Raw genomic sequence first — 69609 nt, forward strand, 5'->3', positions numbered from 1 at the left:
TGATCATTTATTAAAATAATTCAATCATCTAGGGCCAGAGCTGGAAGGGACATGAAAGGATATTTTGCTTCTACTAGACCAGACTCTTATCTCATTAGAAAAGGAATGGGTTCGGGCCCAGGCCACTCAGGTTGGAAATGATTATATGGCTCAAGCAGTAGAGTGCCGCTTTACAAGCATAAAGTCCTGAGTTCAAGCCCAGCACAGCCAAAGTAAGAAATAATAATAATAATATTTGGGGCTGTGGAAGCACCTCTCAAGAAACAATTAGAAAATGGAGAAGGGAGTTGGAGGACTCTTGAAATTGTCTAGGGAACAACATTTCACAGTGGTTCTCCTGGCCAATGCCCATCCTGATGCCTATGTTTCTTGCTGTTCTACTCTTAAGCTTCCTCCCTCGTATCATACTACATGTCTGCTACTGCTAATCAAAAATTTAACCAGTTGGACCTCCAGGGATACCAACCTCTCCAAAATGCCAGGATAGTTGGCTGATACCCACCATGCGGAGGTCGGAGGATTGGCTCGAGACTCTTTACGACCTGTGGCTGCAAGGGACCTTCATCAACTTCAGGGAAGAGGAAATCTTCATTTTTGGAGCCTGGGTGTACACCATCACGAGGCTCAGCACTCCAACACTGTTTGCCAACTAACCCTCCCTTCCCCTACACCGCCCCTTGCCAGCTCGAAGAAGCCAGAGCGAACACAACGCCCCTCTTCCTTAACAAACAAAAAAGGGAGGAATGTTGGCAATAATGGCGCCGATGGGTTTCAGTTCTTACTGCACCCTTAAGCTCCTGTTTCCCAGGGTCACGGTCCTGCCTCAAGTCTAGCTTGAACCCTCCTTCTGCCCCAACCTCCAAGCAGCATGAACCATAAGATCCTAACCAATCAGATCATGCTGAGTCCCACTGAGGGTATTTAAGCCCCTGCCCCTCTCTCCCTCTCTCTCTTGGCAATAAAGAATCTCTTGGCCAGATCACTCCTCTCCACGTGGTCATTTTGGGGCCTATATTTCCTTACAGGACCTCAGATTATCCTGTCCTGCTCCTTCATTTGACAAGCAGGAAAATATGCCCAGGACCAGGGGGTGTGAGAGGCAGGGCTGGGTCTCCTGCCAGCAGTACCCACCATTTCAGGGTCTGGGGTTTCTAAGGAAGTCCTTGTGGCCTGAACTACACTTGGACAATCATAGCCCCTCTGGCAGTCACTCCATACCAGTTTATGGAGCACTCGCTGTGAGCTACCCTTCCATGGGGTGGGCAATCTCACCACCACTTTCCCATGTGAGAAAACCGAGATTCCAGAGGTCAATGCTCAAGGTCATGCCACAGGTAGGGTTGCAGAGCTAGGGGAAATCTTCAAATTCAAAGTTTGTCATCTTGAATTTTGACTCTTGTGAGCTGGGTTGGGGAGGGACTACATGTACTCCCTCCTGGCAGGGCGAGTATTGGGGTGGAGAGCTTGCAAAGGGGTTCCTGGGTAGCAAATCTGTGGTTCAGGTGAGGGCCCTGCGCTTAGAGTTCCACTTGGTTTTAGCTCTGCAACGAGAGCTGGCGCCTGCGCCTCTCCACACAGCCATTCACGCTAAGTGCCAAGGCACCCAATTAACGTGGGTTGCTGTGGCTGATACTGGGTTGTTTTCTCCTATTTTCCTGTCCCCCTGAGTTTACTATTTCGTTAAGACACGCGATCCGTCATGATGCGCGGCTCCTTTCCCACCCTCGCGGGAGGGGAAAAAGGAAAAGCAACAGCCGATGGCAAATTGGCTCCTTGAGCTCCCGGGAGCCGGGGCGCGTCTCCTGTTGCTTCTCGGATCATCCGTCTTTCGCAAACGTCTCAGGCTCGCACAGCGCGGACAGGGGAGGGGTCTGCGCAAGGACGCTACCCAGAAGCCACCGGACACTGCCACCGCGGAGCCCAGCCCCGGGCGCCCCCGCCCATCACGCACCGTCCCCCCCGCCCCCCACCGCGCCTCCTGCCAGCCCAGACTCCCAGCTGCCGGGAGGCGGGAAAGCCACGCAAGCCGCGCCCACCGCCCTGCCCCCAGCCCGCCACTCCCGGGCTCCTCCGGACTCCGCGCGTCCTCCTGGGATCGGCTTGCAGGGGACCCGCTGTGCAGGTGAGCAGCTGGGGAGGTGGGCAAACTTGGCTTCTTCTTCCGAGGGGGAGGAGGCTCGGGTGGGGCCCGATCCCCCGCGCGCCAGTAGCCACGGATCTTGTTTGTTCCAGTGGGTGTGTGCGGTCCTCCCGGCAGTGGCACCCCTGTCCTCTCCTAGTTAGCGGGGATCGGCTTTGGGGATGTAAACAAGGAGGTGGGAGTTGGAGGGCGTTAGAGGGCGGAGGGTCCCTGGAAGGGTGGCAGGCGATGGCGGTGGGGGTGATGCTGATGGCTTGGGAGGTGCGCTGGGGGCTGCCCTGAGCTCGGGAATGGGGTTCTCAGGGGAAGAGAGAGGGCTGCGCCCACCCTTTATTCAGGGGGGAGTTTCCCTTTGTTAGTTGAAAGCGTGGACATCTATCGTTGCGAGGATGTGAGGACCGGGGACTGTGACTGGATGTGAGTGTGAACACACAGCAATACAAAATGGACCTTACTGACTTGGTGCTGGTGGGTGTGGGTGTGGATTGAGTAGTGGGCTAAGAGCAGGGTGGTAAAGAAGGAGTGGGGCTTCCCTGGCATGAGGAATTCTTGAGAAAGTCTGCATCACCTTCTCCTGCTCTCCCTCTGCAATGCTGTTTTCTTTCCGGTGGCCCTGATTCTCCACCCTCACCTTTCCCCTGCAAGGCTGGCCCTGGCGGAACCTCCCACTGTGTATCTCCCCCAGCTATCCTGTAGAGTTGGATGAGCAGCCTGGGGCTCCCAGCACTAGCTCTGGCTCTTACAAGTGGTAGAGCAACCTGGCTGGAAATGTGGACCCAGGCCAACCCCCAGGCTCCCAGGGCTATGGCTGCTGGAGGCTTCTCTCTACCAAGGTGGCCTCTGTCTCCATCTCTTTGTTTCCTTGGCTCTGCACAATGGTTGGGCCTGGATTTCCAGGTTTGCAGATGGATTGGTGGGCACCTGAGGACCTCTGTGAAAGAACCCCCACTCCGGTGCCCAGAGGCCCTCACATTGTATATATGTGCATGTGTATATCTGTTTTGCAACTTGGCCTTTTGCACGTGATCTGCCTGGTAGTTGCCATGGAAACTCCTCCAGTTCTCAGCCTCCCTCCCATTCCTGCCCATTCCTCACCTCTGTATTGCCTCCCCTCCCCCCAATATGGTTGCCTAGATACTGGTTATCCTTGGTTTCTGAGAGAGGAGACCCTGGATATCTGGCTCCCACACCAAACTGCATGGCCCCTTTCCCACTCCTCCCTTCATGAACACTGCCCAGGCACCACAAATACATGCACACACATACCAGACTACACACACATACACACCCACTCACCACACCCTCACACACGCCATATCACACACACTCTACAAATCCTAATACACGCATCACACACACCTATGTATATGTATATCACATACACACCACCTACAATGCTTCACTTACACCCTGCCCTCACACACATCCCAACAGTAACACATACCATTCACACACACGCACACACACACACAGAGTACAGAGAGAAGAGAGGTTGGTTTCTGCCTCATCTGTCCCTGTGCCCAATGCTGGAAGCTTCTGGGTATGGAGTGGAAGATGGGGAAACTCAGGAAACCTTTACAACTTGCAGAAGGTGGAAGAAAAGTCATGTCCAGTCTCCCTTACCAGAGGGGCCCCTCTCCCACGTGCCAGAATCAAGAGGATGTGCACAGATCAGAGTGGCTCCTTGCCACCTTCTCCCTTCCCTGACCTCTCAGGCTCCAGGATGTCCTGACTAGAGGAGGTTCTGCAGAGGGAAATGGAGGCTGTGACTGTTCCCTAGAGCAGAGAAGAACGTCAGAGAGAGAGAGAGAGAGGGAAGGAGAGGAGCCCAGGAAGTGGAAGTCAGGGTGCCAGACTTCGACCTAGGGTTCACCTGGAGGAACAATTTCCTTCCTGGCTTTATTTTAAACATCTACTATGAGCTAATTGCTGGACAGGCAGTGAGGAGGAGACACAGTCCCTGGTCTCAGAATCTTAGATTTCTCAAAGTCAGGAGGCTTAAGGGAGCATCTAGCCATAGGTGGGGAAACTGAGGCTCAGGGCTCTCACCACCACTGACTTTTCAGGCAGGATTTTGGATGCCACACTCCCTATACCTCTTGCCTTCTTTGTGACTATCAGTCTTTTGGAGATTGGGTGCCTCTTCCAAAGTGAGAGTCCTGTCATGGCTGAGAGAGGAGACTGACAACAGTTTTTTTGGCAGGAGGGTGTGGCAAGGAGGGAGGAGCAGTTTCCTGGAGCCTGGAAACTTGCAAACTTCCCCCTCATCTTAGGGGAATCATCCCACTTAGATCCCTCCATAAATCAGCATACTCTCCCCGCATCCCCACCCCCTACCCACAGCCTTGTCGGACTCATTAGGCGCCCATCTGGATGTAGACAGTGCCAGGCAGCCCCTAGGACTCACCGTCTAACAAATCACTCATCAGCCTCTGCCTGAGTGCCCTGGAGGAAATAAACAGTCAGGAAAGGCATAGCCCCAGGACACAGAGCCAGGAGCCACCAAAAGTCCTGGTTTTAGCCCCAGCTCTGTCCCGGAGGACAAGGGTTGTGCTTCCCAAGGACAAATGCATTCATTCCACAAATATCCTTTTGGATGCAAACTGGTCTCTTAGTGAAATCTAAAAATGGCTTAGAATGTGCTCAAGTAACCTGAAGCCTCCGAAAACTAAGACTTCTGTTTGCACGTCTGTCAATAGGGGATTTAGTCATAATTTCTAAACTGTTCCTTCCTCTGTGTGGATTATACAATTTTAAAAGACATGCCTTTTATCCCCAGGTTCTCAACCTGTGCTCATTACTTCAGTATTCAGGGTTGTGCCTGAGGCCAGCAGGAAAGGGGCTGGGCTCTGGCCACTCTGGAAAAAGCTCCTTTTCACCATAGGACAGGCCGTATCTGTGAGATTGAGACTGACAGGTTTGCTTCTTTTGGGCTGAGGGAGCTGGCCCCTCTTGGACATGGGTCCATCTGGTCTTTGCTGTCGGGATGCTCAGAGGGCTGGGTGGAATCTTCAAATTGCTTCCTGCGAGAGGACCAGACCCAGGGCCAGCATTTGGTGGGTCTGTGAAGTCCTCTGGTGGGAGAGTCTTTGGCCAGCTGGAGAGTTTGCTGTCAGGGACACACTGTGCTGCTCCGTGTCCCTGATGAGAAACGGGACTTTGCTGGCTAAGACAAAAGCTTGGGACTCATGTAGCAGTATCTTCTGTGCTCTGAGTTGGAGGCGGGGAGGGGCTCTGACCCGGGAAATACAAAGCCAGCTTGGAGGCCACATAGGAAAACTTTTGTTACAAAAATGTGCAGGGGGGGGGGGGAGTAGGAGGTTCAGGAAGAGGGTGGGACCCTAGGGACCAGGCAGGGCCTGTGAGAATGCCTTTCCCTGACTCAGAATACCTGATTTGGGTGTGGGGGTGGGGGGAATGTCTAGTTGGAATGACTGTGACCCCCACACAGCTAGAGGGCAAAGCCAAGCATAGGTTGAGAAACCAGGGCATTTATCCTTTTAATAGATGTTCAGAGTCCCTTTGACAGGGAAGGTCTTGTGGGCCATGGGATGACAGTTGCTTATTCATCAGAGCCCTCCTGCTCAGGTAGGTCAATTTGGCCTGTCCTTTCCTCTCCCTGCCTGCCTACCTCACCCCTGCCTCCCGCCAGGAAGACCCCACACCTTTCTTTCTGCACAGAAGGGGCTCACACTCACACCTGTGCGTACTCACACCTGCATGCACGCTCCCTTCCTCACACATACATAATCTCACAAGTTCCCACTCACTTTGCCTCCTCACCCAGCAGTCTCGCCCAATCCTTGTGATGGCCTCTTCCATCCCTCCCAAGCCATGTCCCTGCTGATCCTGCTGCTCAGGCCCAGTCAAGGCTCTAGTGGTTCTTCATTACTGGTGAAGGACAGGTGCCTAGTCCTGCCCTCCAGGCTCCGTAGTCTGGCTGCAGCCACCTCTCTGGTTCTTCATTACTGGTGAAGGACAGGTGCCTAGTCCTGCCCTCCAGGCTCCGTAGTCTGGCTGCAGCCACCTCTCTAGCATCTGCTGCAGATGCTGATCAGAAACCTGGTTTTTCTACCCTCTTCTCAGGAATGTACTATCACTCCTGCCTGTGGAGTGGGTGGGGGTGGCCTTTCTGGACACATGAACGTGGCTTCTCATCTGGATTCTGAGGCTTTCTAGATCTTTTAACTTTTCTTAGCTTCCAGTGCCTTAACACGAGGAGCTCTGTACCGTGCACGCAATAAACACTCATCGACTGTTCTAACACTAACAGTGGTGACTCCATCTTACTATTTGAATGACGTCACCGTTATACCATCCTTCAGTGCTCCCCCTAGTGCCCATTCTGTCAAGGTACCTCTTTCTGATTCCCAAGAAACACACCTGTGTTCCTTCTCTGGGTGCCCCTAAAGACTCCGTTCCTTTACAGGCATGCCTCCTCCTTCCACTCCACTTGCCTCTTTAAAGGCAAGGTCTGCTTGCTCTCCCCACAGAGCTGTCACATGGCGAAAGCCCAGTGGGCCCCTGTGAATTGAATAAATTGAACCGGTGTGGGAAGAATCCTCATCACCCACTGGGAGGTGTCCTGAACTCCTGCCCTTTCTGTCAACACCCCCAGACCCCTCCACACACCCCATTCCTAAGATGTAGATTCCTTTCTTCCCATGTTTGGGCTCAGAATGCCCTGATCCTTTGGTAGAGTCTGGGAGAGGAGTCAGAGTCAACAGAGGAAAAGCTGATTCATTATCCTGTTTTGGGATTTAACTCAGATGGCAGAAATGAGGAAGTGAGGGGCTGGGGTTGGGGGAGGGGATGTGCTTAAATGCATTAAATACTTCAAATATACCTTACAGATCCTCATGTTCTGATCTTAGACTGGATTATGACTTAAAGAGACAACGACACCAAGCGTCTGGTCATTCATTCACACATCAGCATTCTTGGAGCAGGTGCTTTGCTCTATTGCTAGGGATCCTGAGATGTCTAGAAAGTGCCTTTGTCCCCAGGGGGTCTGTAGTTTGCCCAGGAGACACACAAACACACTAGCAATGGCAATACATGAAAGAATTGTGGGTCTTGGAATTGTGGGAATCAGGGAATAAGGGTGGAGAGTAGAGGAAGGAGGTGTGTTTCCTGAAACAAAACAGGGTCAGGTCAACAGGCCCCTCTCCAATGCAGACATAAGTCAAATTTCAGGTATTTGGGACCATGAGATCACCCTTTGGTGATCCCAGACCAGACCTGTGCCAGACCTGTGCTTCCAAAGAAGTGGGCCGAGAGAGCCAAACAGGGCTGCCTGAGCTCCTGGCACCGCGGTCTGCCTGTGGACAGTGTGGCATGGGCCTGGACTCTGGGCTCTTGGCGTCCCTGACTCTGCTGCTGGGGCTGCTCTTCTGGCTTCTGTTGAATGGGCCTTTGTCAGCAGGTATGTGGGGGGAGGATCTGTCCCTGTCTGGCTGGGTCACACCCATCCAGCCTGTTGGGGGCCAGCCCGTGGCTTCTGTACAATGCTGCCAGTCATCCAGTCTCTTCTGAAACTGGATTGAGATCCCCTGGGACAGACAAGGTCCCTGGACCCCATGCTGAAAGGCAAAAGGCCTGGGCCCTGCTCCCTAACTCACTCTGGGTAGCTCCTGTCATCGACCTGTGCAGCACTGTGCTCTGATGGTAGGCCAGCTTGGGGCCTTTCCAGGGAGACATCTAGAAATCAGGACTGGGTTTGGGATTTATTTCCCTTTCTAAGGAAGAAGATTATTTCTCTTCATGGTCAGTTCTTTTCTTCTTCCTTTGGCCAAGTTTTCCTTTCCCTGAAGTAGCTCCATGCTAAAGATAAAAGTACTTTGGGTTAAAATGACAAGTCCCCTGCTGTGTAATAAGTTTTGCCTCTCCCTCTCCGTCCTGTACAGCCAGCCCAGCCAGGTCTGGGCTCTAGAGAAACAGCTTGGAGTCTTTTTTTTTTCTTTTAGCAGTACTGGGGTTTGAACTCAGGGCCTCACACTTGCTAGACTAGACAGGTGCTCTACCAATTGAGTGACTCCACCAGCCCAGCTTGGAGTCTTGAGGACCGGAGGGCACAGCCTTCTGCCCCCTCAGCCCCCCGTGGTGCCTCTCTTCATGAATGAGGAATGGTGGAGGCAGAATCCCAGGGCTACTCAGGGGGCTCTGCCAGGCCTGAGGGCCCAATGACTGGAAACTGAAGGGGCCACCTGGGGAGATGGCAGCAGAGATGCTCTTGGGTAGGAGTGTCATTGCCCTGCTACTAGGCTGTCCAGCTGCCTTCCGGGCAGTATAGGGAATTCAGGACAAAGTATCTACAGCCACTGAGAATACCAGGCCTATTGGTATGGCACCACCTTCTGCTCTGTCCTTCCCCTTCCCAGTCTTTGAATCTCCTAATCAGCTCCTCTCAGAACTCTGTGTGTGTGTGCGTGTGTGTGTATGTGTGTGTGTGTGTGAACAATCATTTCAAACGAGGCTATTAAAGAGAATAATTGGTATTTAATTGTTTATTCCATTAACAGAACAGGTTACATTTTCCTCTGGAGGCCACAGATCCATCAGTGGCCTCTGGTTCAAACCCAAAGCACTTGTTTTAAAAAGCAGCTTTAAAAGCCTTGGCTGGCTCTTGGCTCTGTGGCCATGAACTAGAGATTAGCTGCATGGGACACGTGAATAGAGCACCATGCTCCTCACTGTGCCAGGAAGTGAGCTGATGCAGCAATGGTGGGATGGGAATGGAGGACTGGCTTTGTTTTTTTAGCCGAATTTTAAAATTTATGTCATTTTTCTATGAATAGATTTTTTTTTTTAGAACAGTTTCAGATTTATAGAAAACCTAGGCAGAAGGCACAGAGTTCCAATATTCTCCCTTGAGGTTTCTGTCATTCAGATCTCTTTTAGGGTGGTATGTTTCTTACAGCTCATCTGCTCCTGCGGATACATTATTGCTAGTGAAAAAATGACTGTATTCAAATTTCCCTAGTTACTCTCTAGTGTCCCCTTTCTGTCCCATGTTCCCATCCAGTACACGACAATTCATTTAGTCACCATGTCTCCTTAGGCTGGAATAGTTGATCAGGCCTGATGGGCATCAACCGAGACTCTGGTCAGACTACTATAGGATGCACCCATATGGGAAATTACCTGATGTTGTCCTCATGATTAGATTGTGGTTATGGGTTTGGGGAAGGAAGATCACAGAGGTAGAGAGCCAATGTCAGGCACCACCATGAAGTGTCATTTGTCACAACTGATGTGGACAGCACTGAGTTTTCCATTCTTTCGTGCTCCACAGTGCCTGGAGACTAGCTGGGCTCCCACTGCTCTTCTACCCGACAGCCAGCTCTCTGGCTGTTCTCACCGCCCAAGGTTTTGCAAGTCATGGGGTGGCCTGGAGGCTTTTCAGATAGAGCCTTATTAAAGAGAGCATGAACTAAATGTTTTGTGTGCCAAATTGGCCTGAAGGATGGTCAGTGGGTGCGCCCTGAGACTGGAGATGGGTCTACCAGTCCGTAGTTCCTGGCTGGAGTGGTGGACAAAGAGCGTTTCTCAACCCGGGCTGTGCGTTAGAACTGCTGCGGAAGATTCTAAAAATTACTGATGCCCTGGCCACGCCCTTGGAGTTTAGAACGTAACGGGCTTAGTGACTTTTGTTTTTTTTTAAGCTCTTCATGTGATCCTAAGGTGTGGCCAGAGTTGAGAAGTAGAGTAAACATGGAAGGACATTCTTTTTTTGTTTTTTTTTTTTTTGCAGGCTAGGGCCTCAGGCACGATGGGTAAGCACTCTAACACTGAGTTACATCCCCAGGGAAAAGCATTCTAAGAAGGAACACATAGAAGAGAAGATGGGAAATAGGTGATCTTAGCTGAAAGGAACAGGAAGATATTGAAAGGGTAGAAAAGATAAAGATACAGATATAGTTTTATGTGCCAAAAAGAAAGACTTGAATTAAAATAATAATAATAATTAAAAAAAAGACACTGAGGCACCATGGAGAGTTTTGCGTGTGGGAGGAGTGATCATAGGCACTTTGGGGAGGCTGGCCAGCCACACAGTAGTCACTGTCCAGGACAGAGCAGAGGGAGGAGGTTAAAGATGACTGCAGTTACAACTACTGCAGTCTGGGTCAGGCCAGGGAGCGGTGGGGTAGAGGGGTCAGATGAACAAGATGTTCGTGTCTGTGGCCAGGACTTTGCGACAGATCCAGTGTGAGGCCTGGGAGGGAGAGGGGAGTACCGGGAACATGGTTAGACTGTGAGCTTGGTCAGGCAGGGACTGCATCTGTCTTGTTCCTTGCAGAGCCCACGAGCAAGCTAGGAAATAGCAGATCACCGGGGTTACTAGAAGGATAAGGGTGCCATTCTTCCCCAACTCACAACTTGTTCCAAAATTACTCTCTCTTTACAGAGTTCTCCATCTAAATGCATATGGAAAGCAATCTGATTTAACTACTCAGACTAAGATACAAGTGATTATTATGATCGGGAGTACTTCTCTTTTACGAGAAGGCTGTAAGGACATTTCAAAGTCTCTCTTTGGGACAGTGTTGTGAGGCAGATATATTTTTGAGTAGGGATGATCTTTGCCCATACCTTAAAATTCTAGCCATACCAGAAACAAGGTAATTGCAGTTTGGCGGTGCTTGTGGAGAACCCCAGTCATAGGGCTGGTTGTTCTGTGGATGTCCTCTTGAGCTAAGCTTCCACAGGCAAGATTACCTACAACAGCGTAGGAACAGGAACACGGTCCAGCACCCAGCACAAGGACGCTACACCCAGCTGGGCTGAGAGCAACAGGTGCCCAGCAGCTGCAGGGAGATGGGCAGAGGCTGAGGAGGGAGCCACTGAGGCTGAAGGTCAGCTGGGAGTGATGGGGTCCAACTGTGCACAGCTGGAGTTCACAGGTGGGCTCCAACCAGGGTGGGCAGATCTGTAGGCCTCCTTTCTCTTCCTGGGAGGCTGCAGGCTCCCTGCCTTACCCTGTGTCAGTCACAGTGAGCAAAGCAGAGTTGGGCAAGAAAATGTGGAAGGAATTTTTTAAAAGGCATAATGCAGGCCAGAGTTTAATATTTTGGGTTATCCCATCCTGGCCGCTCTGCCCTGGCCTGGGTTAGAAACTTCCAAAAAACGAGCCCAGCTTGGTTGTGAGCCAGGGCCAGCATTTAATTTTGTTCCATCAATTATGCCCCTCCCCCAATTTTTTAATGGTGGTAAAATACATATAAGCGTGTGTCAACTTAACCGTCATTGAGTGCACAGTTCTGTGGTCTCTCTTCTAAGTGGAATCATACAATATTTGTTGTTTTTTTCTTTTTTTTTTTTTTTTTTTTTTCATTTTTCTTTTATTAGTCATATGTGCATACAAGGCTTGGTTCATTTCTCCCCCCTGCCCCCACCCCCTCCCTTACCACCCACTCCACCCCCTCCCGCTCCCCCCCTCAATACCCAGCAGAAACTATTTTGCCCTTATCTCTAATTTTGTTGTAGAGAGAGTATAAGCAATAATAGGAAGGAACAAGGGGTTTTGCTGGTTGAGATAAGGATAGCTATACAGGGCATTGACTCACATTGATTTCCTGTGCGTGGGTGTTACCTTCTAGGTTAATTCTTTTTGATCTAACCTTTTCTCTAGTTCCTGGTCCCCTTCTCCTATTGGCCTCAGTTGCTTTAAGGTACCTGCTTTAGTTTCTCTGCATTAAGGGCAACGAATGCTAGCTAGTTTTTTAGGTGTCTTACCTATCCTCACCCCTCCCTTGTGTGCTCTCGCTTTTATCATGTGCTCATAGTCCAATCCCCTTGTTGTGTTTGCCCTTGATCTAATGTCCACATATGAGGGAGAACATACGATTTTTGGTCTTTTGAGCCAGGCTAACCTCACTCAGAATGATGTTCTCCAATTCCATCCATTTACCAGCGAATGATAACATTTCGTTCTTCTTCATGGCTGCATAAAATTCCATTGTGTATAGATACCACATTTTCTTAATCCATTCGTCAGTGCTGGGGCATCTTGGCTGTTTCCATAACTTGGCTATTGTGAATAGTGCCGCAATAAACATGGATGTGCAGGTGCCTCTGGAGTAACAGTCTTTTGGGTATATCCCCAAGAGTGGTATTGCTGGATCAAATGGTAGATCGATGTCCAGCTTTTTAAGTAGCCTCCAAATTTTTTTCCAGAGTGGTTGTACTAGTCTACATTCCCACCAACAGTGTAAGAGGGTTCCTTTTTCCCCGCATCCTCGCCAACACCTGTTGTTGGTGGTGTTGCTGATGATGGCTATTCTAACAGGGGTGAGGTGGAATCTTAGTGTGGTTTTAATTTGCATTTCCTTTATTGCTAGAGATGGTGAACATTTTTTCATGTGTTTTCTGGCCATTTGAATTTCTTCTTTTGAGAAAGTTCTGTTTAGTTCACATGCCCATTTCTTTATTGGTTCATTAGTTTTGGGAGAATTTAGTTTTTTAAGTTCCCTGTATATTCTGGTTATCAGTCCTTTGTCTGATGTATAGTTGGCAAATATTTTCTCCCACTCTGTGGGTGTTCTCTTCAGTTTAGAGAGCATTTCTTTTGATGAACAGAAGCTTTTTAGTTTTATGAGGTCCCATTTATCTATGCTATCTCTTAGTTGCTGTGCTGCTGGGGTTTCATTGAGAAAGTGTTGTTTTTTTCTTAGCATGACATCCTCAAGGTTCATCCACATTGCTGCTTATGTCAGAATTTCCTCTGTGTGTGTGTATATGTGTATGTGTGTGTTTGTGTGAGAGAGAGAGAGAGAGAGAGAGAGAGAGAGAGAGAGAGAAAGAAACGAGGTCTTGTTAGGTAAGGCTCCCCGCTAATTCGTGATCCTTCTCCTTAGTCTCCTGAGTAGCTGTGATTATCATGGGCGCCTGGCTTCCCTTCCTTTTTAAGGCTGAATAATATTCCACTCTATACAAATTCCACATTTCATTGATCTATTCATCCATTGTGGGCACTTGAATTGCCTTGGTGTTGCAGCTATTGTGAATACTGCTGCTATGAATGTGGGTATAACAAATACCTCTTTGAGACCCTGTTTTAGTTGTTTTAGGTATATACCAAGAAGTGAAATTGCAGGATCATAGAGGAATTCCATTAAAAATCCATCCATCTTTATCTATCTTTCTGTTTGGCAGTACTCAGGGTCTCAGGCTTGCTAGGCAGGTACTCTGCCAGTTGATCCACACCCAGAGCCCTTTTTTGCTTTAGTTATTTTTTTGGATGGGATCTTGTGTTTTTGCCCAGGCTGGCCTCATACTGCAATCCTCCCAATCTCTGCCTCCTGAGTAGCTGGGATTACAGGCGTGAACCACCATGTTCAATAAAAAAAATCACGAGGAACCATCATACTGTTTTTTACAGTGCCTGTGCCATTTTACCATCACACTGACAATGTATGGTTGCAGTTTCTCTGCATTCTCACTAACACTTTTCCCGTTGCAGCTATTCTAACGGGTGTGAGGCATGAAGTTTTTATTTCATTTCCCTGACTGTTAGAGCTGCTGAGTGAGAATACAGGGAAAAAGAGGTCGCAGAGGCAGAGGAGGGAGACGGGTGCTCGTGCTGTGCTAAGCTGGGAGCCGGGTGTGCCTTGGCCATTTGTAAATCTTTGCAGAAATGTCTTTCCAGTCCTTTGCTTACTTTTGAATTGAATCGTTCGGGTTTTTCCTGTTGTTGACTTTGGATATTAATTCCTTCCCAGATACATGATTTGCAAATATTTCTACTGGTTCTGTAAATTGCTCCTTTACTCCGTTTGATAGGCTTTTGATACACACAAATTTAAACATTTTCACGAAGTCTAGTTTATCTTTTGTACCATATTGAAGAAATCCAATGTCATGAAACCTTTGCCCTATTCTAAGAGTTCTGTGGGCTATTTCTATCCCTTTCGCGTTAACCTCTGTGTGTGGTGTGAGGGAGATCTAGTTTTCCTAACACCGTTGTTGAAACACCTTTTCCCCATTAGATGATCTTGGTGCCTGTGTTAAAAATCAGTCATTTGACCATGGATGTGAGGGTCAAATGAAAGAATCTGGACTTTGTTCTGTTGGTCTTTATGCTACGATCACAATTTTGGTTATTGTAGGCTTCGTAGTAAGTTATAAAATCAGGAAGTGGGAGTGTTCCAGCTTTGTACTTCATTTTCACGATTGTGTTGGCTCTTTTGGGTCCTTTGAGATTCCATATGCATCTTAGAATTCAATAAATGTCATTGAGATTTTGATTAGGATTGTACTGAATCTACAGATCAGTTGAGGATAGACTGGCGTCTTCACAATTTTAAGTCTTCCAGTCCATGAATGTGGGATGTCTTTCCATTCAATTATGTCTTTCGTTTCTTTTAGAAATATTTATAGTATTAGTTCTACAAGTTTTCGTTTCCTTGGTTAATTTCTAGTATTTCATTCTTTTTGATGCTATTATAACTGGAATTGCTTTCTTAATTTCCATTTGAGACTGTTCATTTTTGTGAAGGATCAGAAATTCATATCTGCATGCTGACATTTATCCTGCTGCTTTGTTGAATTCATTTCAGTTCTGACACTGCACATGTAGTATTTATGGTTTGCCATGTATATGGTCATGTCATCTATGAACAGATTCTCTTCCTTTCCAGTTTAGTTGCCTTTTATTTATTTGTCTTGCCTAAATTGCCCTGATGGGACTTCCAACACTATGCTGAATAGAAACGGTAAAAGTAGACATCCCTTCCTTGATCCTGATCTTGGAGGAAAAACTGTCAGCCTCTCACCATTGAATATTGATGTTTCCTGTGGTTTTTCATCTATAACTTGTATTATGTTGAAGTAGTTTCCTTCTATTTCTCATTTTTTGTGTCTTTGTCATGGGAAGATGTTGAATTTTGTCATAGGCTTTTTCTGCATCTGTTGAGATGACCATGTATATTTTCCCCCTTTATTTTGTTAACGTGGTGTACTAGATTGATTTTTGCGTGTTAAACCATCCTTGCATTATCTTGCTGGGGAGACAGCCAGTAGAGAGTACATAGTGTTTGGAATCAACAGAATTGGGTGATAGCTGCTGCTGTGCCATCGTTAGCTGTGGAGCCTTGGGCAATAATGTAATTCTGAGCCTCTCATTTTCTAACCTGGAAAATGGCCGTGGCGACCAACAGCACACAGAGTTTTGATGTTTCTTTGAGCTAACGCTTGTGGAGTTGCTTAGAAGATAAGATACCTTGCCAATGTATGCTATTATTATCACCACCACCACCACCATCACCATCAACTTCAAACAACATAGGAAGAGGAGCTGTGTATGCCATGGAAAATACAAAACACAGTTGCTCCTCTTTCGCTTTTGACAGCCACAGGAACACTGGAGAGTCCAGGACTGAGAGATGAGTCCCTGTCCTGCATCTTGCCCTGACCCTTGAACCCTTAGAGGCAGAAGGACCAGTGCTACCTTAGGACCAGTCCCTTGGTTCTACAGACGTCTGCTTGGCCTTCCCTGGGCATCTCAGGGCCCAGCCCTCCTGGAGAGACATTGAAGAGGCCCCTTGTGGGAGGGAGTGGCTTCTTGAGGGGCTTTGGGAAAGGAAGAAGATTGGGCCAGAGAGGTGCCTGAGGACCTCAAAAATTGGACCATAGGCTGGGGTGCTGCAGGCTCCTGAGCTCTGTTTAGCAGAGACACTGTGCCTTCCAGTGGGCAGCTGCCTTGTAGCCAGGGAACAGGGTGAGATGTCTTTGTCCGCTATCCCCCCAACCCCCTCAACAGCAGCTGTCTGTTGACTTTCTGTGCAGACTCTACCTGGTGTAGTTTCCTTTCTCTGCTCTTTGGAGCATCACAGTGACTTGAGTGAGGAGCGTGGGTAGCCAGGCAGCCCAGGGTGTGTTGCAGGCCCAGGGAGGACCTTGGGTTGGGGGCAGTGTGGCATGTTTGATGTCTCCTTCCAGACAGCAGCTTTCCTTTTCTGCACTTTTCTTTGTTTTTCCCTCTGTCCTTCCTTTTCACTTTTCTTTCTCACTTTCTGCTGGGGGACACTGCCCTGGGCCAGCCTCTGTCCACCTTGCATCCTCTTTCTCATTCCTTTCCCTGCCTCTCTTCCCACTTCTCTCTGAGTATCTCCCCCTTTTCAGTTTCCTTCTTCCAGGATTTCTTGCCTCTTTGTGTCATGTCCTCTCTGTTTGTCATGCTCTGTATCTCTTGGTGGGAGCTTCCCTTGGTCCTGGTCAGACACACTGTCCTTATGCCGCCTATATGTGACCCTAGGTGACACTGCTGTTGTCCTTGAGGTCAGACAAGACAGTAGGGGTAGGGAGCCTATGTCAGCCATGCCCATGTGCAGTGCAGGACATTGGAACCTTCCAGTGGCTGGAGGACAACACAAGGAGGGAGGAGGGAAGGGGGAGGAGAGAGCTGGAGCCCTTGCCCTGCACCCTGCCTATTTTGCTTCCCATTTTCCAGGAAAAGGTGGAAAGTGAAGCAGGCAACTGAAGCTGGACAGTGATAGCAATGACGCCCACAGAACCATTGGTTTGCCAGGCCTTGAGCTTGGTTCTTGCCATACCATGTCTCCCTTCATTGCAAATGGCAGGGACGGAACTCAGCCTGGACCAGGTGAGGCAAGGATCATCAGAGCGGAGCCACAGAACCTACGGGGCTACTGCCCACCAGGACCCTCTCCCTGCCCCTTCTGCTTCCTCCTCCTAACCAGCCGTTACCTGCAACTGCTGGCCAACTCCCCCCACAGACCTCTCTACCCTTACGTTTCACCATTTGGCTTCCTTCTTATTTCCAAGGTGACAACCCCATTAGTCTTGGGAGGTCACCTACTCATTCCTTTTAGCCATTATGGAGGGGCTGCGAGTGGCAGCCAGCAGACTGTAGGAGTGGTGGTGGTGGAGTCTCTTTCCAATAGGAGATTCCAGTGTCAGGAACAGAGCTGGTAGGCAGGCAGATAGTAACTGCTCCACCCAAAGGCCATCTCATCCAGTCCTCACAAACCCTGATATCATCTTTATTACCCCTTGTTACAGTTGCAGAAGCAAAGTCTCCTAGACGGCAAGTAGTATTGAAAGCCACAAAGCCTATGAGTGGCAGAGAGACAAGAGAGCTGAGTGGTTCCGAATGGGGTCCCTGGGGCCAGGACACTTGGGATTGACTCTGGGCTCTGATATTTTGTAGCTCTGGGATTTGGGCAAGCAGTGGAACCTTCCCAGCCTCAGTGCGCCCCTCTGTGTAACAGGAACAGTCATAACGATGGGCACTTCCTGGAACTGTTGTTAAGACTGACTATGTAAACCACTTAGAACAGCTCACATCTGATAAATGTTGCCTGTTGTGGTGTTGCTTTACAGTTTACAAAGAACCTTCACCCTCTCACTTGATCTTTATAATAAAAGCCTTGGGATGTGGGCCGGAAATGGACTGGCAGATTTTGCACTGCCCACCCCCTACTCCCACCTTCGCCTCATCAGCTGCATGAGTCTGTAATCTGTCTTTTTTTTTTTTTTTTTTTTTCAGTCTCCATACTGAGTAAACAGCTCTCTGTCCATGGAGCGAATATATAAGTTCCCACTCAGGGTGAGCTGGCAGGCATTGTGCATTCTGCCATCTCTCTCTTGTGAATATGTATGAAGCTGGAGCTGGTGGGAGCTTGGTGGGGAGAGGCGGGGGCCTTTTCTGTATTTTTGCAGAGTTCCTCTGACTCCCCCAGGCAGCTGTGTCTCACAGCTTCAGCCTGCTGGCCTGGTTGGGTGCAAGAAGCAGGATGGCAGCTGTGGTGGAGGTTGGGTGGGGAGAGGAGAGGAAAGTGGTTTTCAGAAGAGTCACAGTGCAGGTGGCCCACTATGGCCCTTTGCCCTGAGGGGTTGGGAGCTCTCCCCTGTGATCTGGGGACTGGAGCCTGGGGCTGGCTTTCATCGAGAGCAAAAGCTCTCACAGCTGGAAGACGAAGCTCCCACCATCAACAAAGACAAAGAGGGCCAGAATCTGGAATCAGGCACTGACTCGCTGTCTGTGGTCCAGTTTCTTTCCCTGTAAAATGGATTTGATGTTGACACAGGGCCTTCAGAGGAAGCGTAGCTCAGTTCCCCACTCTCACACAGGACAGCAAATGGAACATGGCTTAGACTTTGGCCATAATCCCATCTGCACAGCATGGGTGAGCTCAGGACAGGTGGCTGTCATATATGGTAGATGTGACTAGTGCAAGGCCAGGCTGCTGAAGATATCAGAGAAGCCCAGGACTGAAACCCATGACAGACAGATGTCGTTGGCAGAGAGAAGTGGAGTCCTTCTATTCCTGAGACACTAGTAGGTTACCGTTTGGAGGAGTAGAGGGAGAGTTGTCTGGTGGATCTGTGGTGAGCAGGGCCTTTCAGGGCTTTTTAAAACCTCCTGCCTTGCTGCTCAGTGGGAGAGTGAGAATGAGGGGCTGGGCTCCATGCCTTCCAGAGGTCCTTTCTAGATCTGATTCCCTTTCTCCATGTCCTCAAAGCATCACTGCCCCTCTTTCCTCTCCAATCAAAGGTCATCTTCTAATCAAAGGAGTCTATCATTTGCCCTCACTTGTCCCTCATTGTCCCGGCCACTCTAAACCCCACAGGGCCTTGTCTTCTCCCCTGGCTTCCACCAGGCTGCCTCCAAGTCATCCCCCCGCCGCCCCCTCTTTCTGGCACTGCTCAGCCTTCCCCACTGCCCTGCCAGACAGTCTGCCTCGCCATGGTCCCATCAAAGCAGCAGACAGGAGTGGAGGCGGTGTTGTGAGCCAGGCCCTCCCTGCCCCTGACTGGCTGGATGAATCAGGTCTTTCTCTCTTTGGGCCTCAATCTTCTCAAATAAAAAGGAGGAGCCTTCAATGCAATTGTTCTAATGCACTCTGGCATCCTGAGACACTCAGTCCATCTGTAAGCCTCATGTCTTGGTCATGCTTTATTTATCCACAGCGAGTCTTTTAACAGCATCTTTGTTGCAAAGATGTGGGGCCATCATAGGCTAAATCATGTCCCCTGCCTATAATAGCCTAAACTGTGGGGCCCAGGCATCCTGTGGTCCCATGAAAAGGTCCCTTTGGGTGTCCCCTGTCTATCATCTGTCTTTGGAGCATCCTACCAGCCATGGAACTGTGGTGATCCCAGGCCCTGTTGTTCCTGGGCTGAAGGTGCAGGAAGGCCAGCAGGTGCACAGTACAAGGGAAGGCAGGGGGAGGGAGACGGGGGGTGGGATAATGAAGTTTCACTGTAATTAGGAGCCTCTGCCTTTCCAAGGGAGGTTGTTTCTGAGTTATTTTCACAATAGAACCAGGGATTCTGCTCTATCTCACGGCTGCATGGAATCAGAAAGAATATAGCATGTTGCTACATCATCAACGAGTGGTTCTCTTCTCGAGCAGCTTTTACCCAACAATTAAGAGAAATTATGTGACTCAGGATGGAAAGATAATCGCCGGAGGAACTCTTCTGATGGCGTTCTCTTGCACATGCAGCAGGCAACTTTGCCAATGGCAGGATGAGGGGAGAGGAAAATTAACATGAAAGTGCTGCTGCCAGCCAGCCAAAATTGTCAGCTGTTTACCTGTGCCTGGATAGATGGGACCATGGAGAGGAGGGTAACCGTGAGAGGAGACCCAGTTCTTCCTACCAACGTACTGGAGAGGGAACAAATGGGATTGGGTCCATTTTCCAAACAGAAAGAAGCAGGAGAATGAAAGAGCTCAGGAGTCTCCCCCACTCCAACAGTGTTGTCTTCTCAGATGCCTGTCTCAGCCTGCCAGGTCCTCAGAGCCCTAGGCAGGGGTCCAGAGCCTCAAAATGTGCTGTTCTAACATGCACATTGAAGTACTTGAAATGTTCCTGAGCCCCTCTCCCAGCCCCACCCAGTTCTATCTGGCTTGTCCCAAACACTCCCCTATCTCTTCCATCTATTCCTTAAATGAGATATATCACTTCCCCCTTCTTAACACCCCTCCCACCCCAGCCAGTCCCAGGCTGCCCAGCTTCCTCCTGGGAAGAAGGAAGAAAGGAATGTGGGAAGACTGGGATGGCCAGGGGCCTTTCAAAAGAGTGAGGGAGGGGGAGCCAGGATAGCTCCCTGGTTCAGCAGTGAGACAAAGACATCTGTGTCCCTGCAGAGGCTCTCTGTATGTCCTTGGCCACTGGCGTCCTTGCCAGTGCCAGCTGTACCACTGATGGCATTTTTCACAGTGGGTTTAGAGGCCAAGAGTCATGGGAGGAGACCTGTGCTGAGGAGGGTGGCTGGTGCCCAGGTCCCAGCAGCAATTTAAAGGATGGGGCCTCAGCCACTTTTCAGATCTATGACAGTGTCTCTTTCAGCACACTGTAATTTGATCAGAAATGTTTTTCTTTAGAGTACAAAGACCGGTCTTATCTCATTAGCTTGGCATTTGTGATTCTCCACAGTTTGATTCCAGCCATCTTATCAGGATTCTCACCACCCACCCGTCAGGCTTTGTTCTGACTGGATTATCTGCTGTTTTGGAAGAAGTCTTCCACTAGAAATGGCAAACACTTGGCTGGTTGTTGTCACAGTCCCCTCCTGGCCATGGAGGCATTACTAGTGGATGAAGGCCCTCTCTCCTGCTGAACCTCATTCAGATCCCTTCTAGGGAGGCTGTAGTTAGGCAGCCATTATTAAGTGAAGCGCCTTGAGATTCAACTCAAACTGAACTTGAACTTGAACTGAATACTATTTGTCATCCTTTCTTTCTATTTTCCCTTCTCAATGTCTTTACTCTGCCAATATGCTCTTCCTTTTCTCTTCCCCCATCCGTGTCTATGAAAATCCTGTCCTGCTCTCATGGTTGAGCTGAAATGTCAGCTCCTCCTTGGAAACTTCCCAGGTCCCCTTTGCACTCCCTGCTCCTTTCTGCCTGTTCCTCTGGACTCATGCCGTGTGTAGCATCTGCATCTTAGGTAGACATTTGCTGATGAATCAGACCCCTTGGCTGCCACCCCTACTCTGCTTGGTAGCTGAAGCTGAATCTTGTCACCTATTTATCTCTTGTACACCTAGAATTGTATGCCCTTTCTAGGAATTCAGTGTTTGTGGAGTTGGGGGTGATCATTGGGGGTTGAGGGGAAGGCACAGCCAGCTGCTCTGTCTAGTAGCCCAGAACCCTTGATGTGTGTTTTTCCTATTCCAGGAGGGACCTTATTTGTCAAATAACCCCTCTGCTGGCTAGAGTTGGGAAGCCCAGCCCATTTGTCCTGTCTGTTCATGTGTCAGGTCCAATATTCACACCAAGGTCCCTAGGATATGAAGGCTTTTAATGTCCTCTTCCACCTTCCAGTTCCTTCATTGGTCTCCCTGAGCAAGGTGCAGATATGATTTGAAAATGTAACTTAGACATGAAATTTGGTCTGGGAAGTGGCCATAAGCTTAACAAAAAAAGAAAAATAAGCATAAGATTTTACACAACTTATTTTATACTTTGAAAAATTTATTTAGGATAATGTGATTGACTGAATAATTGATCTTGTACAACAATTGGTCCCAGATTTGTTATTACAGAACTTGGCTTACAAGAAGGAAGAAAACTGCCCATCAGACACTCCTAGTCTCCACACATTCACCACTATGCAAAAACTAAAATCAAACAACAAAAAAAACACAAACAAAAAAACCATGGCATAAAACTAGCACCAAATTAGGCAGTGTAAACAGAATTGAAGTAGAGTTGCTGTTAGTGGGCTGGTTGACATCACTGAACTCTGGACACTAGCAAGTTTTGAGATTAGGGAGCTAAACCTAAGATGCCTACATTAAGCCTGGGACTCCTGACAGGGAGTGCCTGCCACCCTCAGTCTCCAAGGAAAAGCAAAACAAATTCTCTCTGAAGGAAAGCTTCTCATTTTAGGACTATAGATTTCCCACAGATTAAAATCTAGCAAATGTGAGCTTATAAGCAAAGATAACTAAACACAGGAAAAACCAACTCACTATGTTTAAAAGGCACAGAAACCACAAATTTGCTAATACTCCTAAGGAATGATATTTCGGAGTTCACAGATATAAAGATTTAAATAATCATCTAGAAAATGTTGAAAGAGAAGGTGGGATGATAAAAATGAGCAGGCAACAAAGACCACTCAAGTGACAAAGCAACTGATTTGGTTCTTGAAAAAGAACCAAATAGAACATTTAGAAATAATAATTGAAATAAAAAATTAAGTGGGTGGGTTAAACAGCAGATTAAACACAGTTACAAGGAGAAAAGAAAAGGAAAAATCTGAAACAATAACCAGTGTGTAGCACAGAGAAGCAAGGAAGTCAAAAATAATGATAGTTAAGTGATACAGAGAGTAGAATAAGAATGGCTAACGTATTTCTAAATCAGAGTCTCAAAAAGAGGAAGTAGAATGAGTGGAAGAGAAGATAGAAATAAGTTCACATTTGGACTTCAGCAAAACTCAGAACACGAAACACGAAGAGAAAGAAACAGGGATTAAAAATAGCATCTCTATTGAGAAATGACAGTGAGCAGCAGACTTCTTAACAGCATGAACGGAAACCAGAAAACAGTGGAATAGCATCTTCAAAGTGCAGAGCAAAAATGGTTGTCGCACCAGAACTGGTCAAACGACCTTTCAGGAACAAGGTGCCATCCGTTTTCTATTGCTGTGTAACAGATTACTACACACTTAGCCTAAAGCAGCGTGTGGTTATTATCTCATGGCTTCTGAAGGTCAGAAGTCCCCAGTACAGCTTAAGTAAACTCTAATTAAATCTCACAAAGTGATAATCTAGATACTGGCTGATGGGGCCTTGTCCCCACATGAGGATTGACTAAGGAAAGCTCTACTCCAGCCTCACTCAATCTGCTGGCAGAATTCTTCTCTTTGTGGCAGAATGATGGAGGTCTTCGTTTTCTTGCTGCGTATTGACCAAGACCCAATCTCACTCAGCTGCTAGGAGCTTCCCACAATTCCTTGCAATGTGCTCCTCTGCACAGACCCTCTCACAACATGACAGCTTACTTTTTTAGACCAGCAATGGGAGGAAATTCTCTGGCTCCAGCTTGCTAAGACTGAGCCTTACAGTATGTAATACCACCATTCAAATGATAACCTCATCACCTTTGCAGCTTAAAACAACACACATTTTCTATTTCTCACAGTTTCTGGGGGTCAGGGATCAGGGAGAAGCTTGGCTGCCTGGTTCTGCCTCAGGGTCTTTAGGTTGCAGTCAGAATCATAGCCAGGGCGGCAGTCACAGGCAGACTGGGGATCTGCTTCCCAGCGCACGTGGTGCTTCATGTCAGGTCAAATCTTAGCAGATTTTTGGACTGAGTTCTTTAATTCTTTATCATATGGGCCTCTCCAGGGGTATCCCTAAGTTATGTAGCTAGCTTTCCCAAGAATGAGCAATCTAAGAGAGAAAGGATGGTAGAAGAGAGCAGAGAAGGAGGAAGGAAGGCCGCAGTGCCTTTTATAACCTAATATGTATTGGAAGTGACATACCATTACTTCTGCCATAGTGGACTGGTCACATAGACTGACCGAGGTATAGGGCAGGAGTGCCTGACCCTGTGCAAAGATCTGAATACCAGGGGCCATCTTGAAAACTGGCTATCCATGAGCAAGCTAAACAAACACTTCACAAGGTACAAATACTGATATCTATTTTATGGAATTTTAAAAAAGGATAACTGAAATATTGTACAGTAATGGCAATATATCAGGAACAGGGTGATTTTTATTTTTGTGTTTTATTTATTTATTTTTTGGTAGGACTGGCTTTTTTCTTTCTTTTTTATTATAAATTTTTTATTAGGATATATTCATTATACAGGGGGAGATTGGTAGTGACAATTCCAATTAGACATATAGTACATTATTTACACTGCCCCCATCATCTCTCTTCTTCAGCCCCTTCCCACCCCACTTAAAGCAGTTGCACGAGGTTATTTCGTTCTGTTTCATATAAATACAGGAAGTCCATGGGGTATATAGGTATTTGAAGAGCTGGGATTTGAACTCAGGGCCTCATGCTTGCTAAGCAGCTACCCTGTTACTTCAGCTACTCCGTCAACCCTGGGACTGGCTTTTGAACTCAAGGCATCACACTTGCAGAGCAGGCATTCTACTGCTTGAGCCACACCTCTAGTCCATTTTGCTGTGATTATTTTGGAGATTGGGTCTCACTGTTTGCCCAGGTTGGCCTCAAACTGTGATCTTCCTAATCTGAACCTCCCAAGTAGCTAGGATTGTAGGTGGGAGTGTATCAGCACTCGAGGAGGGTGTCATACCTAACAATTACTGTAGCTAGTAACTTTGAACTTTTTAAAACTTTTGTTAAGCTGAATATACATGCCAAGATTCCAAAGACAATCACTAAAAACTGAGAAATCGCTTGTATGATTTCTAAACCAGTAAAGAGAAAGTTAATAAGGAAAAAAATCTGAAAAGAAGTAAACACAAGGAAAGTAAAGGAAAAAAAATCAAACTAAATATCAATAGTCACAATAAATCTGATAATTATTGATACTGTCAGATTAAAAAAATTTTTTAAATACATTAAATTAAAAAAATGCATTAAAAAATACAGCTTTCTTCTGTTTATAAGATCCACACACAATATATAAGGACATAGACAGAAAATAGAATTTAATACAGAAAGAATCACTATCATCGCCCCAAACCGACTCAGAATGATAAAACATTTTTAATTTTTCTGTGAGTATTTCTGTAAGAAATACTGTGATAAATTTTAACTCCTTCATTGTGGTGGGTTTTAAGGCACCTATTTCAATTTTTGATAAGTCAAATGGTCAAAATCATGAAGAAATCCAGAAATTTAAATAGCACGATTAACTTAGTGAGTTGAACATAGAGAGCTTCCCAACCAAGAAGCAATTCACAATCTAAGTATACATGGAATATAATTTTTAATAGCTGGCCATGTTCTAGGTCATACAGTGAGTCCCAATACATTTCACACACCTATATGATACCAAGTGTGTTCCCTGACCATAGTGCCCTTACCTAGGAGTCGGTAATAAAAGCAAATTAGGAGTCACTGATCTGCGGACATTTAAAAAACACTTCTTAATAATGCAGAAGTCAAATAAATGATAATGCATGTTTAAAGTGCTAAGAACTAAGCAATAATAACAATCATGAAGCAAGTCCGAGCTGAGTGAAAGTGGCACTTGGAAGGAAATTAATGGCCTTTAAGTGCTCATATTAGAAACAAGAAAAGCTGAGTATTAGTAACTAGATGTCCAGCCTAAGATTCTTTAAGAGAAATGCTAGAAGAACCCCAGAGATCATAGTAGGGCAGGTTAAGAAGAATCTTAAACATGCAATAAAGATGATTACCCAAGCCAAGAGTTGGTTCTTTGAAAAGTCTAGCAAAACAGTGAAACTTCTGGTGAGACTGAGCAAGAAAAATACTAGGAGTGAAAAGAGAGCTAGCTACAGATCCAGTGGAAATTAATATGAAAATACCATGAACAACTTCATAGAAATAGGTTTGAAAACAAATGGCAAATTTCTTTACAACGTATAATTCACTGAATGTCAGGGGAAGAAAAAGTCATAACCATTAGTAATAATTATTATAATAACCATTAATTGAATAGCAATTCCCACAAAGGAAATAATAAGCCCACATGATTTTATAGGTTAGTTCTATTTTTTTTTAAGTTTTAGCAAGGACTTGTTTTAGTTTAATAGGATAAAGTGTGGGGTGGGGGAGAAAAGGAGGGAGAAGCACTCCTGTTACCCATGCAGGAAATGGGAGCACAGACTTCTTTTTGTGTACTGGGCAGGCGCTCTACTGATTGAGCTGCATCTCCAGCTCCTACCAAACATTTATATTGCATGCCAACATTTGGTGGATTATTCCAATCTTCTAGGAATTAATAAGAGAGCTAATACTTGTTCATGGGATCAGTGCCTCACACTGTCTTAGTTTCTTTTCTGTTGCAATGACAAAACACTTGAGCCTAGGGGATTTATAAATGATAGAGGTTTATTTTTAGCTCAGGGTTCTGGAAGCCAAGAGCATGGCCTGAGTGTCTGGTAAAAGCCTTGCTGTGTCACAACCTGGTGGAGGGAAGCATATCTCTTTTTCTTAGAGAGCCACTAATGCCATCGTGGGGACCCTACCCCATGGCTTCAGGTAATCCTAATTATCTCCAAAGGCCTCGCCTCCAATATCACTAATATTTGACTTTGGGGATTAAGTTTCCAACAATGAACTCTGAGAGGACATGTTCAAACCATAGCACGTACAAAACCAGGCAAAGCCAATACAATAAAATAAAATTGCAGCTCGAGCTCACCCATACATAGATGCAAAAACACTAAGCAAAATATCAGTGCAAAATCCATCCACTTCTTGAAAAGATGTGCATTGGTTTTATTCCGGAAACCCAAGGATGATTTCACATTTGAGAATCCATACATGTAAAGTACTTCCTTGATAGATTAAAGGAGAAAAACCATAGATAATTAATATAAAACAGAAATACCCTGGAAAATCAGGGCTAGAAGAAATTTTTCGAAGCATTAAAAGAACTCCAGTTGAAAGTCAGCCATAGGACCGTTATGTGTGTGTGTGCACTCGGCACATTTGTGTGTGCTCAGTAGCACAGTTTGTATCCTGCATGTCACTTGGAGCCCTGGCCAGTGCCTATGACAAAAAGTAGAAATAAGAAGTGTGAGAATTAGAAATAATAAACAGTACAGTATGACGTATGGATGATATGTCTACAGAGAAATAGAGCTTAATAAGATTCTTGGATTTCGGATAAATATACAAAAATCAATTGTTTTTCTCTATACTAGTAACAAGTGGAGGAGTACACCCAAGTTAACACTCAAAATACTAATGAAAACTATATGGTACCTATGAACAAATGTACCAAGATTTGTGCAAGATATATGACAGTATTTATGAAACTTTAATAGATAGCAATGGGAAGATTCTAGAAACTGAAGAGATTTATGTGTAGCCAGGAGATGCAAGATGGGACATATATTAGTTCCTCCCAGGTTCTCTAGGTAGAGCCAACGCAATTCTCATGAAAATCCCAATATTTAGATGATTTTGACAAGCTGATTCCAAAATTTGTACATCAGAGCAAAAAGCCAAAAATAGCAAAGGCATTCCTAAGGAAGAGGAGAAAAAAGATGGGTGCTTTTCCTACCACATGGCAAGAATGCTATAAAGCTACAATAATTGAGATCAAGACAGATTTTAATGTCAGCATCACTACTCTTGCACTTTGGGTCTATTAATTAAAAACAAGAAAAGGTTACTTGATATGGTACTGTGACATGGTGACAGTCAGCCTATAAACAGAAACTGCTACTAAGTAACTACTGGGTGGTAGTATATACACGGTGGAAACACTGGACAAAGGGACAATTCACATTCTGGGAAGGATGGAGTAGAAGAGTGAGAGATTTCACTATGCTTCTTAGAATGGCATGCAATATAAAACTGGCAAATCATTTATTTCTGGAATTTTCCATTTAATGTTTTCAGACTGCAGGTGACTTCAAGTAATTGAATCCATGGGAAGTGACCAGGGATATAAATTGACCAGTGCATTCAAAAAGAAATCCCAAAAGCAGATACACAGTTCAATGGAAATCAGATATGTGATTAAAAAGTGGCATGGTCCACCACTGTGGGTGGGGGGTGGACCACTTAAAGAGTGCCAGAACAGCTGGTCATCAGTGTGGGATACCTCACACTCACAGGAACGTCAGTTGTGAATGGAGTAGAGATTTAAACGTAGCTGGGTGTCATGGCGCATACATGTAGTCCCAGATACTCCTGATGCTGAAGTGGGAGGATTAAGACCAGCCTGAGCGACAGAGCCAGACCCCATCTCAACAACAAGCTTTAAATATTAAAGGTGGTAAGGTACCTATGAATGACTCTCCAGAAGATGTGGTAGAGTTTAGAAGCAACCTCATTGCCCCGAAAGTGAGAAATAATGCCTTAAGTCACTGCCTTCGGTTACATTAGAATAAGAATTTCTGTTCATTTCAAGACAGTTTGAAGTGGAAAGACCAGCTGCTGCTTGAGAGGAGATATTGGCAATACTTAGGGTAGGAGTTTAGAATCCAGAATAAGAAAGTAATAGTAAGGGTGAGAGTCAGCCTATTTGAAAAATGGACAAAAGATACATTGTTGAAGGGAAGGAAATGGTACACCTCCATCACTAAGTGATTAGATGAAGACCATATTTTACACCTGTAGCTTGGCAAAATCAAGATGTCTGACAGGTATTGACAAGGACACAGAGTAAAGGGGACAGTCCTGTGCAGCTGATGGGATATTAAAATGGGGATGACCTCTTTGGAAAACCAGTTTGAATTATTGTGTAAAGTTCACGACTTGGGTGCTGTTCCTCCACCCAGTCTATGACTTCACTCCGAGGCTCTCTACAGCATCATTTCAAACTGCAGGGGCCTAGCTCTAGTTGTTTGTTTGTTTGTTTTTTTAAAGGAAGCAGAACTGTGAATGGAGCACTTCCTTCATAGTCAGTATTGTTTAGATAGTGTTTCTAATATATATAAGCATGAGTTTGTACTGAGTTGCAGTGTAAAATGCTTTTCTTATGAGAATAAGCAAGAATTGAAAAGTATGTGTGCCCCAGCCAGCACACACGGAAATGTTTACAACTGTGTTATTTATAATAGCAATAGACAGAAAACAAACAAACACCAGATGTCTACAATACTTTACCTACACAATGGAATATTACACGACCTTAAAAATGACCTCTGGCTATATAATTATATGGATGAAACTTAGAAACCATGTTGAACAAAGGAAATACCAGAAGACTGTAAACATGATGTCATAATTAGAAAACTCAAAAAGCTATACACTAACCAATATCTTATTAGATGTCTGTATCAAATACATTTTTAAAGAAGAGCAATGTATATATTCACACAATGGAATATTATTCAGCCACAAAAAGGAATAAGTAACAGGTGAACCTTGAAAACATGCTGAGTGAAAGCAAGACATAAAAGGGCCTCGTATTTTATGATTTTTATGTGAAATTTTCAGCATTGGTAGACCCATAGAGATTGAATGTAGATTATTGGTTGTCAGGCTGGGGGAAAGGCTAATGGAACTAGATAGTGCTGATTGTTGCATGACCTTGTGAATACACTAAAATCATTGAATTGTACAATTCAAAGTTGGTGAATTTCATGGTATGTGAAATATACATACATATTATTGGAGGGAAGGTGGTACTGGGGTTTGAACTTGGGGCCTCATGCTTGCTAGGTAGATGCTCCACCACTTGACCTATACCCCCAGCCCTTTTTGCTTTAGTTCTTTTTCAGATAGGATCCTGCACTTACGCCCAGGCTGACCTGAACCAAAATCCTCCTGTTTACTCCTGCACAGCTAGGATGACAGGCATGCACCTCCACACCGAGTTTTACTGGCTGGGTTGGGGTGTTGTGAAAGTTTTGCCTGAGCTGGTCCTGAGCAGCAATCCTCCTGACCTCTGCCTCCCGAGGAGCTAGGAAATATAGCTATATTTATGGAATCGTGGTAAGAGCAGTTAACGTGCGCTCTGTTCTTAGCACATTTCTAGCATATTAACTATGGACAGTGTTACCCAACTAACCTCTAGATCTTATTTTATCTTCCATAACTCAAATCTTACGTCTGGTGAATAGTAGCTTAAAGAAAACAGCAAAAGAATGATTCAGTCTGTACGTTCAGGAGACAGATTGCCTCTGGGGAGAGGCGGGGGAGGGATTGGAGGAAAACACAGGTACATACAGCAGGCTTTTATCTTATTACTGTGCTTCATTATATGTGTGTGCTACATATATTTTATACATATAACATAGAAAGTAAACTTTGAAAGAGATACAAGTAAAATGGACAGTGTTACAAGCAGTGACCTTTTCATAAAGGTTTTCTGAATCCCCTTGTCTGGGTCTGATGTCCCGACTTCAGCAAGGCTCTAGATGTAGTTGTGCTGCCCCCTGGTGGCTAAGCGGTGAAGGGCAGTGGGGCTGCTTGCTCTGGGCTTGGAGAGTCATAGGTGACCATGGTCAGCGCAAGCATGGGCCTGGACACTAGACATATGCCCAGGGGTCAGACCTTGGCCAGCTTCACCCTGCGTGGAAAAGAGAAAACAGCCTTGAGCACTCTTGATTCCGTTCCTTTCCCTTCTCCTCTCTGGCTCTGTACCATCGCCCTTTAAGCCTGGGAGCGAGGAGTATAACTCCACTGAAATCTGTCCCCGAGTGGGACCTCTGGCCTTGCCTTCTGCCTCTGCCCAGATGGCCCATCTGCGGCCACCCACCTGGAGATCCAAATTCAGGTCCAGAGCAGAATGCTCAGCATCTTGGGAGAGAGAAGCCAGGTACCTACTCTCAGAAAAAGTCTCCAGGTTTTCCTTTGTTTAACCCAGTCACCTATTGGGAAAACAATGAATTAAAGTGTTTAGGGAGAGTTGACCGTGGCATTTCAAAGGTGAGGCACAGTGTGTCCGTTTACCAGTAAGCAGCAAGTCTCCCTCTCCACCCTCAGACTGGATTACAATGAGGGATGGTTTACCAGCCTCCTCTAATCTGATGTGAAGAAAAACTTCTGATCATGGGTGTGTTCAAGCCAGGATGCCCTTGTCTTAATGACCTAGAGATGGTGCAGTAGTGTGGCCTGGAGAGGATGCCTGGGAAATGATCTTTAGGATTTTTTTGGCTTCAGCTCTGGGGCTCCATCCGTGCCCTGTGTCAGAGTTTTGCCCTGCAACATGGGTCCGTTGTAGTGCCTGCTAATGGTTTTTAGCCAGTTGTGTTAATTGAATCAACATGTGGAAAGCACTCTGCGTGTCCAATCAACGTCATTGGCTTCAGTGCAGGTGCTTTGACCTCTCCCCAGGTTGTGAGTGCTCAGCTGGGGATTTGACTTGCTTCAGGTTAGGCTGATGAAGACACGGCATGGAGATATGTGGAATTGGGAGTGCCCTGTCCAGGGAGTAACATCTTCCTCCCTCTCTCCCCAGACACCATGGAAACGGTGCTGATCTTTCTCTGCAGCCTGCTGGCCCCTGCCGTTCTGGCCAGTGGTAAGAGCTTCTAGGGTTTGGCTATTCCAAGATGGCAGCTGTAGCTCTTTCTGGTGGAAAGGTCTGCCCTTTGGGATGTTAGGAGCTCTCAGATTCTCCATATTTGGGCCTGTGCCCTTCCCTTTGATCAGCTGAGAAAATCCTGAAAAGTGACAACTATCCACAGACTCTACCTAATCCAGCCTGCCCAGCTGGGTCTGCTTTTAAGCCCTCCAAACCACCCAGACCCCTGTAGACTTTCCACTTGAATCTTGAGGGACCTTCACCTGTGTCTACTCCACAACGAGCCAGTTCTGTCCTTATGCCAATCATAAGTCTCTCCTTGATCTTGGTTTGCTTATCTGTCACAAGGGGTGATAGACCCTATCTTTTGGGGGTGATGCAACACTGAAAAGGAGCAGTGCCTGTGGGGTGTGCTGAGTACAGGACCTCACTGGGGCTCTGAGTTGTTTCTGTTCTCAGCTCTCAGGTTGACCCTGAGCCCACCAGGCCCATCTGCCCTTCTGTGCCTCTCCAGTACCTGTGAATGGGGTCCTGCTTCACAGGATCCCTTTGTGGGGACCGAGACTTGTGAGGCAGGCAAGATATCCCAGGATGCAGTTGGCTTCCTCTTGATCACGTTTGTTTTCTTTTGTAGCAGCTGAGCAGGAGAAAGAAAAGGACCCTTTTCATTATGGTGAGTGGCCACTGCACCAGGGTGCAAGGGATGGGAGAGTGGGATGCAGCCCCATCTGGAAAGGGACAGGCAAGCCCTCTTGGCCCTGACCCACTCCCATCTCTCACCTGATTCCTTTGGCAGACTACCAGACCCTGAGGATTGGGGGATTGGTGTTTGCGGTCGTCCTCTTCTCGGTTGGGATCCTCCTTATCCTAAGTGAGTTTCTGTGTTTCTTGTTCTCTGTGGCTGCTAAGTGGGTGGGGGCCTATGAAAGCCTTGCCTTGCATCTCTGGGGAGAGAAGAAGACTGTCTGACCTCCCTGTTATTTAGGAAGTGCTCTGTAACAGTGAGACACGGTCAAAGAATACAAATGGAAATGCAGAGATACAAAGGGCAGGCAGTGTGACCCTCCTGGTGCTCTGTCCCTGGGCAGTTACAGGAGAGAGGACACAGGCACTGTCCCCAGTGTGCTTCCCCTACATGAGCCTGGTCTGTATGGAGTCCTTGTAGGTACGTGATCAAGTGTGGTGTGGTGGCATGGCCACCCCAGCTGTCAAATGTGTTGCCTTGGCCTCGACCCCCAATCTAGGGTTGCTGCACGTGGTTGTGCAAGGGAACACTGCCCAGATCTAGGGGTGCCATCTACATAGTCCCTTAATCTGCATGGATTCAGGCAGCCCTGCTGTGGCCAGGCAAAGAGCGTGACCTTGGAGTCCTGCTGGAGTGTGACCTTGGATGGTTTCTTTGCCTTTCAGGTCGCAGGTGCAAGTGCAGTTTCAATCAGAAGCCCCGGTAAGGATGCCAGGGCCTCGGATCGGGGTGACACTAGGAGGGACACCCTCGTGTGAACCCAGGAGGCTTCTCCTGGATTCTTGTCTCAAAAGAGAATGAGAGTGATTTGGGGACGGGGAGTCAGAGAGGCATGGATTTGAGGATTGCAGACAAATTTGGGGCAAAGAAGAGGTCAGAGCTTTGAGGGCCAGTTCCAGAATCAAATGGGAACCAAGCTGAAGGGAGCAGAGGACCTTGTAGACTCTCCCAAGTCCAGGTCTCTTCTCCAGAATCCTAGCCAGTTTGAACCTCTTACCTGTTCACACGGCGGAGTAGAAACTTGGCCTCTCTTTCCAGCCAACCAAGTCACTCCAGTCATCCATCACAGCAGCCAAGGTGGCTCTGGACCTCAGAAGCCAAATTCTGTGGCAGGGCAACACCAAAGCCCCATGTGGCCCTCGGTCAGGCATGCAGTACTTAGTTCTCCCGGGCCAACACGGAAGGGTGACTGACAGTTCCCTCTGACTCTGTCCCCTCTGGTCCTGTCTTCTCCTTCCATGCCATGTGCCCCACAGTAGAGGACATGGAGCGGTGGGTCCCAGGTGGTCATGCCCCAGCATGGAGAGAGGTGCTGCTCTGTAGAACTCTGACTGGGCTGTGTGTCTCCCTCTTGCAGGGCTCCAGGGGACGAGGAAGCCCAGGTGGAGACCCTTATCACCGCCAATGGTAATTGGCCCTGACCACCTGCCCGGATGGAATGGGGGAGCAGGAGAGGGTCCTCACATGGCCCAGAGAGGGGATGTCACCAGGTGCCAGGCCTCCTTCAGACCCACCAGATCTGCCTCTGTAGTGCCAGGAGAGGGTGCTCCCAAGCTTCTGTGATGTTGCCCCTCGTCTGCATGAAATAGGCCACTATTAGCAACAGTCACCAACTACAGAGTGCCTGCTTTGTGTCAGGCACACACTCCATCCATTTCAAGTGTACTCTGCCCCACGAGGTCAGTATCACCACCTCTCTTTGACAACCAAGGAATCAAGAGCCCAAGTTCCTTTACCCAGCAAGCAGTGGGGTGAGGATTTGCACCACATCTTTGTGACTGAAAAATCCCACATGTTGGGCATAGGTGTGATTGCTGGGTGGGGTGGTCCCCTGGGCAAGGACTCCACACACAACATCTGTCTTGGCTTTCTTTCCAGCAGTGGAGCCCCAGAAGGCAGAGAACTGAAGTGCAGCCTCCAGTGAGAAGGTGAGATGCCCTGTGCCTGATCACTGTCCTGGTCGAGCCTGGGCAGGGGTGTCAGGCAGGAAGTATGGGTTGACTTTTCCTGTGGGCATGGCTTTTATTACGAGCACGCGCACGCGCACACACACGCATCTGTCTGTCCTCAGCATTTGGAGGTACTATGCCAGTGTACGTTCCGTCACTCACCATAGGGGGCGCCAGACAGCACACAGTGACCGCTGTCCAGTCTCTGAAGGGTGTTACCCACGAACCCACCGGAGCCTGCCAGAAGAAAATAGGATGGGTGGGACTGAGCCCCATTTTGTACTGTGACCAGATAGTAGGTGACAGGCTGTGCCTTGAAGGCAGGTCTCTGTAGCTGTAGGTCAGTGTCCTCCCCCAGCTCCCTCTGTCCTTGCCTGTGTCCCTTTTGGCAGAACCTGAAATACACTAGGGTGAAAAAGCCAGTCTTCTGTCAGCTCACTTCTGCCCGCCCCCATCCAAATAAAGCATAGCAGACAAGTATGTAACTTTATCTTAAATTGTGAATGAAAAGAGATTTCTCTTTTTCCCTGGCTTTCACTGTGACCGTGGTGACACAGTGTATCTGTGTGGCATTTTAATTCCCTGCTAAGTGCTTGCATAGTCCCATGAGAGCCCCACAGGTGGGCAAAGCAGGGCCCATTACATCCACCTTGAGATGGGGCACTCAAATGCAGGTGACCCTGGAAGGTGGGAACAGGCATAGATTCCAGCCCTGGAGGCTGGCGTTCATACAGTTAGCTTGGCGTTCTGTCTGCATCATGCTGGCTGCAGGGCACACTGAGTATGGGATAGTGTGGGAGGCTTAAAGGCCGTAGCCTCCAGATGGAATGTCTTGTTTTCCAAATTAGGTCTTTGTCAAACACCTTTTTCTCCTAAGCCTCACGTCTATGAACCAGTAACGGGGGAACATGGGAAGAGATGTCACTCCGGGCATTTTATGAGCAAGGGTGCCAGGCTGAAGGCTGGGAGAGGAGAAGGTAAGGACACAGGAAAGGAACTGAGTTTTGTTTTAATTTCAGTTCTCTCCCTCCTCAGCTTCCGGAACCTGAGGCCAGCTGCTTGAACCCTTAGCTGCTGATGTTGAGGCTTAAGAAAGCCAGCCACTTCAGCAACAGATCTTTCCCCAGGAGAAGCCAACAACTTGTGTGTCCCCTGTGCCTCTCCCTGTCCCCACTTACCCCAGTCCTGTTCTTAATGACGCAGCTAACACCTGCCCCCTCCCACTGCAGCCTGCGGTCTGGTCCACCTCCTGTGTCGTATTTGTGTGTATGTGTCTGCTGACTGTGGTCTTCGTGGATAGTATTGTATTTGTGAACTGTGGACTCACTTTCTAGGGCAGGGGCCGAGCCATGTTGTCACCAGCTCCTCCTGCATCCCATGCCCTCCTGCTCCCCAGAGTCTGTTTTTCCCCTGAGAGACCAGTCCCTTGTCTGGATTTAGGGATGAGGGTAGAAGAAGTGCCTGGACAGGAGTCCCCAGCTGTCTTGGGACTAAGAAGGTTTGCATCTTCTTCATTGTTGCTCTTCATGGACTTTCTTCCATCTTTTCAGAAGAGCCTCGCTCTCCAAGTCTGTTCAGAGATCCCGTAGTAATTGGAGATGCGACGGAGGAGCTGGGAGCCCAGTATTGCCTTTAGGCAGGTCTAGCCCTTCCCTGGTCATTTTCCTCCTGGGGCTTCCACTGTGGACTCTGCCTCTGCCCTGGCCATTTGCGGAGCGCCCAGTAAGTCTAGTCTAGGACTCTGTGCTCCTGGGGAATGTGCCCCTCATATATCTTCTGAGCAATAACCCCATGGGCTCTGGAACCCTCCCACCTTCCCTGCTTCCAAAACTTCAGTTTGCAGCCCAGCTCGTCTGGACTCAGGCTCCCATCCCTGAACTTGGGTCTCTGGCAGGCAATGGCTGAGGGGGTTCCCCTTCCATTGGGGCCAGTATATGCACCTAAGCATCAGGGAGAGCAGAAGGGTCTTTGGTCAGGCAGCAGTGCCAGCACCTGCATCCTGTCTGTCAGTCAGTGGCCAGTGATGGAGTGATAGATAGGCGAGTAGTGGAAGAGCTGCAGGTCAGGGACCCAGCAGGGTTTGTGCAGTCCCCTGTGGAGCAACAGCCAGAAGTCGAAGGTCATAGAGTGGAAACTCAAACTAGATCCTGCCCTACCTGTCCTTTGTGTCCCGTGGAAACTAACCAAACCGAGCTGCCGTGACCAGGACTGCTGTTCTGTCTTGTGATCTATCCTCTTGACAACAAAAGACAAATAAAATGTCGTTGTTTCCTAGTGGCTCTGAGCTGCTTTCTTTTTTGTAACAGAGCTTGAGTAACTATCTGTAGGGCCAGGGGAACTTAAGAGCCAAAAGGAGCTGGTTCTTGGTCAGAGGGGGGAGGTGAAGGCTGGAGAGCCACCAAGGAGGTACACGGTTATTTCAGCTGCGTTCACAGGTGGCTCGTCCCAGACTCTGTATCTGCGCCTTTCTTCTCCCCTCCTCCAGTGTTAGTCCACCTGCTTCCCCTTCCTCCTCCCTCCTCCTTCCTCCCTCCTGCTGTTCTTCCTCCCCACCCCCTCCCCAGATCACCGGGCTCAGGCTTCATCCCACAGCAGGAACTATACATTATACACCATCTTGGAAGTGGAAAGGGGCATCACAGTGGCTTGACCAAGTGCTCACTGAACTGGAATAAAAGATCCTAACCTTTTGGTGGGGCATGGTGGCTCACATCTGTAATCTCAGCTACTTGGGAAGCAGAGCTCAGAAGGATTGAGATTTGAGGCCAGATCTGATCAAAAGTTAGGGAGATCCAAATAAACAAATTAAAAAGCTAGGTGTGGAGCTTGCTTGTCATCCCAGCTGTGTGGGAGGCATAGGTAAGAAGATTTCAGGCTGGGGGTGGGCTCAAGTGGTAGCAAACAGGAGATCCTAAGCTTAAACCCCACTATCACACACACACACACACACACAAAAGTCCTAATCATTCTGGTCGGGTATGAACCACTACTAAGCACTTAAAAAAGAGGGGCATGGGTGGCTACTTAGGTTATGCTCCAAGCCCTTACCCTGACATATTTCTCTCCACTTAGACACCCCCTCTTCTGGGAAGCCTTCCTGGATTCAGGTGGAAAAAGTCCCTTCTTTTCTGTGGTCCGGTCATGCTAGTAGAGCTTACTATTTTCCAGAAAGATCTCAGACTGATCTCAGAGGCCCTCCCAGTTCTCCCTCATCCCCCACTCCCATGAATTCAACTCCCAAGAGTCTTTTGCATGGAGCTGTTTGTGGTACTTAACACCACTGTAAAAATAGGCCAGTTTGCCTGCTGGGCCCCAGGTGCTGTGTCCTCACACTTCTCTGGTTTGTGTGTATATGTGTGTGTGAGGGGGGGGTTGTATGTGCTTTTTTGCAGGTTATGCATTAGAACTTGACAACTTGTTATTGAAAGAAAGGCAGAGGGCGAGGAGAACAGACAGCAGGCATGGGAGGGGATGCCAGACTGAAGCACACCCAAGGTCGCTGGGTGCTTTAGGGCTCTGCATGTCCCTGGATCAGGGGCTGGTGGGGGGTGGGGAAGGGCTCTCCAGCTCTATCTGGTTCACCCCACCTTGGCCCTGGCTGCTCTGCCTTGTCCAGGCCCAGAGAGAAGAAAGAGAGGTCACGTGTTGCCAGAGCCAGGGGAGGAGTTTTGGAAATACCTGTCTCCAGGCCATAAAGAGGAGGAATGGCCACCTCCTGCCATTAGTGTGATTCATGGCTGTCACAGCTGAGCTCCAGGGGGCAGAATCAGCCAGCTCAAGCCAACCACCTGCTGATTTCTGGAGCGGGGGGCCAGCCGCAGCCCCGTGGCTGGTTGCACAACAGTGAGCTCCTGCCAAGGAATGATGGCAGGCAGGTGATCTGTGCTCGGATGTCCTGAAGGACTCTGGGTGGTGGGTTCTCCGGAGATGTCCCTGCCTCTGAGCCTGTGCCCCTCTTCTCTCCAGATGCCCACCCTCAGTCAGTTTCCTTCTTGGACCCTGAAGTCCTTCTTCTGTAAAGTACGCTGGGCCCCTGTTATCTGTGTGACCCTGGGAAATCTGCTGATGGCCACAGTGTCCCTGACTATATAATGGAATTGTCAATATCTTCCTGTTACCTCCCTGGGTCAAGGTGATACAATGGACATTAAAAACACTTTGAAAATTCTACATGTAGGCATCACTACCCATGTCCTCATTGCCTCTTGATGTAGGTGTCCCTTTCTATCTGTTAGACCTGGGTTCAAGTCCTGACTTGTCCACATATCACATGCAGTTTTCACCCCCAGTAACATAGGGGTCACAGTTCTGGCTGAGATGTTGGGAGGAGTGAAGTGGACCTTCAGAACTCTCCAGAACTATGAAATGGACGGGATTGTTGTCAAGTGAGGAGACCCGGGCTCCAGGCTCAGTGAAGACAGAGACAGTGAACAGATACCATGATCTGAGTCCTCCAGAAGGCTGGGATAGACTTTGCAATATGTGCAGTAAATGAAAAGAATGGTCACAAAGCTACACGAGAGCCATTTTCATCACATGAGTGGAATCCAGAAGGCAGTGGAGGCAAGGGAAGAAGAGCAGGGGTGGGCTTGCTCTTGGAGGTCTTCTTGATCAGAGACAAGCAGGGGTGTGGTACTGGAGGGACAGGCCACAGCTGCAAAGGAAAGACTTCCGTTCCAAGTCAAGGCCAGGTGTGAGTAAGAAAAGTCAAGAATGCGGTTCTTTCCAGGGTGTTCGCTGTGGGGGAGGTGGATGGAATGGGTTTGCCCTTGTCACCAGCTGGTGACTTTGACTCTTATAGTACATTGCCCTTTGGCAGCTCTCAGGACCTCTGTGCCCCACAGCTTGGGCCATCTTGAAGGCAACACTTAAGAAATGGACCCTCCAGGGCCCACCTCCTTCTAGCCGGCCTTATAAGACCCCAGTGACCCAGCATCTGCAGCCACAGCAGGAGACAGGAGCCAGCACTCCTCAGGGTTCAGGACCTCTGGGCAGCACAGACAGGGCCTAGAAGGAACTGCCACCTTCCCTGCCAGTGGCCACATGTGCGTGCCATGCCTCTGAGCACGAGTCTGAGCCAGGAGTCAGGACCTTCTAGGGGCTTCTGGCTTCTGCCTCTTTGAAGCCCCTTTCTATCAGTGAGCTAACACCAGAAAGAAGTAATTTGGGAGCTTGGAGTTCAAGGCCACTGACTGTCCAAGAGGAGAGCCCCGCCTTGGGAGGGCTGTTGGCTGGTGCTTCCTTTGGGCCCCGGGAGACAAAGGCCAGCTGGATGTCCCAGCCTGTTTTCTCCTTGCCCCACCAACAGCAATGGCAACTCCGGGTTGTTGCCCTGACTTAAAAGTTGGGAGACAGAGGAAAGCCTGTTTGGAGGAGATGGGCGACAGGACTAGCTGCCCAGTTGGCACAGCAGTAATAGAAGGGACCCAAGTCTTTTGAGGTCTCTGGGTCTTAGACAGCACAGCTGAGTGCCCTGGGATTCACCCTGGAGCAATGAGGCCCAGGAGAGCTGAGGACTCTACCTGTCCTGTGACCTTTCTGGGACAGCAAAACGGTGTTTCTACCCCAGACGATTCCCCAAGCTCAGGCAAGCCTGGAAGAAGAGAGCTGAGGCCAGGTGTCAGCCAGGAGAGGTCACGTTGCTTAGGTTCGTCTGGGGAGACAGGAAAGTTGGGGATGGTGGTGGAGTTGGTGGAGGTCAGGGAGGGTCAGGGAGGTGGCTGGCAGGGACACAGGGCCTGAACCAAGTGAAGGACCACACTGAGCATCCTTGTCTCCAGCTCAGGGTGGGAAAATGATACTCCTGTTCACTAGGCCCCTGATTGGCCACACACTTCTTCCTACAGCACCTCTTCCTACAGCGATCCTGCAAGGTAGGTAAGGACACTAGAGAGGTGTCCTTCCCCAGGTGCACGCAGCTTGAAGGGAAGGGTTGGAGTAGCCCTATCCTTGGGGACCCTGCCGACACATGGAAGGGGTCACTTACCCCAGCTGCTCACATGGAAGCATGGATTAGAGATTAAAGGGGTCAGTGCCTCTCTAGAAGGAGCAGGATGTTCTAGAGAGGGGCTACCTGGCCCCAGTGCCAGCTAAGACCAGATGATGGCCTGGACGGGCTGAGGAAGGGCATGGAGGAAGTCTGAGGAAGACTTGGACTTGGATGTCAGTGAGGTGAGCCTGGCAGGACCTCTGTGACTCAACCAACATCCATCCTGGCTTCCAGAGCTAGGGAGCAGTGTGTGAGGGTGGGAGTGAGGGGGATAGGGCACAAGAGGAAGGAGCAAGAAGCCCCGAGAAGGACCCTGGAGTAGCTGTTGGCAAGGCAGGGGTGCTGAACCACCTGCCATCTCTCTGAGAGGTACACTAGGCCCAGTTACTTATTGTAGGCAGGTGATGACACCTGACAGCAGTGTGAGTTTCTACAGGAGCGCTCTGGAGGCTGGGTACTCAGGAAGAGAACTGCCTGTACAAAGGTGCTGAGGCGGGAGTGAGCTCTGGAGGTTAGAGGACCGTCCAGGGGATTAGTGTGGCTGGAGCAGAGAAATGATCAGGAAAACAAGTTCAGAGAGGTCACAGGGGTGAGATTAAGAAGGGTCTTTAGGAGCCCGTACTTCAGAAAGGACTTTGGCTTGTATTCTGAATGCTCAGAGTCGGTTTTGAGCAGAAGGGTGAGCCATTCTGTAAGGGAATGGATGGGGTGGCCTTGGAGGCCTTTTCAGCTAGCCTCCCACACAAGGTCTCTGCTTGGGACAGACACTCCTTCCTGTGCAGTTTGGGGTTGGGGAGGGAGCACAGAAGGGGTACATGGGGGCGGGGCGGGGTGGAGGTGGACACTCAGCTGAGCTCTCTGCTTTTCTAGAACACTGATAGAGTGCTTCCTTTTAAGCCCCTGTTAAACTCTGCGACGAGAGCTTCTCCAAGGGCTGGGTTTGGGGAATTTCTACTCAGTGGCTTTGGCTATCTGAATGTGCAGTTTTCCACTTGGGAACATGTGACAGGGCTACTGGGAAGGATTGCCCCAACCTCACAGGTGGCCAGGAAGGGCACAAGTAGCTTGAAATTGTGGCAGCCAGCTCAGGACCCCAGCACAGACTTCAGCCCACCTACAGAACCAGGTTAGGGGGCAGGTCTTCATTTCAGGGCATTTCAGAGCCCGGCAGCTCCCTAGGGACATCATAACCCCTCCCCTCAGGACAGGAGGTGTTGCTAGGGAAGGACAGAGCAGCCATCTGGTCAGAGTAACCAGACCTAGCATGCCCAGGCTCTGCGGCAGGGTGTCTGTGCTGGGGGAACCTGGGGGGATCCTGAGGTCCTGAGTGGGCCACACAGTCTCCTTGTGGTGGCCTTGCTCTGGGCCTGTCACAGTGGCCAGGGCACAGGGACTGTGTAAGCCAGGAGGTGGGCTGCCCTGCCCTGTCCCTGTGGGCTCTGGGTTCCACCCCTGCCCGGAGTGCAAAAGTACAGCCTTGGCTGCTCTCCTCCACCAGGCGGCCCTTGGAGGCCCCATCAGGTGCCCGTCTCACACTGAAGCTCTGAGGTGTGTTGGTGGATCTGACATCACAGCTGTGGTAGGTCCCTCGGGCTGTGAGGAGCCCTGTGAGGAAGGGCAGGGCACCATGGGAGAGGAGCCCCCACACCAGCTCCAGCAGAACAACACGGGAGCTGAGAACCACTCCCACCCAGGGCAGCTTCCGTGGGACTGCTGCCCATGAATCCAGGCTCAGGGGAGCTCCTAGTCACACGGTGGGGCCTTGAGGCAGACACGTCAGGGCCAAGGCCCAACTGGGCAGGAGGATGGAGATGCACTTCCCTCTGAGTACAGGCTCAGGGGACCCACAAATGTCCTTGAGTCTTAAAGTCACCAGCCCAAGGGGTAGGAGAGGGGAGCTAAAGTCCTGCAGGGCTTCCTGCCCTCCTGGCCACCTTGCCAGCGTGGGACATGGCTTCCTTTGCTGCAGCCCACAGCTTCCCGTCTTAGGTGCCAGGTGGACGCCAGTCTCCCTCCCTCTCTCACGTGGGTCCCTTGCCCCAACCAGCCCAGGCAGGTGAGCAGCCCCTCCTCCCTGCCTTGTTTCTTTCTGTCTGCGGCTCAGCTCTGCTCAGTGTGGAGGGAGCACCCACTGTCCCCACCAGCACCTTGGCGCTCCTGCACCTCGAACACAGCCTGCAGCTCCTGCCATGGACAGGTGGTATCCGGGTGAGTTTCCCAAGTCCTGTCCGTCCCTGCTGCTCAGGCTGACACAGGTAGTCACTCCATTACATTCAAGTGCACCCAGAAGGGCCAGAAAAGCAGGCAGGGGAGGTAGAATGTCCGAACCAGGGCCTCTCAGGAGTCCTGGGTGGGCTGTGATGCATGCAGAGCACTTCCCAGCCTCTTCATCAGTCTGTCTGTCTATCCATCCAGTTTCGGGAACTCAGAAGCAGACTGCTAGCTCTATAAAACAAGGAGGGTGATGATAACTTTCTTTCCCCAGAGTCATGTGAAAACTTGGGAGTTCGTTTCTGCAAAGTGCTTGAACAGCACCTTGCTTCCTCCATGGCCCTATCCACCCATCTGTCTGTCTATCTATCTATCCATCCATCATCCATTTATTACATATCTATTTGTCTATCTCTCTAATACCTACTTATCTATCTTTCATCCTATCTACTCTGTCTATATCATCTATCTGTGCATCCATCATCTACCTATTATGTATCTATCTGTCTATCTCTATTTCTAGCTAGCTAAGTTTCATTCCTTATTATTCTAGAAGACTCCCTGGTGGCTTGCGAGATAGAACCCTAGATGATACTGTATGGATACAGTTGTCTCGTGTGAAGAGCGACGACCACTTTAGCTCTGGGCCCCGACTACCCTGCTCGCTGCTGCCACTCACTGTGAGTTCCAGGCCAGTCTTTTCTCCCCCCCTGGCCTCAGATTTTCTGCGCAGCCCAGTGGGCATCATGGCACGACCACCCCGGGAGTAGTTGTGAGACGCCCGCAATCAGCCTCGGTTTCATCAAGTGTAAGGTGGAATTTTGTGGATTAAATGGAACAGAGCATGTGGTCCCCCTGACTGCATTAGCTCTGTTGTCACATTTTTGTGAACACATGTCACTTGGCTCTGGAAGCAGAGCTAAATGGGTGTCACAGCCCTGGTCAGCAGGACCAGGATATTCTCTCTCCCCATCTACCCACTTATGCTCATTTTCGCGAGAGGAGAGTTGGCCTTCCTGTGTCCAGCAGCTAACGTTAAATAAAAGGTTAAAGCTTATTATTTCTTAATTGACACAAAAATAACAGCAACAGCAACGACACTGTGTGCCAGGCCCCACGTGCTGTGCTCTTAACATGCACGTGGTGGGTGCTGTGCCCATGGTACAGATCTGAAGACGGAGGCATGAGAGGCAAGTAGGTTGACAGAGACCACATGATCAGCAAGTGGAGGAGCCAGGTGTGAACTCAAGTGCAGACCCCCTGCCTCTGCTGGGGAGGGGCAGTTGATTGATGGACTAGCTCTCCTTAGAAGGACTATACTGCCCCCAGTGGACCCTGACCACTGGCGTGGGCCGTTTGGCTACTGTTGGACATCAGTCTTTTCTGTAGACCAATTCAACTGACTAGACCTCCAAAAGGACCATGCAGAACTTGCGCAATCCTTGCCACAGGGGCCCCAAGGGGAAGGTCACAGTGGTGTGGAGCAGCCTGGGAAGTTTGGGGAAAGCACCTGACCTTGAAGCCAAAGACCCCACTGTCAGCCTCCTTGCTCCTCACTGGCTGTGTGACCTTGGGCCAGGCCCCCAGCCTCTCTGACTGAGATACCTCATCTGTAAGATAGAGAACAGAAGAACACAAAGCTTGGGTAGATACCAGCCAGAAGAGGCTCTGTAAGACGAAAGCCAAGTGCTATCTCCAGGAGGAGCCTGGGCCCTTCCTGAACCTGCCTACAGTGCACAGTGGACAGTTGTATGGGACAGTTGGAAAGTCGCTTCTCATGACTGATTGGGGTGGGGATAGGAAGAGAGATTAAGGGGGATGATGGAGGCTTTCTGACCGAGCACTGAGCAGCTAGACGCAGCCTGGATGAGGACCCAGAACAGGACCCTCCAGGCAGCAGAGCCACAGGGGGCTGAGCCTGATGTAGGCTCAGGTGTCCTCAGGAGCAGCAGTGGGAAGGGAGGTGGTCCAGGCTCCCCCAGCCAGGACCCCCTCAGGGACCCTTGGATGCCACTTGAGAACATCAGCTGCACAGTGATATCACAGAGGTTGGTGAGGTGGGTACCACTGGGGCAGGGGGCCCATAGGACCCCAACACTGACCCTTTGCCTCCATCCCACTGTCACAGACTCAGTTTCTGCAGCTGGTGGAAGAATGGCACTGCTGACCCATCCCTGGCCCTTCTGTCTGGAAATTTCCTTTGGGAGGGACTGGAAACCCTGCCAGCTCCTCCCTGCCCTGGCCTCCCTGAACCCCTCCTCTTGCCTCAGCGGGAGCCCCTCCATCCACACCATGGCTTTTCTTGTGACCAGGGTAAATATTACCCAGCACTGTTAATGTTTAATGCCGTCTCCTCATCCCTGGACACCCCATGCCAGACACTGTCCCTGAGCAGAGACAGCAGGAAGAGTGTGCTAGGGACAATCAATCCTAGAAGCCTGGGACAATGGCCGGGTTGTCGGCCGATGATGGTGAGTGTGTGTGTGTGGGGGAAGCTGGGGCTGGCTGTGCCCCAGCTGCCTTTGGGGGTGCGAACTAGACCCTGCTATTTCTTCTCCTACCTCCCTACCTTCCAGAGTGCCTAGCCCTCTTCCACCCACCTCTTTTAAGAAAATTTGCATTTCCAAAGAGGACTCTGCCTGAACCCCAAAGAAAAGTAGCTTGAATGGTAGAATCTGGGGCAGCAAAAGTATCTGCCCCGGACTCTCACACACCTGCCCTGGTTTACCTAGACTCTGAGCAAGAGGCAGATGGGTGCTGCCTGGGGAGGAGCAGTGCCCTGGTCAGTCTCCCTAGCTGGCTTTGGAGTAAGAGTGATCCAAGGTCAGGACACATTCCCAAAGAGTGTCCTGTGAGCTGGAAGGACACAGGCCTATAGCCCAACAGGGGCCTCTGCTGGCCGAGGTGGGGACTGAGCAGATCTAGAGGCGCTGGAGATGGGGCTTAAGGGAGGGGCAGCTTCCAGAGTTGCGAGGGGAGCCCTGGCTCGGGTCTAGCTGCTCTCACACTGACTCCCCTCGTGACCCTGAAAAGGACCTGAACCGTGTTGGGAAGACAGTGTTAAAGGTCTTCTGCTTGGGACAGGGGTCTGGGTCCCCTTGGCTTCTGGCCTTTCTGAGCAACTGGTACCTCAGACCCTGCAGGCACTGACCCCTGCTGTCCTGCTTTCTCCTGGCCACTGGGGACAAAGGTGCTAGCAAGGCCCTGAGGCCACGCACTGCCTGAGGCATAACTCAGGGCAGCCTGGGAATTTCTGACTTGCACATCCCCTTCAGGCCGGACACTGCACCCTGGTGCTGAGAGGGGCTCAAAGAAGGCAGCAAAGAGAGGCAGCTCGGGGTGGGGAGGGGCCCTGGAGCTGGCCAGGCCGCCTTCAACCATCCAAGGGCAAGTGCACTCTGCTCATGGGGATGGAGGGCAGAACAGTGACACCTGCTAGTGACAGGATGAGGGAAACCACAGGAAGCAGAGGCAAGCCAGAAGGATTTGACTGGAATGGTCTCCTTGCCTGTCATCTGAGAGGTGACATAGCACCCAGATTCTTAACGACCTCTTTCCTGGGTTCAAATCCCAGTTCTGCCCCTTACTTGCTGTGTGACTATGGGTGGCTTACTTACCTTCTCTGTGCCTCCATCCTCTTGTGGATTATACTGGAATGGTATTGGTGCCTCACGAGGTAAATGAGCTAATGTTCTCTTAACTTGGGCCTGGCATGAGCAAACGCTACTCATTAAGGTTTCTTAAATAAGTTTGCTTCCCCCAAGCGTGGTGCCATAGGAGGGCAGAGTCTAGGAACAAGTCAAGCCTGGTTCTGCTTCCAGTTACCACTGGGACTTTGGACAAGTCTCCAAGTGGGCCTCAGCTTCCTCCTTCTGTTCCATGAGCTTGAGGGCTTGTTTTTCTTTCACTCAGTTCACGGACACTCGCTAGATCTAGTGGTAGACGAGTCATGTAGAGAGAGGCCTCTGACTCTTGGCCCAAGGCCTCCCCTCACTGTGTCGTGAAGCAGGAAGGACGCTGCGAGGGCCTCCCCCAGCATGGACCCCAGTTTGGACTGTTGGTATTTGGCCCCAAGGTGACCGTATGAGGCAACCCAGGGCAGATGCCCCCACAGGCCTCCCCTTCCAGAGCCTCCCTTATCCAGCCTGTCCTTGCTCACCTTAGGGACTGGCTGAGAAGGGGAAGACTGGAGTTGCCACTGCTCTGTGCTGATCCCCATCTGTGGCACCCCCCTCATCCCACCCCGGCTCTCTCCTCAGGTGGCAGCCCCAAGGGGACCATGGACCCCTTCTACTACGGTAAGCCAGATGGCCCCTGCTCCCAACTCCTCCCCCCGAGCCCTGCAGCTCTCTCAGCCCTGGGTCCATGCCACGTGCCCCTTCCTTGCTCCTCTGTCACCATGGCTGTGGAAGGGCCACCCACACCACCTTTCCTGCCCTCTCTTTTCCAAGACTATGAGACCATCCGCAAAGGAGGCCTGATCTTCGCTGCCCTGGCCTTCGTCGTGGGTCTTCTCATCCTCCTCAGTGAGTGGGGAAGGGGGAGCTGGCTGGGGCAATCTCTTCTCGAAGGCACTGAGTTTGGTGACTTTCATGTCCCCAGGGGAGGAGAGTCTTTGGTCTCACCCACACCCCCTGGCTGCCCCATAGGCACCCCTGCCTCTTGTACACCCTCTAATGGCCCCAGTAGGAGCAGCTGAGAGCAGAGAGCCACTCTTCTGGGAGCTGGGACCCTGTAGGGGAAACCCCAGGCCAGGGGAGCAGGCACTGCAATACCGCAACCCAGATCTGGGCACTTTCTGAGCCACACCTCAGCCCACGTTAGCCCAGATAACCCTCTCAGGTCCACTGCAGGGTGCCACCACTGTCAGCATTTGAGAAGTGGGAAATCAGACTCAGCTTGAGAGGTGCCACAGCCCACAAGAAGCTGAGCTCAGGTGTGTCTAACCCCTGCTGTTAGAAGGCAAACATGGGCTCCACCACTAACTTACCATGGACCCTGGACTCCCAGGGCCTCAGTTCGCTCATCTGTTAAATGGGTGATCCTAGCCACCTTTAAGCTTAGGGCTAGCATCCAGAGATGACAGTAATGGCAAAGAAAAGATCCGGTGTGGACGCAAAGGGTTCTGGGGAAGAAAAGGGTCCTTATATATCTTCCAGCCCTGGCATGCACGCAGCAGGGACTTAATAAATGTTTTTGTTCAACCCAAAGAAAAGTACTAGAAACACGATCAGTGAAAGATGCTCTGTGTAGCAAGCACCTGTGTTCTTGAATTCTGACACTTGTGGCCACTGTCTCTCCCTCTGGGGACTTTGGTCTCCAGTGGGACTCGTCTCCCCTGCCTGCCTGGAGGGCCAAGCTGTCAAAGTTGAGCACTCGGGTGTGGGAGGCAGACGAGCTAAGCAGGAGTCCCAGCTTCAGAGTTACTACCTTCCTCCCCCAAGTGCATACTGGACAGCTACTACATGCCCAGCTCTGGGCTGGGGACCTCATGTGTCCTGGTCACAGCTGCCATTCTCAATACACTCACAGTCCACTGTAGAGCTACTACAGTGAGTGTTTGTTGATTGACTTACTGACTGACAGAAGCTCCTGAATGTTCTAGCCCTCTGGTGTGGGGTGGGGCAAGGAGAGAGAGGGAGAGAGAAACATCAAATGTGGCCTCCAAGCTAGACACTCTGGTGGTACTGCAGAAGGGGGATAGGAGAGACTGGAAGGACTGAGCCTTCCAGAGTCTCCTTGGGAAATGAAAGGTCAATAAAAATGAAACTTCCTTTCTCTTTTCAAGGCAAAAGATTCCGCTGCGGGGGCAGTAAGAAACACCGGTGAGTGCTGGTGGGGAAACTGAGGCCACGGGTGGGCTGGAAGGGAAGGGCAGAATTTCCCTTCCCACTGACCTCGTCTGTTCCTCCCCCTCCTAGGCAGGTCAGCGAAGATGAGCTGTGACAACAGGTACATTCTGGGGGGAGGGACAGGAGGGGTGGGCAGGGCAACAGATCGACAAGCTGAGAGGAGCTGCGGGTCATCCAGGGTCAGCCAGGTGGGCTGTCTGCATCATGTGTTTAAAGATGGCGGTGGTGCCTGGCATGGACAGCGTGCCATAGCGAGGCCATGGGGGGCACAGAGAAAAACCCAACAGAGAGGAAGCAGAACGCCCAACCTTGGCCACCACCTTCCCAGCCCAGATCCCACCATTGCCTTTCCAGAGCCAGCTGTGCCCACCAGTGCCTGGACGCCTCGTCTTCCCTGGCCTGTAGACATTGCCCCCAGCACAACCTGCACACTAAAGGAAGCTGAAGGAAGCGCCATGTGACCCCCTGTGTGGGCATCACCTCTTCCTGCCTCTTGCTCCTCTCACAGTTCTTCCCTCTCCTGTCTCCTGTAATCACCCCACCTTCTCCAATTGAAGTACAAACACAGCCTGGTCTCCTTTGTTTTCAATTAACTGCTTAGGCACCTGATCTGCGAATTCAGGGTTGTATCTGAATTGACAGAGCCTCGGGGACGGAGGCCTCAGCCTGGCTTCTGAATGCCTGGCAGAAGTCTGAAAGTCCACAGGTTCAAGATTGGTGAGGCAGTTCGGTGCTGCTAAGGCGTCCGTCCTGGGCACTGGTGCCAGGAGGCTTCCACGTGACAGCTGCTGGGAGCTGTTCACGTAGCTGTTTGTGGCCACATTCGTCCCAAGTGCACCACTGGCCAGGGCGGCTTTGTCTGTGGGGCTTGGTGTTGGGCCTCGGCATATACTCTCACTTCCCCTCTCCACCGATCCTGGTGCTAATCTTAGGCCACCCCTCTTGAGGGGCCAGGAGACCATGGATGGACCCACTCCCACCCACTGGGTAGGTGCTGGCTTGGTCCCTTCCAGGCCCAGGGTCCCAGAGTGAGCAGTGAGAGTGGCACCATTAGTATCCCACTCAGGGCAGCCTCAGCCAGACATGGTGATGCCAAATCCTCAAACCTCTGGCTCCGGGACTTGCAGAACGCCCCACTCCGGGATCTTTCATACTCAGAACGAAGTCTGGCTTCCCACCAAGTTTTCCAAGAAGATTGAAGGTGCCTCAGGGGTCTGGTCTGTAAGCGTACCAGCAGGAAGGTGAGAGTGGACATTTAAAGAATCAGGACCAGCATCAGGGTGGACCATGTTCCCTTGGGATTCAGCTCTTTGTCCTTAACCTACTGCCTCCAGTCCCTAATGGCCGCCAACCTGCCTGCAACACACAGGGCTTAAGCAGGGACATTGCTTCAGCAAAATAGACCATCTTCATTTATAGACGGGTAAACTGAGGTCTCAAGAGGGGCAGTGACTTGTCCAGGGTGAGAGGAGTAGCCTGTCAGGGCTCTTCCTGCCACATGAACATCTGGATTGAGAGTGGGCTCCTCACTGCCTGCCTGTGTGCTTGGACAGCTAAAGGAAGAGAGAATCTTGGGGAGGGGGGTGGCTGCAGGGCAGGAAAAGCTCTGGAGGAGACCAGCAGCATGCAGGGGAAAGCCTGGCTACTCAGCTCAACACCACACTGATGACGAAATATGAAAGTCACACCTTAAGGAGAATTCAGTATTACCATACAGGAGATCAGCGTGCAATTGAGAGCCCAGGTGAGCGTGGGAGAACTGAGCAGGAATGGAACAGGGCTGGCCAGGGTCTTTGGGGAGGAGGTAAGCTCTGGAAACTTCCTGGATGCAGCCACAAGGCAAATGGAAGAGATATTCCAGGCCTGTAACTTACCTGGGGATTAGTAAGAGCAGGGAGGAGGAGTCCTGCTTCTAGGATATTCTATTCACTGGCCCATGGAGCCTGAAGCACTGAGAGGGAATTCTGGGTGCTCTGGAGGGGAAACAGTCCTGGGTGAGTTACTTCCTCCCCTCTCTCTCTGCTGTAAGGGCTCGTCCTTTAAACCCCAGATACCCAGGATACCCTCCAGACCTACTGGATGTGAAGTTTGAGTCTATGTCTTGCTGTCTGGTCAGCGCTCTCTCTCTCTCTCTCTCTCTCTCTGTCTCTCTCTCTTTCTCTTGCCCCCTGGTAGTGGTACTGGGGTTTGAACTCAGGGCCTCACACTTGCTAGGCAGGTGCTCTACAATTTGAGCCACTCCTCCAGGCCCTTTTTGTGTTGGATATTTTCAAGTTTGGATCTCAAGAACTATTTGCCAGGGCTGGTTTCGAACCATAATCCTCCTGATCTCTGCTTCTTGAGAGGCTAGGATTACAAGCGAGAACCACCAGTGCCCAGCTGGTCAGGTCTCTTGTGAACATTTCCCTGCCCTCTCCAGGCAGGTCACATGCTCCGGAAGTTGCTGAACTTTCACTTCACTTTGGGATTTCCAGTTACAAAGAACAACTGAGTCTGGGAAGTGTTTGGGCGGAACTACTGTTAGTCAGACACAACCCCTACCTAAGGGTGTCATTCCTCTTACCACCACGAGAGGGAGCTCATGACCTATTTGGAATCCTTTCCATCTTTGCAGCGCCTTTCCAGGCTAGGGCTCCTGAGTGATCTGCCCCGTCCCAATCTCCTAGGACAGCCCTGAGATCTTCTCATCCTTTCACCCTCCCAATATTCTCCCCCCACACACACACCAGGAATAACTCTTGTCCTGCTCTGGAATAATTCTCACTCTTTCCAGAGGCATAGACTATATGTGATCTGCATTTTCATGGAAGCCTGGGGGGAACCATGTAACCTGGAACCCCCAAATCATGAGCAGGACCCTGAGGGGGCAGAATCGTGGAGAGAGGACATTGGTGTGGGAAGGAAGAGGTGGATCGTCTGAGTGGCTCTTCTCAACATCAGCTGTGGATTCTTACAGAATCAACCCAGGCATTGTGGTTTTCAAGCCTCCTCAGGTGACTTTAATAGGGAGTCAGAGCCCCAAGTCACTGCCTGGTGGGTGGGTGTGGCCAGGTGGGGCAAGGAGAGTGGTAGGCAGGGAGGACTGAAGAGGGCCCAAGGGAAACTATTTGTTCCAAGACCTGGGGAGGAGCAGAGAGGTCACCCTGTCCCAGCAGGGTGCAAAGGCTAAAAGATCCTGGTTGGTGGGGCCAGGGTGTCTGCCTGACCTGCTAGGCGTGAACAACTTCCATTCCTTAATAGCATCATCAGACAGGAAGAGTGGGGCGTGAGACCCAGTGTGGCAGTCTGGGCAGGGGTTACTGGGAAGCCCATTGCACTGTCCCCATGTTAAGGTGCCCACTGCCCAGCCTCACCCAGTCTCTGCAAACCCCCAGGGGAGGCCAGGAGCCAGATAGGATGAGTCTAACTGGAGTCTCTGGCTGGGTGGCTTGGGCAGGGTCTTTTCCTGCCTGGCCTTGGCTTCACCATCAGAGCCTGAATGGGACTGGAGGCAATTTCCTGCCCAGAGTGTGATACCCCTGGCATGGACCTTCACACCCCTACTCCAGCAGTCCTGAACTCTCCCCTATTCAGCAAGGAAGGGCTGTCCCAGAGACTTGCCTGGATTAGCTCCACTAGTCCTGCCTCTACCAAGGTAGGGGCTGTCTGGGCAGATGGTGGGTTCCAGGGCAGAGGGGCATTGAGCCTCCCCCAGGCTTCCTTCTCTTCCCCACTGGCTCCCAGGCAGTTGCTGGGGAGGTAAATCACCTCCTCATAAATTGATCGACAGCACCAGGTGACTGAGCTCTGGACTGCAGTCCAGCTGTGGCCTCTGGGGCTCTGGTAACCTGCTTCCCAACACATGCCCATTCTTCATCAGCCACCTGACAGCTGCCTATCCAGGGGACAGCAGAGGGAAGCTGGACCAGCCTGGGCCTCACAGCCAGCACTATAGCAGCCACAGTCTGGGTGCTAGGAGGGCAGCACTGAGCTGGGATGGGGGTCGGGGGCAGTGCAAGTGTCCCAGTCTTGGAAGAAGCTCCTGGTGGGACTCTGCGCCCCTCCCTGGATGCTGCAGATGGAGCATCCCAGACTGGGATACTTGACATTATTTGCAGTGGAGCCATTGAGGGCTTGGGAAGAAATCCCATTCAGAACTTTGAACCTTAGAGCCCAGGGTTTCTGCTGGACACTGAAGGGACAAAGCAGGTGACACCCAGATGGAGTGCAGGGCCCCCAGGGCGTGGGTGGGCCTCATGCTGGAAGGCTGTGCTGTGGCTGCAGCTCCTGACCTCGCTGGAGCAGATATTTCTCAGGACCTCCCGGGGGCTGTCTGCTGACTCCCCTAGTCCCTCACTCCAGAGGCCTCAGTCGCCTCTGGCTGCTGCCGATCTCTAGGTCATTCAATTTGGTTCCCTTTTGAGAAATTCTCACTTTCACTTCCCCAAGGGGCTTCTTTGGTAGCCACAAGAGGAATTCCCCAGGTGAGTGCGGCAAGAGGGAGGTAGGAGAAGGGGAGTTCCCCACTAGAAGGGCAGTTCATGGCCTCAGAACTGTGGGGAATGAAAGCTGGTATACTGGCAGCTTTGTCTCGGGCTTTCTGTGTGACCTTGGGAAGGTCCTTGTCTGTCTCTGGACTTGGGTTTGGAAAAAACAAAATTCTAAGCTTCAGCTTAAAACTCAAGAGACTGGGACTTTTAAGGGGAAGAGGGAAGTAGGGGAGCCATGGATAAGCCCCTCGTTTCCTTCTGTCCCCAGGACAGCTGTCCTTAGAGTAAAGCTGAGTACACACACTCACAAATTTCCAGCTGCTAGGAAAACAGAGGCCTAGGCAAGTGAGGCGGGCAGACACAGAGACACCTGGCAAAGCAGAGGGGGCTGGCAGAGCTGAACCAGGAGCACGGTGAATTGTCTTGATACTCCCTGAAAGGCCTGACAACCAGTAACTGAGTGCTTGCCCAACACAGCAGCCTGGAACGCAATGTCCTCTGCACTGAAGAGAAGGTATTTCAGGTCTCGTGTGTGCAGACAAATGCTCTCTATGAAGGGAGTGAAGTCATTCAGGAGAGGCCTGAGCCCTTAGACACTGCCTGGGGCAGGAGTGGGAGGGCCAGGCTGGGCCTTGGATGATCCAGGACCCTTCCCGACCATTCTCCCAGCACCTTGGGGGCCTGGCAAGGGACCTTGTGTCTTCCTGGGTTCCTGCTTACAAGCCTCTCCAAGTGCATCTGACAGGTCACTCATCCACCCCCAGTGTCTAACCCCAGCCCAGGCACAGAGTTTGTGCTCTGTCATGTTTGAATGACTGCACATCAGGCTGCCTAGAGGAATGATGAATGAATGGTGAGTGGCTGCCAACTGCTGTGCTGGGACGAAGGAGACCTGCTGCATGTGTGATAGTTGCCAGTGTGTGCATTTACCTGAGGTGGGATCTTTAAGTCTTTCTTGGTGACAGCCCTCATGTCTTCCTTTGCATCACAGTTAAGGTCACAGACTTGGGAACCAGTAGACCTGGGTTTGAACCCTGGCTTGGACAATTACGAACTATGTGATGATGGGCAAGACCCCTGACCCTCAGTTTCTCCAAGTGGAACTTCTCCACTGGATGCCAGCGCTCAGGGGACATCACTTTAACGCTAACATTGGATGCTGCTCGCGCTCTTGGGCCCTGCCAAGCATTGAGGCTCCTTCCCCTCAATACTTTAGTGTTTGGGAAATTTCTGTTCACAGCATTCTTTTCAGGACATGGTGTTCAGACAGGACAAAGAGGCAGAGGTGCCTGAATCCACCCTCAGACAGCCAGCTCCCAGGGACAGCAATCACGGGCCCCATTCACACATCCTCAGTGCCCTTTGAGCCAAGGTATAGATTTGGCCTGACCACGATGAATGTTGGGGGCATTCCCAACCCCTAGGCCCTCTCCCTGGACATGGGGAGGGGTAGTCAATGGCTGCTGTGCGGGGACTAGGAAGGGGCGTGAAAAATTTCTCAATTACACATCCCTCTTTGTGTGTGTCGAGCGTGTGTTTGTGAGTGTGTAAGTAAACGTGTGTTTCTAGTTGTGTTGGAAGTGGGGAGGAGCAGAGCAACCTGGGAAGGAGAGAGGGCCTGAGTTGGAGGAAGCTGTTTGTCCTTCTGGTAAGTCTTAGAGTCTGACATGGACGTGGGAGTGGGGGGCAGCCGAGAGCTCAGGTGTCAGCCTCACATGTGAGACATGATTCGGGGTGCCAGGCAGGGCCTCTATGGCTGAGAACCAAGATGGCTGCCTCTGTGGTGCTGCACAGGAGACTTTGACTCCTTTATTCCACCCTGTGGCACTAGAGGGAGGCACACAACCAGCTTCCCTGAGTGGAGGCTAGGCAAGACTGGCCAAGGATCGCACACCCAGAAGGGACCAAGGGGGCTGGATGTCCTTCCCAGAGAGCAGAGCCACCCCAGGGGGCCAGGCAGAGCAGGGGAGGCACTGCCCCTCCCAGACTGCCCTTTCTGGGAAGAGCAGATGTGACAGTGGACCTTCTGGGCCACTCTGAGCTGTATAGGACTCTCTGACCCTGGTCACTGGACAGACTCCTCAGGTCCGCACTTCCAGATCTGAGGCACTGGCCAGCAGGTCTGGAAGACCCATTCTCTTCTAGCATCTCTGTTCCAACTCTCACACCTCATAGTGACAAGAATGTGAAGCAGGAATAGTGCAGACATGGGGGTGGGGGACATGACACAGACAACCGAGCAGCACCAAGCAAGTCCTTCTGCATCTCTGAACCTCAGTCTCATTGTAAAATGGGGATTAAAGTCCCCATAATTAAGGAGGTTGAATGGAGTCATGTGTATAAACAAGACACTTAAAGTGCTATGAAAACACAGAGTGGAATTGATGTTAATCCGGGCTTCCCCTGGGTTCAGCAATTGCTTGTTTTTCAGACATTCATTCTGCAAGTTTTTACTGAGTATTTGAGAACAGGGCATGTGCCAGGTACTGATAGGAGTTTTGACAGCTGGAGTGGAGACTGTCTATGAAACGACAGAGCAGAAACCCACAGAGGGTCCTCTAGTGTCAAAGCCACTCCAAGCTCCAGGGGAGGCTACTTGCACCCACATACCTGCAGCCTGAGTGCTCTCCTCGTCTCCCCCACTGTGTGTGTGTAGTTGTATAGTTGAGTTCGCAAACCATTGGTCTAGGTGGATCCCTTCATTGAAGAGCAGAATCTGAGACCCAGAGAGACGTTCTCAGAGGACAGCAATCTCCTGCCAGGGCCTACAGAACACCTGTGCTTTTCTGTTTTCCCAGAGGGGCAAGGACAGCCACAGTCTTGTGTCTCTTCCCTGATGTTTCTCAGCCTAGTGCCTGGAACGTGCAGTCAAGAGATTCAAGATGGAGTCCCAGGTTTTTTCTTTAGTGGCCAATGGTCTTTGTCAGGTCACTTGCTTTCTGAAGTCTTGATTTTCCCATCTATAAAATGCAGCTGTTGATGCTCGCCTGGCGGTAGGATCTCATGTGAGCATCCTCAGAACTCCACTTTGAAACTCTGAGTACAGCCAGACTCAGATTGACTTTTCTAAGGAGGAAACTTACAGGCCGAATTTTCCTCCACTTCCTCCAAGTTCAACTGCATTTGATATTGAGAGGTATCTCACTGGAGTGTCCCACCTGGCCCAAAGGTCTCTGGAGCTCAGTCTTTGGGCGACACCTGCTGGCTATGATTGGTACTGCTTCCTCTTCTAGCCAAACTGCTGAGGGAACTTGGCCATTCTCAATGCCATTGAAAGATAGGTGTTATAGCCCCATTCTACAGATGCAGAAAGTGAGTCACAATCCTCCAGCTCCTGAGAGATGCAGCATATCTAACTCCAGAGGCTTCATCCTGAAGCAGGAAGTGGGCTTAGGGGCATGGCCAGGTGTGGGTCCAGGACCAGCTTTTCCAGAAAGACTTGACCTTATGGTAATAACCTCACTAGGTAGAGGACCATCACATACTGTTGTTCCCTGTCTCCAGAGGAGCTATAGAGAGACTCAGGAGGTCATTTGGCCAGGCTGGGAGGTGACAACTTGGGGATGGGATCAGCTTGTCTCACAGGCTCAGCTGTGCAGGGCAGTGGCTAGCCTGAGCTCTGGGGTGTGTGTGGTGGGGAGGGGAGGAGTAAGACAGGAGTGTCCCTGGCCCAGGGTACTTCTCAGTCAGGAGGGCACAAGGTATTCATTAAGAATAAAGATTTCAGCTGGTGGCTCACACCTGTAACCCTAGCTACTTGGGAGGCTGAGATGGAAAGGATTGTGGTTCAAGGCCAGCCCAGGCAAATAGTTTGTGAGACCCCCCCATCTCCAAAATAACCAGAACAAAATGGACTGGAGGTGTGACTCAAGCAGTAGAACACCTGCTTTGCAAACATGAAGCCCTGAGTTCAAGCCACAGTCCTACCAAAAGAAAAAAAGGATTTGACCTTATCTTTTTAGACACTATGGATCTTACATAATGCATGCTTCAAAAATATCCACGATGGTTGGAATGGTGAGGGGTTTCATTGGTCAAACCAGACTGACCATGAGTCAATAGCTGCTCCAGCTGTGAAATGGGTGTGGACAACCCATTGTGCTATTCCCCCACATTTGTGTATGTAAAGCTAACAGCGAACACTGCCTCTACCACCACCAGCCAGGCAAAGAACGACTCTGAAGTCCGACTTCCCTGCTCAAAGCTCGGTGTCCGATGCTCACTGGCTAGGTGAGTTGGACAAGTTAACTCATGCCTCAGTCTCATCACCTGTAAAGTGGGAATGGTAATAAAGGGAAGCTTTGAGGGTTAACACAGATTGTGATCTAACGTGTTTAGCGTGCAGTCAGTAATAATTATCACTGTGTCAGGTGTCTGGGGCTCTGGTTAAAATCTGCCACAAGAATTGGCAAATAATGAAGACAAATAATTGGCTGCTCCAGTTCAGCTCCAAGATTCTAACTGCAGTGTCTTTGAAGACACTGTCCTAAAGTGCCACGTGCTCTGTGTGACGTTGTCTCCAATGGGTAGATACACACCACAGAACCAGGCTGTCCTGAAACCCCACAGAAAGGCCCCTTCTTGGTGCCACTGTGTCTTTCTTCCCACCACTCTGACAACCCTGGGCCTTCCCATTGCTCCAGCCCAGCTTATATCCTATCTTAGTTTTCCCTGACCACCCCTTTCTCTGAGTTTAAGCAGCTATTTCACAGTTTGGACAAACTTCAGGTCTAAATGAGATTTTTAAAAAGTCATCTAACACAACCACACCATCATAGCTTCATTTAACAAACACTACTGAAGGTCCACTTGGGAGCTGGCCCTTTCCTGGAGGCTGAGGTTGGAGGAGAGAGAGGGGCAGGCACAGCAAGTGGACAAGAAACTGAGGGCAGCACAGCACCACCTCAGGACATAAGCACCACTGTAGACTGAGCACAGGCCTGGCGGTCAAGGTCCCTGCCTCTGTCACTCACAGGTCATGTTTTCTGCAATGGTCTGCAGTAGCCAGGCACTGTTCCCCCTGTGCTGACCTTTTGACTGTGACTTCTGGGCCTCTCTCTCCTCCCCACTGCAGGGTGGCCCCGGACAGCAGGGATTCTGTTGGGTTTTCCTGGGATGGACCAGAGCTTTGCCTGGGGGCTGGGAACAGACTTATTAAAAGAATGAATAACCCCAGAGGTGTCCTTCCCTTGGGTGGCTTGTGCAAAAGGACAGAAGTTTTAAACCAGGAGAAATGGATCACCCCCCACCCACCCCCCGCCAAGCCTCGTATTGTGCCCACCACTTAGAGAGGCCGGCACGACCACCTGCCCATTCCAGGCTCTGGGGAGGCAGGCCCGTGGTCAAAGAAAGCTATGTACATTCAGTCACTCTGGGGTTTTCCAAACTCTTTTGACCATAATTCCATTTTGCCTGTCACCTGTCACCTTCTCCTGCAGCACTTGGGAAATGCCATGTCAGATCTTTCCACTTTTCAGCTGGGTTTGTTAAAAATGGGGCAAGTTTGCTAAAGATACAGTGTCCACTGCCACTGTGGCCTGAGATCGGGCAGTTCCTCACTGCTGCGTCCTCTCCCTGGAACTCTGCCTCCCCATGGGGGCTGAGCTAGGCTGTCAGGCACCATTCCCAGTCTCCCCCAGTATGTGCAAGTGGTGCCACTTGACCCAGGCGGCACCTCACCTCCTACCATTCAGAAATTGGTGCATGGGATCATGTCCCTTCCCAAATAAGCTACATCAGGGTTAAAGGGCTGTGGAGATAGGTTCAAAGGCAGTTCATGGGAAAGTGGCCCAGGTTCACTGGCATGTCAGCCCTAAAAGCCAATAGAATGGGCAACATTTAGAGCCCATTAGAGCAGGTGGGTATTTCCTATACTCTGCAAGGACCTCATCCAAAGTTTTGGTTGGATCTGTTCTAAGAGATATTGTTAGCTGGGTGTGGTGGTACACGCCTGTAATCCCAGCACTTGGAAGACTAAGATAGGTGGATACTGGATACTGTATTTGAGGCCAGCCTGGGCTACATAGCAAGATATGAGAGACAGAGACAGAGAGAGAGAGAGAGAGAGAGAGAGAGAGAGAGAGACAGAGAGACAGAGAGACAGAGAGACAGAGACTGGCAAAAAAGGGAAACCAGCATATTGAAAGGTCTTGAAATTAAGTCAGAAAAGGGGATGCTAACAGAAATGGGAGGTTTAGGTTTAGGGCAGCAAAAACCAAGCACCCCTCCCGCCCTCCACCCCCACTCCCCCGTAGCTCTTCTCAACTCTGCGCAAAGCTGTCACCTGGCAGAGATGGGCACACCCCATGGCTCTAGAGTGCTGATGCAGATTTTGGGTCATAGGTAATAAAATTGGGAAACTTCTGTGTGGGGAGAGAGCCCCTGAGCACTGGTGACATTTCATCAGAGACTGAGACAGCACCAATCTGTGGTGTAGAGAGAGCCCAGGGGTTAACTGAGGTCAGGTGTGGCCCCAAGTGGGCTGGTGCTCCCCACACTCTGCAGACAACGTCTTTGCTCACCTTTGCTGTCCCAAGCAACATGCCACACTCACCTCCAGTGCACTCCTGGCTCTGTGACTTTGACCTCCAGCAGGTGGGACTTCCTGGCTGAATGCTTTTCTTGCTCAGAATGGCTGGAGGGACTTATTGGTGGTGTCTTCTAAGGACTTGGCTTTAAGAAGTGACTCACTCAGTCCTCCCTGCTGGCAGCCAGCTGGTCACAGTGACAGGAGGACATTGTCCCACAGAGACTGTAGAGGGGATTAGGGAGGCAGGAAGCTGACTTCCATCCTGAGACCCTCCGGGGTGTGAGCTGACAAGTCAAACCCGTGGGGAAAGATTTTCTAGAAAGAGGACTTGTCCCATCCAAGCCAAGGTCACTGCCATGGGCTGGGCCTTGACTTCCTTTCCACTGTGGAGGAACTCTTCAATAGTAAGTACCACAGCACTTCTAGGTACCTTGGGTGTGCACAGCGCTGTACAAACATTCGTTTCCATACAGACCGAAGAGGCAAGGGAGGGCCTGGCTGGAATCCAGAATCTTCTCCCGCCCAGCTGTGTACCACGGGACCTGAGGGCAGATTTAGGATTTGTAGGGCCTGCAGCTTAGATTATCTGGGGGAGGGAAACCTCGCTAGTGAAAACAACACAAAGTCGTGGGTACAAAATTATGTACAAATGTGATTAATAGTTTAGAATGGTAACAATTCCAACAAATTACAAGTCATGAAAAAAACCTGACAAATAGCATAAATATAAAATCTGATCAAATAACAGTATTTGCATTCACTAACTTCCTGACACATCTGTACAATTTATTTATTTATTTATTTTTTGCTTGCTAGGCAAGCCCTCTACCACTTGAACCATGCCCCAGCCCTTTTTTTTACTTTAGTTATTTTTGGGATAGGGTTTGAGTTTTTGCCTGGACCTCCTTCTTATGCCTCCTATGTAGCTGAGATGGCAGGTGTGTGCCATCATGCCCAGATTATTAGTTGAGATGGGGTTTTGCTAACTTTTTGCCCGGACTGGTTTTGAACTTCTACTCTCCCAATCTCTGCCTCCCAAGTAGCTGAGATTATAGGGATAAACTACTGAACCTGGCTACACAGTTCACAGTTCGTTTCTTTTTTTAATGTTACTTCTGCTCATAGTTTTACAGACTGGCTTCTGGTTTTATATCTTGTCTCTTCTCCCTACACATACACTCTGTTGCAAGCAGCCCAGTCACAGACATACTGTGATTTAACTTCTGACCCTGCAACTCCAGGTTACAAAGCCAGGTGAGCTGGCCCAGCAGTGCAAGAAGTATTCCTGCAAGCTCTCTCTCATGGGATGTGTGCACATGCTGCCTGAGCACTGCACAGATACATCCCACCAACCCTGAGCCTGAGTCAGACGCCCCAAGGCCCTCAGACTCCCTGTCATGTCAGGGTAGAAGAGAGGAGCAGCCGCGCTAACTAAAGTTAACCTGGGTGATTCTACACATTTTCCAAGGAAACCAGACCACCCGAACACTCCTGGGCTGAAAGGGCCCTGAGCCTGAGCTGCATCAGCTCTGTGGTGAAGCAGCCTCTGAGCCCATTACAAGTCTCTCTCAGCATAGATTGCTTCATTTTGTATAGTGAGCAAAACAATTCTGGCCCTTTCTGTCCCTATTAGGTGAAGAAATGATGATGAAAGAAAATACCAAGCACATAGAACCCTAAAAGTGCCACTGGACAAGGGTCATGAAGACAACAGTGATGCAGGCTGAACCATCGTTTGCCAAGACTTCTTCAGCTTTGGGGATCAGTATGTCTGTGATTCCAGTACTCTGTCAAGAGGTCACACCTGGGGGCCAGAAACTCCTATATGAGAACCTCAAAGCTTAAGGCTTTGACTCCAGTGAAATAACACTATCATGCCCTTGGGAGGGCATGACACAGGAAGCTGAAATCCAGTGCTTGCCAGCCGGAGAGAGAGCCCAACTGGCATGAAATCAACATTTATGGAGTGGTCTCCTAGTGCAAGGAGGGACCCAGCCAGGGCTGGGAGGCACAGTGAGAAGGGTTAGTAGATTAGTGTCTGTAAGAGGAGATGAATCAGACATGTGTAAATAGCCACCATTCAAGACAAAGGGATGGGTGCCACAGCCACTGGACATCTGGGGCAGCCAGAGCCCAGAGGAGGACTGGCAGGGAGATTGGTGTGTCTGACCAGGCCTTGCTAAAGGAGAGGTGGAGAAGGGTGCCTGGGGCCTGGAGAAAGAAGGAATGAAAAAGAGACACAGAGGGTTCTCAGTGCAGAAGCTACTTAAGTAAAACTGGATGAAAATATTCACCAGTGTCTTGTGGACCAGAGAATTGCAGGACAGCTTGGGAAGCCAAAACTCACTGGATTTCCCTTTTATTCTTCATTCTGTCTCTCTTATTTTGGATACCTTCCACCCCACTCCCAGACCCGACCCTAAAGAGGAACGTGACAATGAGGTTCAGCCCTGTTGAATTTAAACTTCATAGAAGCGCCTGGGCTGGCCTCTCAGCCAGTTTCAGAGCTGGGAGCTGACAGAGTACTGGAAGAGAGGTGAAGCTTACGAAAGGCCTATAGCCTCACTGGGGGCTTCCATGGCCCAGGACCAACCTTCCTGGGGTCACTGCTGAGACAGGGCGTAAACAAAGGGAGGGAGACTTGGAGACCCCATCCAAGGGGAAGGAATTTGAATGACACTATCCTTTTGTACAGGCATCTTGAGATCTAATGATTCAGCCTGTCTCAAGAAGGTAGAAGTATTTTAGATTATAATTATACATTTGAAGCAAAAATGTTCCTTTTGTGTGAGGCTTGTGTGTATGTGTGTGTGTGTGCTTGTTTATTTCTGAGTATCTGTTTCCAAGTTTGTAATTCTATTTTTTTGCCTACATTAGCCAGCACACACACACACACACACACACACACACACACACACGCTTATGTTGGGTAGTCTGGGGGATTAATGTATGTTCATCTCATCCTTCATTGCAGGAAGGGAGCTTGGTGCTCACTATAGCCCAACCCTCTTACTTTCCTGGTGGAGAAACCAAGGTCCAGAATGGCAAAGTGACTTGTCCAAGATCACACAACTGGCTATGATGACTGAGTCAACAAGAGAACCTAGGACTTCTGATTCTTAGTTCAGCACTCTTTCTATAACATTGAAATCAATTACAAACAGGAAAAAAGGCAGGAAAATCTTTGGGTTTTTTCTCTCCCAATCAATGAATAAGTACCAAGGTCAATCTCAAATTAGCTACATAACCCCAAATGCTAAGTTTTGAAGATTAACCTGGTTCAGTATTGATTCCTTTCATGAAAACCACATTCATACTGAAGCTGTCGAAGAGTTTCAGAGCATATATGAAGGCTTTGCTAAAATAATTGTATGCCTTTGTTTTTTATAGAAAAATATCCAAAATACATAAGCCCATTGTTCGAGCTAAACAATAAAAACATCTGTTGTTTCTCACGATGGCTCTAGTCTTAATATAACACGGCAAAATAATACCTCCTAAATATCCATGATTAACCTGAATTGGAGAAGGCTTGCTTTCCATGACTTCCTATAGCTGCTTCAACTGGCTTTGGTTAAAAAAAAAAAAAAAGCCATCTCAATGCCCAGCGTTCTGACCGGACAAAATATTGAAAACTTATCACTGCTTGTAAATGGGATTCCCTACTAGAAATGAATCCCACAAATTTGAGGCTTTTTTTTTTTTAAATAGGTGCCAATGCAGAATTTTTGGATTGCATTCAAATTGCAGTTAAGCACAGGTGTGCCTGTCATTAAGTGTTTATGTTTACCTGTACACATGAACGTTTGCCTGGGCAACTGTGTTTGTTCTCACTCCGGTGTACATATATTTGTGTGTGGCTATGAGTTTTCCATCCGATTTAGGACTTCGAGGGAACTGGCCCTTTTATTAAAATAAAACATAACCCTTCCAAATGTCAGCTGCTGGGGGGTAGGGGTGGGGATGCACCAGGGTTGAAGGGGGAGTCTGGAGTGGAACTAGCCACTGGGCTCTCCTCCCCTGTGTTTTGTTTTCGTCTTGGGGCTGTTTCACTGGGATATTCTCCTCCCCATACAGGGGAAGAAGAGGAGAGTTTTAAACATATCTGCGTCAAGCTGTCATTTTCAAAGGTATTTTTCCTAAATACTAAGGAGACAAAATTTAGGAAGTGGAAATAGAAAAAAGCATAAGGATGCCTGTCACCAGGTCCTTCTCTTCTTAGCCCTCTCGCAGACTCTTCCAATCTCAAAGAACACCTTCTATGTTTCTGCAGCCTCTTGCCTGGACCCCCAACTCCTTCGCTCTATCCTTAACACAGCATGAGGGCAGGATGCCGTCCCCCACCCCAGCAGCTCACAAGGTCAAGGTCCTCTGAGCAAAGCCAATAACGCTAGTAATATTTACCCGTGCTTGTGATATGCCAGCCACGGGGCTTATCCTCCTTAACCCTCCGATTTTCTGTGGAAGATGCTGGACTGTTGCCCTTTACAGGTCTGCATACTCTTAATAAGGACGTTATAAAGCCTCCCTTTGCTAGAGGGAGGCCCTGAGTCTGCCCTCCCCACCTGTCTTCCCTGCTGTGTTTCTACATACATGTCTCCTCTTCAGGGGACACCCAGACTATAGCCAGTGACCTGGTGAATAACTTCATTCTTTAGGTATCACACAGCTGTGTGTAGCCAGCATTTAACAGGGACACTCAGGTTGTAGGAGACACTTCAGGTGAACGGACAAAGAAGAGTCTCCCTTTCTACCTCCACCATGGGGTGCTGGAGCCAGAGCAACCATGCTGATACCTCCAGCCCTCTCAGGCCCCGTCTCCTGCTAACAGACAGAGCCCTTTTATCCTGTCTGACTTAGTGGTTTATTTTAGGCACGGCTTGACCAGGTGCTCTGGGTCAACAGGCTTAGTTTTAAATAACTAGATTCCTCTCCATGACCTGGAAGGGTCATGATGAAAGAATGAGCCCCGCAGGCTGGGGAGGCAGCAGGCTGGGTGGCGAGGGAAGGAAGGTCAGCAGACTGGAGATGCAGGGGCTCCATCACTCCGTGTATGACCTCAGGCAGGTCCACAACTCAAGTGTCTGTGAAACAGTGTTGGGCTGGATCCTCTCAAACACCCCTCTCAGTCTGCTCTGTGTCTCTGTTCTGTGCCTGTGTTTATAGATGTCAAGCCACCTACTGAAAAGCATCTGTTTCAGATTAGCGATTTAGCAACACAGAGCTCAGCCACAAGGGAGGCAGCACAGTGTAGAGCAAGCAACAACTCCAGAGTCTAGAGGCCTGAGTTCAGGTCTTGCCTTTGATGCAAATCTCGTGACCTTGAATGAGCCAAACCTCAGTATTCTCAAATGTTTAAAAAGGGGCTGAAAAACTTCAAGGGATGTGGTGGGAGTTACTCAGAGCAATTGCAGGTGGGAGCCCTTAAAAATGCTAGATTAAAAAAAGTGAAACAAAATTACCAGATGAGCTAGCAATTGAGAGAAGGGAGGACAAAGAATATTTGTTCATTCATGTTCATAGCAGCGTTTATTAACAACAGCCAAAAGGTGGAAACAATTCAGGTATTCATTTGATGGATGACTGGATAAACAAACGTGGTATATGCATACAAAAGAATATTATTCAACCATAAAAAGGACTGAAATTCTGACACAAGCTATAACATGGATAAACCTTGGAAGCATTATATAAAGTGAAATAAGCCAGACACAACAGGACAGATGTGACAGGAGTCCACTTATTATGAGGTATTATAAGGTAATACGCAAATTCATAGAGGCAGAAAATAGATGGTGGTTTCCAGAGACTGGGGGCATGTGGGAAGGGAGTTCTTGTTTAATTGGTACAAGGTTTCTGTTTAGGATGATGAAAAAGTTCTAGAAATAGCAAGAGGTGAAAGTTGGATGCCATTGTGGCTATACTAAGTGTCATTGAGTAGTACAGTTAAAATGGTAACTTTTATACTATATGTACCTCAAATTCAAAAAGGAAAGGCACACTTTTCAAAATTTAGTTTAACAAATTCTAGAGATATTCTGACAACATCTGGAAAGGAGGAACCTGAATTTAGGCGAGACATTTTGGAGAAGTAAATTTTCTTCCTTTGTCAAATGGAACAGCAGCCTCTACCTCCTTCGATCTTCACATTCCATGGATGGAGAACCAAGTGGAAAGCGGGCCCAAGTGGAATCAAGTGGCAAGGCTGTGATCTGTCTGACCCTACACAAGGAGAGTTCAGTCCTAGCAAATAATCCATCCTCAAGGCTACCTGGACCCTTCCCTGGTTCCCGTGTAGCCCCTTATTTGGGAATTAAGACCAAAGGAGGGCTTTCCAACCACATCTTTCTAATCTTTTCACTGCAGACCTGAGTCAGCCATGCCTGGGTCCCCAGTGCCTACCCTGGGGTAGGCAGGTGCTCAGCATTCATTTGGTAACTGCTGGGATGTCCTTGTTCAAGCCCTGTTCAATGCCAATTTTGCGCAGATTAATACAAGGAATAAACCAATTTCTGCAGGGTGAGAAAAGCCATGGGTGTGGGTAGGTAAGAATAAACCATACACAGGTAGGGCAGGCATTGAGCTGTTTATTGCAAAGGATTGTTTAAATATCATACTGTGCCAAATGCTGAGGACAATTTGGACAGAGTGACTGGGGATGGGGTAGACAGAGCTGGGGCTCTGTAGTAGGCAGGCTTGCAGAAGTAACTGAAGGCTGGAAGGGTATGTGGCTTTGAGCTTTGGGATGGGTTGTCTTGAATGAGCTTAATGTAAAATTTACCCAGAGCATCCCAGCCAAGGGGGTAAACTGAGTTCAAAGACAGCAGCAAACATTGGCTCCAGGTTAACCAGGCCAGCAGAGACAGGGTGTCCTTGTCCCGTGCATGGCAGACTCTTGGCACACGTATAACACATGCCTCTGTGCGACCATAGGCTCAGAGCCGGTGGGTGACAGGGACCCCCTTGCCTCTCTGACAGCGGAGCCTCTCGTCGGGGGCTGCCTGGTCCCGGTCCCCCACCCTGCTCCTGGGCTTGTGGGGCTGGGTGCCGTCGGAGCTCCGCTCAAGCGACGCTCACCACCCGGGGTGCCGCGGGGGGAGGCGGGGAGAGCGGCCGCCTAGCCCAGCCCCGCGGATGACAGGAGCCGGGGAGCCGAGGAGGGAGGAGCCGCCGCCAAGCGCTGGGCTGAGGAGCAGAGAGAGCGGGGCGCGGAGTGCGGGCGGCTGGGAGCGCGCTGAGCGGGGGAGAGGCGCTGCCGCACGGCCGGCCACAGGACCACCTCCCCGGAGAATAGGGCCTCTTTATGGCATGTGGCTGGTAACTTTCCTCCTGCTCCTGGACTCTTTACACAAAGGTGAGACCCGCGCGGGCGGCTGGGCGGCGGAGGCAGCGAGGCCGGGGCGCGCGCGGCTGGCGGCGAGGCGGTGTGCCCGGCGGGCTCCAGGTGCCCGGGGGACCTACCGAGGTGCCTGGCCCCGGGTGGGCGCAGCGGGGTGGGGCAAGCGCCCGGAGAAGGACCGGATGAGAGTGAGCCTGGGACCACTCCACCAGTCACCCGGGTCTGCCGTTTTGGGGCGCGCCCATAGGGGTGGTGGCGAAGGAGCCCCTCATTTCCCGGATCCTCGCTCGGCCGCAGTTCAGCCCTCGACCCCTCCCCCAGCGCCTTACCCGCTTCCTTCGACTTGCTGGCGCTGGGACCCTGGGGTGCCCTCCGAGTCAGGGTCTCCAGGCCGGGACTCTTCATCCAGAAGTCCTCGCTCATTTGGGTCTCGGACCCGCGGTTTACACCTCTGTACCTCCGTGCGCCCCTCGGCCGCCCCGGACCCCCCGCCCTGGCGCGAATGCGGGCGCACCGCATGGTGCTTATCCGCGCCTGGCTGGATGCAGGGCGGGGATAGCTGGGGGTTCCGAGAGCTGGGGTCACTGGGATAGCAAGTTTGTTCTCCAAACCCAGGGGTCGCCATCCTCCAGCCCTCCCCCACTCCCCTTGCCCCAGGCGCTAGCCCCAGCTTCTCTGCGCCGCGGTGGCCACCTCTGGCAGCTCAGCGCGCCCCAAGGAACAACTCTCCGCTTCAGCGCCTGGCCTGCTGGACCCGGGGACAAGTGTCCAGGCTGGGGGGCGTGTCCGTCTCCCCGGAGAGAAAGGGTTGCTAAGGGTGGGTCCAGGTGTCCGGCATGTCCAGACCTGCTGCTAGGGCGCTGCGCACCTGATACGCGAGGTAGTAGGGACTGGGGGTGGGGGGTGTTGGAAGAGGCAGACATTTCCAACCGAAGCCACCTGGGCACCAAGTGGGAACCCGGCTAGCACCGGCTGTCGAACTTCCAGGCTGTGGCAGAGGACGTGCCCCCGGGCCCGCAGATGGCGGGAGATGAGCGGCCCAACTCCGCGCCCTTGCGCAGCAGAGCACAGACGCTCGGAGAAGCTCTGCTTTCTCTGCTCAGCCCTCTAACTTTTCTCCTTAGCGCCCTGGGGGCGGCTTCCCCCCTCTGCCCTCTTTGCCCTGGCGGTTGTCCCCGCAGAGAGGCAACTTTGACCCCGAGGCGATGGGAAAGGGCAATCAGCAGAGGACTGGCGCCCTGGAGGGGTCTAGTCCTCCTCGGAAGCCCCCAGGGGTCTGGAGTCAGCAACCTGCTGGAGCCGACTGCAATATCCAGCGGGTTGGAGGAAGAGGGGAACCCTTATTTGTAGATACCGCCGGCTCAAAGCCAGACTGATGGCCTAAACTGCTGGTGTTCCCCCGGGCTCGGGGCAAAGGGTGGTCTCATATTGCAGGCAAAGTAGTGGAGTTTCTCAGCCCCAATGGGGCTACTGGGAAACACACTAAGGCTGGTCTAGGTTCTTTACCCCCTTGCCCCCACATCTCACCCTTCATCCCACCTTAGCAGAGCTTGAAGCCTCCTGTTCAACTCCGCCCCCTCCCCCCACACCCCAGTTTTCTTTTCCCAGGGCTCTTCCTGCCTCCCTCCACCCGCACAGGCTGGTTCGGCTCACAGCTTTAATTACGTTAATATTAAAAATACATAAGGTGAGGAGCGGCTTTCTCTCTCCAAAGCTCTCTCTCCACCCCCCACTCCCTTTCCCATTTTGTCAGGCGAGAAAGCACAGGCCAGAGCTGCTGCCACACTCTGCTGCTTTGTCCCCAATCCCCCCACCTCCTTTCTGGAGCCCTCTTCCAGAACAGCCCGTTCCGGCAGTGGAAGCCCTGCCACAGAAACCTGTGCGACTCTACCCTTCCCCAACCAAGAGTCCAGCATTAATAAATGAAACCTAAGTTATTTGATAGGGAAGGAGCAGATGGGGGGTGGGGGTGGAGAAAGGCCCAGAAGGCCACAGGACAGCAGCTGGAGGGGCAGAACCCCTTCCAACTCCTGAAAGAAGTTGCCCCTGACTGGGGGCCTGAGAGTAGGCAGAAGGTGCCAGGTGTGGTGGCCCTGGGTAGTCTTTGGGTCTGCAGAGCCCTGGCGCCCCTGTGAATCAGAGGCTCCAGTGACTGTTCCGTGCCAGGGCGCCTCGCCAGACAGGCCTTTCTTTTCCTTGGTGCCTTAATTGGGTCTTAGGTGCCAGGCTGGTCCCCAGGGGCCTGTTCTGCTTGGGGTGGCTTGGTAGGTGGGTGGTGGAGGCGGCTTGGGGGAAGATCTGACATGGGGAAAACAAGAAAGATAGGGTTTGGTGTATTTTTCTCTCCCGTTGCCAGTCACCCCCGCGGCACCAAGGAAAATGTAAATGTGGATGTTTGAGCCTGTTACAGAAAACAATATCCTCTTGCAATAATTTGTACGTCCATCTGTGAGGAGCAGGAGGAGGCAGGGAGAGAGAGAGAGAAGAAAACAGGATGAGATGGAGCGTCCTCTGGATGGAATTAAGCAGTTATTGAATGTGTTTTAAGCTTCTGTTATTTCCATTCCTCTCAAAATACCCTTTTTTGATGAAGCCTGCACTCAGCCCAATTTCCCAGAACTAAACCGGGAAGGTGTTTTAATAATCGGTTATCAAGTCTCCAATAACTGCCTTATTATTGCCAAAACAAATCCAGGTTTGGGCAGCCAGATGAACCCCAGCGAGGCTCTCTCCGTCGTTACATCCAGCGTGCCAGCATCTGTGTTGCCGCATTTGCATTTTTACTGTGTAAAAGAACAAGCTTCCCCGGCACTAAAATTCCTGTTTTCTAAAAGCCAAAATAATGGGTTGCATTGATTTTTTTTCATTTCCCACCCCAACCTCTCGGATGGGGACTCATGGTTCTTCTCTCTGGAGAAGACCAAATTAAAAGCCTTTGTCAGGCCATTAAGAAAATCTCTAACATTCTGTTCAGTGTCTAATTAAAAAGCGGGGGGATACTGGGGAAAATGGGTTTTTAAAATCTTGAAGTGGCAAGCACAACTTAGGGGAGGCAGGCGAAGGACCAGTGAACGTCCAGGGAGGGGGAGGTGGGGCAGAGAGGCCCGGCTGCTAGAATAATATGGAGAATGCAATTGCCGTGATGTCTGACAAACCTTTCTGATGCTTCGCTTTTCTGGGCATCAAAGCCAGCTGCCTTTAATATATTTCTGCAGCAGAATGAGGAGCTCAATTAGAAACAAAAAGCAAGTAAGCAGTTGACCCAAGGCAGTGCTGGAGTTGAGCAGATGCTTCAGACTGGCCGAAGG

The 69609-nt window shown here is 50.0% G+C and overlaps 3 protein-coding genes across 8 annotated transcripts in view; all 3 read left to right on the forward strand.

Moving 5' to 3' along the window:
• Positions 1-1969: 1969 nt before the first annotated feature.
• Positions 1970-36186, forward strand: Fxyd6 (FXYD domain containing ion transport regulator 6). Of its 5 annotated transcripts, none has more exons than XM_074066653.1 (8): positions 1970-2122; positions 31153-31215; positions 31853-31891; positions 32015-32089; positions 32629-32665; positions 33321-33370; positions 33842-33891; positions 34948-36186. In XM_074066653.1, the coding sequence occupies exons 2-7, from the start codon at positions 31158-31160 to the stop codon at positions 33868-33870; spliced, it is 288 nt and encodes a 95-aa protein (XP_073922754.1). In that variant the 5' UTR covers positions 1970-2122; positions 31153-31157; the 3' UTR covers positions 33871-33891; positions 34948-36186. The 5 variants fall into 5 exon arrangements, with proteins under 5 accessions (XP_073922754.1, XP_073922750.1, XP_073922753.1 ...); XM_074066649.1 differs by having other exon boundaries at positions 1994-2122; positions 34932-36186; XM_074066652.1 differs by having other exon boundaries at positions 1994-2122; positions 33845-33891; positions 34932-36186.
• A 3426-nt stretch (positions 36187-39612) lies between these two features.
• Positions 39613-48531, forward strand: Fxyd2 (FXYD domain containing ion transport regulator 2). 2 transcript variants are annotated; one of them, XM_020181176.2, is made up of 7 exons: positions 39613-39785; positions 41400-42109; positions 46372-46410; positions 46564-46638; positions 47901-47937; positions 48034-48064; positions 48319-48531. In XM_020181176.2, exons 2-6 carry the CDS (start codon positions 42091-42093, stop codon positions 48056-48058), a joined length of 195 nt encoding a protein of 64 aa, XP_020036765.2. In that variant the 5' UTR covers positions 39613-39785; positions 41400-42090; the 3' UTR covers positions 48059-48064; positions 48319-48531. The 2 variants fall into 2 exon arrangements, with proteins under 2 accessions (XP_020036765.2, XP_073922755.1); XM_074066654.1 differs by lacking the exons at positions 39613-39785; positions 41400-42109 and adding an exon at positions 44432-44583.
• Positions 48532-66141: 17610 nt separating this feature from the next.
• Positions 66142-69609, forward strand: part of Dscaml1 (DS cell adhesion molecule like 1) — a 322763-nt gene continuing 319295 nt past the window's right edge. Inside the window, exon 1 of the mRNA XM_074066655.1 lies at positions 66142-66316. Coding sequence (XP_073922756.1) covers positions 66271-66316 — 46 coding nt within the window. The 5' untranslated portion in view covers positions 66142-66270. The remainder of the gene's footprint in view (positions 66317-69609) is intronic.

This window comes from Castor canadensis, chromosome 2, assembly GCF_047511655.1.
Source record: "Castor canadensis chromosome 2, mCasCan1.hap1v2, whole genome shotgun sequence".
NCBI lineage: Eukaryota > Metazoa > Chordata > Mammalia > Rodentia > Castoridae > Castor > Castor canadensis.

Excerpts from the sequence above, each read along its gene's own strand:
- Fxyd6 (XM_074066653.1), top strand. The coding sequence starts at position 31,158 with ATGGAAACGGTGCTGATCTTTCTCTGCAGCCTGCTGGCCCCTGCCGTT. Across the intron at positions 31,892-32,014 it reads AAAGGACCCTTTTCATTATG|ACTACCAGACCCTGAGGATT; the intron begins GTGAGTGGCCAC and ends TTCCTTTGGCAG. Across the intron at positions 32,666-33,320 it reads AGTTTCAATCAGAAGCCCCG|GGCTCCAGGGGACGAGGAAG; the intron begins GTAAGGATGCCA and ends TCCCTCTTGCAG.
- Fxyd2 (XM_074066654.1), top strand. The coding sequence starts at position 44,559 with ATGGCCGGGTTGTCGGCCGATGATG. Across the intron at positions 44,584-46,371 it reads CGGGTTGTCGGCCGATGATG|GTGGCAGCCCCAAGGGGACC; the intron begins GTGAGTGTGTGT and ends CTCTCTCCTCAG. Across the intron at positions 47,938-48,033 it reads GGGGGCAGTAAGAAACACCG|GCAGGTCAGCGAAGATGAGC; the intron begins GTGAGTGCTGGT and ends TCCCCCTCCTAG.